The sequence below is a fragment of the Vombatus ursinus genome, unplaced genomic scaffold (assembly GCF_900497805.2).
Source record: "Vombatus ursinus unplaced genomic scaffold, bare-nosed wombat genome assembly UNPS02014780.1, whole genome shotgun sequence".
NCBI classification, from domain to species: Eukaryota; Metazoa; Chordata; class Mammalia; order Diprotodontia; family Vombatidae; genus Vombatus; species Vombatus ursinus.
In genome coordinates this window covers 1804129-1862686 of record NW_020954558.1, presented here as the reverse complement: position 1 = coordinate 1862686, position 58558 = coordinate 1804129, and the positions used below count along the sequence as shown (strand labels likewise).

Sequence of the window (58558 nt, the reverse complement as noted above, 5' to 3'; positions counted from 1 at the left end):
ACATTAAGACAAAGCTGGGGCACCTGGAACCTGCTGAAGGAAAAGGAAATGTTTCCTGGTTAGGGAGACTGAATATAGGGAATAAATATTTGTTGATTAGGGAAGGTAGTTTCCTGGAGGGAATATCCTACAGACAGCTGAGTCCCAGATTACTAGAGTTGATCCTGCCTCCCTTTTAGGGGGCTAGCTCCTGCATTCCCAGGGCTAAGTTAAGGTGTAAGGCGCCCTCTCCCGGACCACACTGAACCCTTTGGCACCAGAAATGTCTAGGAGGGACTTGTAGCTCAAAGCCCTCCCTATGCCTGGGCAAACAGAAATTAGTTCGCATTTATTTTGTCTGTATCTAGTATATACTTAGATATATCCATACTGTCTCCCCCAAGAGAAGGCACGATCCTAGAAGTCAGTCTTTGATTTGGACCTTTGTATTCCCAGCATTTAACACGGGGCTTTGCACATAGCGGCTGCTTAATAAATATTTATTGATGGATTGGTAGATTTCTTATTCCTCTGCTACCAATGGTGTTACCAGATCTCTTTCCCGAAGTATCAAGGTGTCCGATCTCTGCTGGGGGATAAGGAGCCAGGCGTCCTGATTTGTGCTCTGAGAAAAGAACTGGATTCCTGATCTCTGCAGTAGGGAACAGGGACTGAGATTCACAATCATCTTCAGAGGAAACAGGGGCGCTCTCGGGTTTTCCTGGAAGGACAAGGACCAGATTGCTTTCTGCCCTGCGGGGCTCGGGGTCTACCCAGGGCTTGCTCTGGCGCGGGAGAGAGAGCTATTGTGGCAGACCTGAGGGAGACGTTTGGGCTGCAGAGTGGGTTTAGGGTCACAGAGAGGTGGGTAGGAGAGGAATAAGAGGAAATGGGGGTTTTGAAGAAGTGGGAAGGGAGAGAGGGGGCGCACAGCCAGGTCTTGCCCCCCCTTCGTCCCCAGGAGTTACAGGGTGAGTGGAGAGGGATCTGGGGCAGGGAGCAGAGGGAAGGGGCCCCCAAAGGCAGGGGTTCCAGTCGCCAATCCCTTCCCCAGCTCTGGCTCCGCCTCCCGACCCCGCCTCTCCGGTCCGGCTCCCGGGCCTGCGCGGGCGCGGCCTTGTCGCCTCCGGACCCCGGCCGTCCGGCCGCCCCGGGGTAAGTGGCCGCGACCTGGGGGGAAGGAAGCAATGTGGGCCTCCAGCTACCAGGACCAGGAAGGAGAGGGTACGCGGGCTCACTCCGGGCCCTTGGAGGGCGCGGCCACGCGTGGTCCAGCTTCCGTGCCTGGACCCTGACACTGACCGTGGGCGTCCCCCACCTTTGCCTACGCCTTCCCCTTCCCTTTCTTCCCCGCCCCGCCCGGCACCTCAGCCCCTCCCCCGGGATCCGCGTGGCCCTAAGACCCTAAGCGGCCGGACTCTCTTTTATCTCCCAGCCCACCCTTCGAGGGAGCCGGGAGTGGGGGTAGGCAGCCCATCTGAGCCACACTTGTGGTGCCCACCTATCCCTGGAACCACGCGTGTCCCAAGCCCGAGGGCACCTCCTACTCCCTTCCGCCTCCTATCGAGGCCTGTGTCTTTCTCTGGCGGCCCCCCCCACCTTTTCATTTTCATGTTCCACTGCCTCGGAATCTGGGTGACCTGGCGGAAGGATGATGAATCTTTAACGACCTCAGGCAGGGAAAGCTCTGAGGTATATAATCCAAGAGGCTCCACGTTACAGCCCTTTCCTACTACACAGCCAGAGTAGTTACGTGACCTTGGGCAAGTCTCTTACACTTTACGGCCCTCAGCTTCCTTCTTTAGAAGAATCCCGTCTGGGCCCCCCATAATGACCTGTTCAGAGGAGCAGAGGAAATAAGGGATGGGTAATGACTGGTTATCTCCTAGCCTCTATGTATGAAGACATATTATTATTACGAAGATTTCGTGGTGTAGGAGAAAGAGACCTGATCTGAGGGTCGGGAGATTTGAGTTCTAGTCCGAGCTCGGTGATTTACTAGCTGTATGACCCTGAGCAAGTCATTTCTCTTTGAGCCTTAGTTAACTCATCTGTAAAATGAAAACAATAATCCTTCCCTCACCAACCTTACAAGATTATTGAGGGGAAAGTATTATAATTGGTAAATAGTAATAGTATTGCAAAGAGTTCACTTTCTAAGGGGAAATTTCACAGAATTCTCTAAAAGTCAAATGGTCTTTTTTGATAGTAATGTTTCCTGTCAGTGGAAGTATTCAAGTGGAGTTGGTGGGAGGAGGATGTTGGATGATGTTTGTCCAGCCTCTTGTAGGGATTTTCTATTATGGTATGGGTTGGAGGACTAGATGGCCTTTATGGTCCCTACCAAAATTGATATTCTGTGATTCTGTAATTTTTTTTAAAGCTTCCGCAAATCTTGTGGAATTGTGGAATTGAAGTCTTGTGGAATTGACTAAAATCAGTAGTAGACTCATTGGGCTTATCCTGCTTTTCCACTGGCCAGTGGGGAGATTCATTACGTGGCCACTTCTGGCACAACAATGAGGGAATGTTATAGGATGATAGATTTCAGTTTGAAGTTGGAGAAAACTTTCTAACAATCAAAATTGTCCCGAAAAGGAACAGGCTACCTTAAGAGGAAATGAACTTTACCTTAACTAGAGCTTGTAAGTAGATGAATGAAGGGATTCTTTGATAGGGAGGGACTTTGGAGTAGATGTCTTCTGAGGTCCCTTTCACTTCTGAGAATTCAGTTCAAGGAACATTTGAGTGACTACTTTGTACAAGACCCTGTGCTGAGGATAGGAAGACCAAAAAAAAAAAAAAAAAAAGCCAATAGGCCATGCCCTAAAGGAGTGCTTACATTCTACTGGGAAGAAAGCAACTGATAGAGATAACTCCATACAAAGTATTTAGTCCCTCAAGGTCTAACAACTGGGGAATCAAGAAAAGACACTTGTGGGATGATTTTTGATATTTCTAAGTCTTTTCATAATCTTCAGGAGCAGAATGGACTCTGAAGGTCATTTTGCCAACCTCCCTTTTCCAGGGAGGAGTAGTGGAGTAAAAATAGTCCTGGATATAGGAGTGAGAAGACCAGAGTTCTAGTCTTGGCTCTGCTATCAATTGATTCCCTGTGTGATATGTGTGGGATAGCGTGTTTGGAGTATGTGGGGGTGGGGTAGGGTTGAAGAGGGAGGTTGAAGACAGACCTCAGAGTCTCAAAGGAAAAGCTGAGGAGTCTGGATTTTTTTTCTGTGGCTCATGGGAAGTGGATGGGTGCTTCCTGAGAAAGGCTCAAAGTTACCCTGTGGGAAAGTGACTCTGGCCCCTTGGGTGGTAAGGATGGGAGGGGAGTTACTGAAAATGAGGAGGACAATTAGGAGTCTATGGCAGGAATCTAGCCAGAAGAGATTGACTGAGTCCTGGTCTCAGGTGGGAGCCATGGGGATGCAGGGAAAGAAATATACAAGGCAGCATGTTTCAAAGGAAAAGGCATGGAATTTAGAGATGTAAGACACAGAGTCTAACACTCAATTTTACAAATGAGGAAATGGAGGCTGAAAGGGCTAAATGACCTGCCCCTGGGTCACATAAATATAGTAAGTTTTTGAGGCAGGATTTGAATTCACATCTTCCTGAATCCAAGTCCAGTGCTGAGTCTTTGGTGTCATCTTGCTATGTGGGTCTCTTCCCCTCTGTCTTGGATTCTCTATGTGTGTGTTTTTCCGTTCCTCCACTCTTCTGTTTCCGTTCATCTCTTTACCTATGAGTCTCCCTATCCATTTCTTTCTCCCCTTTCACTTTCACTTTGTGTCTCTGACTTTTTTCTGTCTAGAGAAGAGAGACTAGACATAGAATTATTCATGTGGCCTGCAGGAGAAGGGGCTCCTTGAGCCATTTACTACCCCCTTTCTTAGTGGCTGTCTGTCTGGCCTCAAAATTGCATTCACTTCATCCACCCAACCCTGTTCAGATCAACCCAGGTCAACCAGTCTGTCCTGATCCCTCTTGTGTGCCTAACACTATTGCTGATGAGATTGTGGGGGAAATAGGAGGAGGGATGGTTCCCTTCTCTGCTCCAGAAGCCTCCAGTCATTAGCAGGGAAACACAGCCCTTGCTGGAGAGTTCCAGTTTGAAAGGGAGACAAGCCAACTTCCCCCTCACCCTGAAGCCCCACCCTCCATGGGCTCTGGAACATGACAGATCGGGGAAACAATTCTATGAATGCCTCTCATCAGTTTGGGAGTAAACCTGATTTTGCAGAGTCTTTCAAATGGGTGCCACGTGAACCAGGAGTTGCTGCCTCTGCCCTGATGCTGGAAGTGCTCTGCTGCCTGTCTGCTGGAGCCCCAGAATCCTGACCTCCCTAGGGAGTGGTTCTTTCAGCACCCATGTAGGTAAAACAGGCCTGGTGACAGACCAAGCCAACTAAGCTGGGCGGGCCTAAGTTCTCTCTTTGTCCCACCCCAGAGCATCTCAGGAACAAGTCAGAAGGTCCATGTCTGGGCTTAGAGTCAGTGTTGAAGTCTGTGGTCTCTCTCAAGGGAGGAAGGTCTTCTGGCTCCCAGAAGAGCCTGGTGAACTGGGATTAGAGTCATGTGAGGCAGTTCTAGAGGAATTCAGTTCTGACCAGCTGAAATCAGCAGACTAACCCGTCTGGTTGGTTCTATGAGCAGACTGGGCTGAACTGGGTCGGGTTGGGGGAGAGCAGGCTTAGGGGTGGTAGATTCTAGGATTGCATGGAGAATTGTCTCATGGAATCCAATTAAAGCCTGGCTTCCTATTCCTTCATCCTGGGGAGATCATTAGAGAGAGAAAGGAGGCTGACAAGTCCTGCCCTGGTCAAGGCTAACCCTCACCAGGAGGTCTGGGGAAGGCCCAGGGTCCCAAGACATAGAATCAAGCCTATTCCCTCTCTAACTTTCCCCTTCCCACTGTCCAGAGGTCATCTAGCCTATTCTCAGACCCCCATGGGACCAATCTCCCCTTTCATTCTAGCTTTTTCCTGGAGTCCCCAAATTCCCATTTCTTGAGATCATAGCCTAGATAGCCCAGCTTTGGACCTATATCTATATCTATATCTATCTATCTATCTATCTATCTATATCTATATCTATATCTATATCTATATCTATCCTTCCCCAGTGGACTCACCTTTGACTCCAGGCCTGCACTTAGCAACTCTCATGTCTTTCTGTCCACATCTTCCCCTCATACTTTCAGGTCCCACTCAAGGCCTACCTCTTCCAGGAAACTCTCGCCTTTCTCTGAACATTTAATACAACTTTCTGCCTACTTTTCATTTAATAATTAGCACATACTGTCTCATGGGGTTTAGCTGCTCACATATAAATCTGGTCTCACCAAGAAGCCTGGGGTGGGGTACACCTGATTGCAGACCCCTATCTCAGCAGCCCAAAAGAAGTGTCCAGTACAGCAAAACCTGTTTCTGCCTCTGACCTTAAACTTCTGGGTGAGATTCCATGAGAAAATTCTTAACGATGCAAAATAAGAGACCAGAAAGTCAGATTGGGGCCTGGTCTGAACTGGAGTTCTGAGTTTCTCCACCATTAATCTCTGGTGAGAGATTGGCAAGGAAAAGACCTGCTTATGTCTTAGTACCAGGGACTTCACAGATACTAAGATTTACAGCTGGAAATGACTTTATAAATCATTTAATCCAGGGGTCATGAACTTATTAAAGTTGGTTTCCTTTATTATCCTACGTATTTCATTTTGTGCATTTAAAAACATGATCCTAGGGAGTCCTTAGGTTTTACCAGACTTTGAAGGGATCTATGACACAAAAAAAGGTTAAAAACCTCTGAGATTTAGTCTAACACACTCATTTTCCATATAGGAAAACTGAGGCTTAAAGAGAAGACCTGATTGATCATGTTACAAGTTAGAGTCATAGCTAGGACTTAAACCCAAGTGTTTTGACTTCCAGTCCAAAATATTTTCCACTGTTTTGTCCAGTCCTAATCTGTTCTTGGGCCTCTTCTAACTCTTCTATCTCAACCATTGCTTAGTTGTGTGACTCTGGACAAATCTTTCAACCTTTCAGTCCTCAGTGCTCTGAAGTGTAGTTCATTGACCTGTAAGGAATCTGAGATTCCATGTCTATGCCTCTGTGTTATTTACTAAAGGAGAAAAGCCCCAGCTTGGGTCTCTAATGCCCCTGCTCATTTCCCTCCCTGCAGGTCCAACAGAATGTACCAAGTCCCATGGCCCCTAGAGCGGGATGGAACCCTGTTTCGGCTTCGATTCACTGTTGTGGCTGTGGCTACTGTCTCCTGCCCCCTCTTGGCCTTTCTCTTCTGTGTCGTCTGGTCCCTGTTCTTTCACTTCACGGAGACCACATCCACCCACTGTGGGGTAGGCTGGTGATGGTGAGGTGGGACTGGGGCTTGTGCTGGGGGTTGGGAAAGGCAAGTAGCAGATGGGAGGCAGAGGGCGGGTCCTTTGGCCTCTGAAAAGGAAGGTCTAGAAATTCAGATCTCAGAGAAGACCACTAGCTTTCCTGAGAAATGTGGAAAAAATGGAAAAGAGGTTGTTGTTTTTTAAGTCTTATTGACAATTTTTTTTAACATCACCATCACTTCACATTCTTCCTTAATAGAGCTGTCCCTTGTAACAGATAACTTAACTATAAGTGAGCCAGACAAAGCATCATATTGGTGCTTTATTAATCACCCCTAGACCACTACCTCTCTGCTGAATGGTAAAGGGCAGGCTTCACTATTAGTCCTTTAAAGTCATTATTGGTCACCACCTTGAGCAGAGTTCTGAAGTCTTTCAGTATAAATGTCCTTTGCAGTTTTGTGATCATTGTGTAAATTATTTTCCTGGCTCTACTTATTTTACTCTGCATCAATTCATATAAGTGATTTCTTTCAAAATTTGTCCAGGTTCTTCATATTTGTCATTTCTGTTAATACAATAATATTCCATCACATCCATATTCCACAGATTGTTCAGCTTTTTACCAATGGATGGGCACCCATGTTGTTTCTTTGCTACTACAAAAAGTGCTGCTGCAAATATGGGAACCTTCCCTTGGTATTTGACTCCTTGGGGTATATGCCTAAGAGTGGTGTTGTAGGGGTACAGCAGCATGTAGAGTTTAAGAACTTTTTGGTACAATTTCATTTGTTTTCAAGAATGGTTGGGCCAATTCATAGTTCTATCAGTAGTGCAACAGTGCATCTCTCTTCTCATGGCTCCTCAAATAGCTGTCATTTTCCTTTTTTGTCATTTTTGCTGTCATGATAGAAATTAAGGTAAACTGACACAATAAAGTTTCAAGTATGTTCCCTTTATTAGCAAGGCCTCATTTACCAATAAAAGAGGTCAATGGTTCTTCAGTAGCCAAAGACCCTGAGTTAGAGACAATAGGATCTTTTATAGTGATTAATAAGATGACAGAGCAAATCTCAGGTGACATAGGCATGTCTTCTTCTGATTGGCTAAATGTTTTAATGAAGAGGTGGGATAAATGTCATCTCAGCTCCTCCATTAAGTCATTGGGAGATGAGATCAGTTCTCAGGCCATGGAAGTTGCTACAGTAGTTTAGATTGATGAGATTGACCTTTAGGCAAGTTTCTCCTGAATATGGGCCATGGATGAAGTTACAGGGGTGTACAAGTTACAGGAGTAGAATGGTGCCCTCAATGACCTGAGATTACCTGAATCACAAGAATAGACTTGTGGCCCAAGTGACCTGAGGTTACCTGAGTATACTTGCAAGGTAAGGGATTTAGACTCACACAGGGAAGGAGAATAGTAAATCTATGCTGACATGTTTAAGTCTTAACAAATAGAATTAAAATCAGTTTTCAGTTTCACAGTTCCCCACTTTGATTCTTGGGAGGCCATGCTTTCCATGAATCACTTAGCCTGACTAAAGTTACAAATCAAAGTATAGTAAAAGTCATGTATGTCTGTCACTTCATAATGTTTAGTAAAGCTGAAGCAATTGAAGTAATGATTACAGAAGCAAAAATACTGTGAATTACAAATTTGAATCATCGTGCACACTGTGAGTTTCTTAGGAATTAATTTATCAAAGCTAAAAGACAATTATGAGGCGTGGGGCTAGAAAAGCCCTGTGACATGGCACAAGCCCCCTAATTTGGGCTAATATCTCTGCTTGTGCTTATGCTATAACCCCAATATATGGGAATAGGGACTAAAGAAATTTTATTCCAGGTATTCTACTTTAATGGGACTAATTTGAGAGAGGATGGCTCCCACACCATCAGACTTAATCCTATTACAATCTACCCCTTAGTCTTTGAGACAATCTGTGATCAAGGCATTGACAAACTCCATTAGGGTTAGTCCCTTTCAGTAAGGAGGCCTTACAGAGACAGTGGCTCATGGGGAAGAAAGGAAAGAGAAGGGTGAATGTTATGTTTCCTTACTGGTAACCCATTCCAATGTCCATTTCATCAGCACATCATGTCTTAGGGCTTAGATGTCTCATGCAGTCATCAGCCGTCTGATTTCTGAAAACATCTTCTCTCAGGCATTCTGGAATAGGCCTGTCCTCAGGGTAGCTCTGAAGGTAGGAACTTCTACAAGATCTGTTTCTCTGGTTCAGGTTATTTGTAGAGATTCTTAGATGTTTCTGCTATAATCTTTTTTTTATTTTTTTAATATTAGGCATTTGGGGTTAAGTGACTTGCCCAGGGTCACACAGCTAGTAAGTGTTTGGTCTGAGACTGGATTTGAACTCAGGTTCTCCTGACTTCAGGGCCGGTGCTCTATCCACTGTGCCACCTAGCTACCCCTCTGCTATAATCTTTTGCAGAACAAACCTCAATACCATTTAGTACACACTCCTAAATTTGGTATTGCAATAACCAGCTCAAGAATCAGGAACCCATAATTCACCCAAAACTTCAGAGAACTTAAGTTTTTACATGTCACCTGTTGTTACCTAAACCTTGTATCCAATATGGACACTGCTATCAGCAGGCTAAAGGGAAACTCTTAAAAAGAAATCCATGAAGGTCAGACTTTAAGATGAGTAAAGATGAATATTTCTGGGTAAAGATGAATATTTACCAAAGTAGACATGTAAGCTAAGGTACATAAAAAGAAAGCTATCAGTTATACTACTTATAATTGCCCTGTGATATAAGTTAACAAATTGTTATACTGTTGAGAAATTAAAAGGTAAACATTTTAAAATGTCATAGAAAGGGGTAGCTAGGTGGCACAGTGGATAGAGCACTAGCCCTGGAGTCAGGAGGACCTGAGTTCAAATCTGATCTCAGACCAGACACTTGACACTTACTAGCTGTGTGACCCTGGGCAAGTCACTTAACCCCAATTACCTTGCAAAAAAAAAAAAGTATTATTAAAATGTCATAGAAGGTAAGGCTCTGAAACTCTTTAAATTAAGTTTTTTTGTTTTTCAAGAGCTAGAAGAGCTCTTTTTCTTTATTTTTTCTCCATTACTTATAAACAAAAATTTTTAACATTCATTTTTTAAAATTTTGAGTTCTAAATTCTCCCCCTCCATCCCTTTCTTTAATTAAACTTTAATTTACATTAAACTTTAAAAATAAATCTTCCCACTCCATTCAATTTTGAAGTTTTCAATTACATCTTTATCTAAATGCAATTTCCATTTAAGTGGATATTATCATTATATCAGCTTGAAAGAAAAAGATATTTCAAAAAATTATTCTCATACATGAGCACACAATACTAAAGGGACTGACAAGCTGAAAAACTTATTTAGTTGGTTAGGGTATAGAATTGATATTACCTACTGGCATCTTGATATTTTTAATATGAGCCCCACAGTAACTCAGATGCCTCAGTGTTCGCCTGCTCTAACATAGAAATTTGCTATAAAAGGAAAAAGGAGGGACATATTCCCCTCCAGGCAAGAGTCAGTCATACAGCAAAGTTTCACAGGATTCACAGAGCAGCAAAACCAGGCTCAGAAATAATCAGGTGGGAAAATTTCATGTCCAGAGAGGAAATATCACAATAGAAAACTCTCAAGGGGTCTAAGGGGTGTTAAGGGACGACTCGCACTCCTGGTTTTAGGGTTTGCCAAGTTCTTTTCAAGGCTGCTTCTTCACCTTTGGTCTCCACCTGCCACCCAACTCTTACCTGTGGCTCCAAGAAGCTATAGCATGCACAGTAGCCACACCCTGATAAAAACCATTTTGGCAGATGAGCTAAACCAGATTGAGGGTAGCTGACAAGCCTTAAACCTGTCAGGGAGTTATGACGGATGTCTATCCCAAGCATGTGAAGACTTATCCCAGTGTAATAGGTGGATGAGAACAATTTATTCCAACAGCCATGAAAAATGGTGGAAGCAGGTGCTGTAGAGCCCTTAGAGCTGGTCAGACATGGAAGATACCAAGGTCATCCACTATGTCCTGAGCCATTGTTAGTCATCTTGACCTTTGTTCTGCTACTTGACTTCAATGAGTCTGGAAGAAAGAGTGAGGCTGACAACTTTGTGCAACTCTGCCTCACAAATTCCAATTCATGTTCAAGTCAAGACATTACCCTATGATGTCATAGGACAAACAATACTTAAGCACAGACATCCACTTGTGTCAGTCCTCAGACTGTGTTTCCTTTGCAAAAGTGGACTATTGGTTTCACCTGAAATACAAACTTAAAACAATATTGAATTAAAGTGGTGTGATATTTAACCTCAAATAGCAAGATGTGGGGGCAGCTAGGTGGTGCAGTGGATAGAGCACCAGTCCTGGAGTCAGAAGAACCTGAATTCAAATCCAGCCTCAGACCAGACACTTGACACTTACTAGCTGTGTGACTCTGGGCAAGTCACTTAACCTCAATTGCCTCACCAAAAAAAAAAAAAAAAAAAATAGCAAAACGTCAGTGATCACAACACAGGATGATGATGTTACTGGTTACCTTTGTTTTCATAATCACAAATCATCATAAAGTCACTTTTATACTCTAAGCAAACTTGTGAGTTCTCCCCATGCTTCTCAGGAAATCAACATTTTAGGGCTAGGGTACAATTGATAACTGTCTATTATTATTTATTTCATGCTAACATATCAATTTAAATAACACCAAAGTTTCTTATATTTAAAATTCTAATTAAGGTTAAAATGTGCTTCTCAGAAATGAGCTAGAAGCAGGAAGGCTGCTAACTGCTTTCTCTATGTTCTTTCTTCAGAATTTCTCCCACTTTGACTAATGAAATCAGTAGGCTTAAATGTCAAATGTCTTAAACAACTTCTTCCACAAATTAGCAAATTTACTCTGTAGCTTTTAATCTTAGAACAATTACTTAGTATACTAAGAAGTTAAGGTTTCATGATTCTTCTGGCTTTAGTTGTTGCTGTTGAGTTGTGTCTGACTCTCTGTGATCCCATTTTGGGGTTTTCTTGGCAAAGATACCAGAGTGATTTGCTATTTCTTTCTACAATTCATTTTTACAGATGAGGAACAGGCAAATAGGATTAAGTGACTTGCCCAGGGTCACAGAGATGGTAAGTGTCTGAGACTGGATTTGAATTCATAAAGATGAGTCTTCCTGACTTCAGGCCCAGTGCTCTATTCGTTGTGCCACCTAGCTGCCCCATCTTAGGGCAGTGCTGTCTAATTGGCAAAGATATGAATTGAATCACTCCTCTTTGTAACCTCTAGATTGAACCATGATTTTATGGGTGTAGGGAACCTTAAAATGTATTGTTATTATTCCCAACTAAAATTAAATTACCACACTCTAACTTGGGTGTGGGGCTAGTTTTTGAAATCTTAGAAGTACTGCAGCCTTGAGGCTACATGTGGCCCTCTAGTTCCTCAAGTGAGTCCCTTTGACTGAATCCAAACTTCACAGAACAAATCCCCTTAATAAAACGTCAAAAGGCCACACCTAAGGATCTTGAAGCCGAAAGTTCCCCACCCCTGCTTTAAGCCTTTTGCTGGGCTGGTAAGATCTTAGGACTTTGCATTTCATAGATAAGGACATCTTAAGAGATCTTTGCTTTATCAAATTTACAGAAATTATTGCCATTATCTATTACATTTCTAAATAGTTTTCAAACATTTTTAAATATTTCTTAAACAATTGAATCCATAACCAAAAAGAATTCAGATAAAAAGAAAAATCATTTTTCTAACAATATTTCTAATACAGTGATTTACCAGATTTATGTTAAGCGTTGGTTAAGCATTTCACAATCATTTGGTCCTCCCAGCAACCCTGGGGGGTAGGTGCTATTTTTATCCACTTTACAGATTAATAAACGTGATAAACAGAGGTGAAATAACATGCCTAAGGTCACACAAACCAATAAATTTCATAATGTCAAATAGCAATTGCAGTTTGTATTAAGTTCTAATCTACCACAATTATCCTAATAGGAGAACACATCTCACCTTAAGTTAGTTTTACGATAAACCTTAATCAAGTTAAATCATCTCTGGTTTTACAATCACAAATAATACCGTTCACAGTCTCAGTTTATTCAGAGACATTAGAATATTAGCATTTTTCAATCTAAAGCCTCTTGTTATCAATTTGGTTTATTTTCAGAGATTCCTGGTGGCATTTTTCACATTCCTATAAACCTTTTCTTTATTCTATTTAAATCACTCAAAAAGCTGAATCTATTCCTTTGTGTTCTTAATGCAGCCTCACTGTATGCTTTAAGAGGGTGACCTCACTTTTAACCCAGTGGCGTTTGCCATTTTCTGCAGTATTAACTTTGGGAAGGGTTTTTTCTTTTTCTTTTCTTTTCTTTCTTTTTTCTTTTTCTTTTTTCTTCTTTTTTAGGACAGGACAGCTAGGTGGCACAGTGAGTAAAGTGCTGGCCCTGGCATCAGGAAGGCATGAGTTCAAATTTGGCCTCAGACATTAGTCAGATAACCCTAGGCAAATCACTTAAACCTGTTTGCCTCAATTTTCTGGAGAAGGAAATGGCAAATCACTGTAGTATCTTTGCCAAGAAAACCCCAAAAGGGGTCAGAAAAAGTCAGACATGACTGAAACAAGTGAACACCAACAAGTATCTACCTAAAATTGCAGGAAAAGCTTTCTTAATTCTCTTCTACTTAATTTCCTAATAATATCCTAGTTTATCAGTAGAACTAATTTTCCTGAACTTTTCCTTTGCAATTTCAGTACTTATTAATTAATTATTTTAAAAATTAATCTCTTGTTCAATAACATTCAGTCTCAACTGGCTCATATAGTTAATAAAACAATATTGTGCTTAGATGTTATATTGCCTTTATGAGTTTAAAAAAATTAGAAAATCAACAATAAGTTTAAAGTGCTATTACAATGGACAGTGCTGTAGAGGCTAACACTGCATACTAGCTTTTAAAACAGACTTACCCCTTTTGGCCTAACATTCAGTTCCTTCTAAATGTAAGTAACATATTTTGTTCAAATAAATATTAAAAATATTTATTGTGATTTTAGCAATATGTTAAGTGTCCAGTTTACTGATGACTAGAAAAGGCACTACTGCTTGAGTAAAGCACTTGATGTAACTTCTTTTTAATTCCCTAGTTGTCCTTATTACATTAAAAATTTTTTTTAAATACTTTGCCTTCATCTGTATAAATAAAAAAACTATTACAATTATTTTAAATGTTTCTATCTTTAGGTCTTTGTCTCTGGTTTACTTACATAATTAAGTTCACAAAACATTCTTGCAAATTGAAGTTTACTTACTTTTAAGTTAGTCGGTCACAAGTCTTTCTCTTTTTGCCATTTGCACTTGTGTCTTTTTACTGATACTTGTAAACAGGGTCAATTCCCCTTTTTTCTCTTCCCTCTTTAAACAATAAACTTGTCACTCTCTGGGGAAAGACTGATTAAAAGTTGATTCACTCTTCACTTTTCAGAATCTAGATTAAGTATCTGTAGATTCAGTATACCCATCCTTTCTTTGAAATACCCAGTTAAATGTTTGATAGGTTTTTTCCTTTTAAAATTATATTAATATTTGGTAATTTCCAAATCAAGACAGTTGCATTTTTCAGTTCTTAACATTTCTTGTGCAATGGTTTTACAATAACAACATATATTTTCAAATATTAATTTTGACATTTTTAATTGATTACATTCAAGGCCAATATAGAGAAATCATGATCAAATTATTCTTTAAAGACGAGAACTTATTTTTACAGTTGCTAAACATATTGCCCTGATGTCAAATGTTGGGTGACAACATGAAAATTAAGTTCAACAGCAATAACATATCTCTAATATTCCCTGGGTCTAATTTTATCTTAAGGGTTATCTTAATTCCTCAAATCCTTTTTCTTTGTGTAATACCTGTTCCACAACTATACTCACCTCTTCTTTTTTGCAGTTCTTAGCAACATGACTTTGTTTTAGGCAGTAGAAACATCTAGCCTGGGCCCTAGATTTAGATCTTTCTTTTTCTTTGTCTCCCTTCTCTCTTAGACACACTGGGCTGTATCTTTTAACTCATCAATTCCCTTCTCATGCCACCCTGAGCAATTCTTTTTTAAAAAATGCTTCCTAAATTCTGGTTGAGAAAGGTTAACAAAAGCTAAATTAATAATTCAGGTATCAAGGGGCAGTTAGGTGGCTCAGTGGATAGAGCACTGGCCCTGAAGTCAGGAGGACCTGAGTTCAAATCTGGCCTCAGACCAAACACTTGACACTTATTAGCTGTGTGATTCTGGGCAAGTCACTTAACCCCAATTGCCTAAAATAATAGTAATAATAATAATGATTTAGGTATCATACAGATCACTCGAATTTTTTTATTTAAAAAAAAGGCAGTTAGAAATGTCTTCTGGAAATTGAAAAATATTCCAAATTCTGGAATGGACAGCACAAGTAGCCGTAATCTACAAAATTTAGTTTCAGAACCCAATTAAACATGTATTTATAATTCCTTATATTTGAAATCAATTTTTACTTAAGCTTAATGTTTCTTCACTCACCCCAAGTCTTTCCTTGATTTAAACAGACTCCTCTCCTTTTGTGATCAAGAAGAAAGTTCAAATTGTATACTGTCTTTGAAATCTTACTGAAGCTGACTTCCTTTTTTTTTTTGCTAGTGATCTGACACTTTTAAAACTAGAGTGAAAAAACCTCCCTCCCTAAAACAATAAAAGCAATTTGTATGTAATTGTTTCTTCTTCTAAAACAAACTCTACAGTTTTGAGGTACCACAGAGATACAACACCCACAGACACAATCAATTCATGGCCAGTTTATGTTTAAGACTGATTATGTTCTATACTTATGCCTATGCTTACTTTTCAAGGCCCCAAGAAAAGTTAATTTATTCTATCCCAACACAAAAACACAAAAAGATACAGACACAGAAGCACCTCCTGACAAGAGTTTTGCTCCTTAACTCTCACTAAAAATGAAAGCTAAGTCCTTTCTAGCAGGGAAAGAAAGCACTCCCCCTTCAAGACTCTGCCTGGGCAACTTCCTAAAAATGAGGTGACACAAAAAAATTGGCAGTAGTTGAGATTCCCCTTTAAGTCCCATTGAGGGATTGCGGGAGTCAATTAGAAACACCCAATAGAAGGTATTTGATAGTGCACATAATACTCTTTAGAGCTCTGTTTCCATTAGCTCTCACTAAAGAGCCTACAGGCCCACCAACTGTTTGTAAAAAGCTTATAGATTCCACCTACTCTTCCTGTAGAGAAAGAGCTTACAGATTCCACCTACTCTTCCGGTAGAGGAAGAGCCTATACATTCCACCGGTTCTTTCTAGAGAAAGAGCCTACGATACCTTGGTTTGAAAGAAGTTGGATGAGACCCAAGGGGGAGTCTGTTCCTGGGGTGGCCCTCTGCAAAGATATCCCTCAATAGAAATCTACTGGGGCTTCATAGGGAGTCTTTGAGAGTGTTATCTTGGAATTCAGGATCCCTCACTTGGATCCCTTCCTGGTTGCCAACTGTCATGATAGAAATTAAGGTAAACTGAGGCAATAAAGTTCCAGGCATGTTACCTTTATTGGCAAGCCTGGCATTTGCCAATAAGAGGGGTTAATGGGTCCTCAGTAGCCAAAGACCCTGACTTAGGAACAATAGGATCTTTTATAGTGTCTGAGGCTGGATTCAAACTCAGGTGCTCCAGACTCTATCAGGCACTCTATCTACTACATCACTTAGTTGCCCCTACCTGAGTACAATTGCATGGGTAAGGGATTTAGACTGACACAGGGAAGGAGAATAGTAAACCTATGCTGGTTTAATTAAGTCTAAACAAATAGAATTAAATAATTAAAATAGAATTAAAATCAATTTTCAATTTTACCTGAGTACAGCTGAATGGGTCAGGGATTTAGACTCACACAGGGAAGGAGAATAGTAAACCTATGCTGGCTTAATCGAGTCTAAACAAATAGAATTAAATAATTAAAATAGAATTAAAATCAATTTTCAATTTCACATTGCCAATCTAATGGGCTGAGGCAGCTAGGTGGCGCCATAATGCATAGAGGACCAGATCTGGTGTCAGGAAGACTCATCTTCCTGAATTTAAATCTGGCCTCAGACACTTACTAGCAGTGTGACTCTGGGCAAATCACTTAATCCTTTTTGCCTCGGTTCCTTATCTGTAAAATGAGCTGGAGAAGGAAATGGCAAACCACTCCAATATCTTTGCCAAGAAAACCCCAAATGGGATCACAGAGAGTTAGACATGACTGAAAATGATTGAACAGCAACAACAGCCTAATGGGTCTGATGTGAAAAATCAGAGTTGTTTTGATTTGTTCTTTTCTTATTAGTGATTTAGAGAATTCCTTCATATGGATTTTGTTAGTTTTCACTTCATCTTCTGAAAACTGCCTCTTCATAGGCTTTGACCACTTATTTAAAAGTTTTCTTTTGAAAAGACTCTTCAGTAAACATTCAGTGAATGCATACTATGCCCAGGGCTTTATGCTCAGTACTTTTTAAAAAGGTTCAATTTTATTTTATTTTCAGATCCAAATTCTCTCCTTCACACCTCTCCTTCTCCCCTTTCCATTGAGAAAGGTAGAAAAACAAAATCTGTTACAAACATGTATAGTTAAGCAAAACAAATTCCCCACATTGGCCATGTCCAAAAAACAAAAACATAAAGCTTAACCTGTATATTTGAGTCTATCTCTTCTCTATCTGAAGATGGCTAGCATGTTTCATCGTAAGTCTTCTGGGACTGTAGTTGGTTATTTTGTTAATCACAGTTCCTAAGTCTTTCTAAGTCAGTCTTTACACTATTGTTATTATTGTTCACCTGGTTCTGCTTACTTCACTTTGCATTACTTCATATGAGTCTTTCTAGGTTTAGCTGAAACCATCCCCTTCATCTTTCTTATGACACAATACTATTCTATCACATTCATATGCCCTAATTTATTCAGCCATTCCCCAATTGATAGGTACCCTCTCAATAGTTAGTAATTCTTTAACACCACAAAAAGAGCTGCTCTAAATATTTTTGAACATATGGATCCTTTTCCTCCTTCTTTGATCTCTTTGGGATATAGCTTTAGGTAGCAGTATTGCTGGGTCAAAAGGTATGCCCAATTTAATAGCTTTTTCAGCATAGTTCCAAAGTATTTTTCAGAATAGCTGAACCAGTCCACAGTTCCATAAATGGTATGTTAATGTTTTCCCACATTCCTTCCAGCATTTGTCATTTTTGCCAATCTAATGTATGTCATGTGGTGCCTCAGAATTGTTTAATTTGCATTTGTCTAATTATCAGTGATTTAGAATATTTTTTCATATGGTTATTGATAACTTGGATTTCTTCCTCTGAAAATTGCCTATTCATATCCTTTGACTATTTATCAACTGGGAAATGGCTCTTACTCTTATAAATTTGACTCAGTTCCCTATAGATCTTAAAAATGAGACATTTATCAGAGGAACTTGCTGCAAAGATTTTCCCCCAGTTTCTGGTTTCTCTTTTCATTTTAGTCAAATTGGTTTTGCTTATGCTCAGATCTTTTTGTTTTATGTAATAAAAAATTTCCATTTTACCTCCTGTGAACCTCTCCATTTCTCATTTGGTCATAAACACTTCCCCTCTCCAAAGATCTGACAGATAATTTCTTCTATGAATCTCTAATTTGGGCATGATGTTACCTTTTATGACAAAATTGTTTACCCATTTGGAGATTGTCTTGGTATACCATATGCCATGTGAGATATTGGTCTATACTGGGGGTGAGGAATCTACTGCCTCGAGGCCACCTGTGGCCTTCTAGGTCCTTGAGTGCAGCCCTTTGACTAAGTCCAAGTTTTACAGAACAAATCCTTTTATTAAGGGGATTCGTTCTATGATGTTTGGATTAGTCAAAGGGATGCACTTGGGGACCTAGAAGCCACATGTGGCCTTGAGGCCACAGGTTCCCCACCCCCTGGTGTATACCTAGGTTGTTTTTTGTTTTGTTTTGTTTTGTTTTGTTTATTAGACTGCTTTCCAGATTTCTCAACAAATTTTTTTTTTGGTAGTGAGTTCTTACATGGGATATTTGGGATCTTTGGGTTTACCAAATATTAGATTACTGTGCTCATTTGCTTCTGTATATTGTGTACCTAATCTGTTCTATTAATCAGCTTCTCTATTTCTTACCCATTAACAAATTGTTTTGATGATTGTGGCTTTGCTGTATAATTTGGGATCTGGTACTGCTAGACATCTTTCCTTTACACTTTTTTTTTTCATTAATCCCTTAATGTTCCTGACCTATTGTTCTCCAGATGATTTTTTTCCCCTGGCCCTATAAAGTATTCCTTTGGTAGTTTGGTATGGCACTAAGTAAATTAATTTAGATAGTATTGTCATTTTTATTCTATTGTCTCAGCCTACCCATAGAATTCAATATTTTTAAAGTTAGCTCATTCCATTTCTGGAGAGCTTTGTTGAGAAGTTTTCCCTTACATTTTGGCTAAATTTGCCTTTGCCTCTCTATACCTTCTCGCCATAATGGTCTTGCCTTCTGGAGGCCAAAAAACCAAACTTAATCCCTTGTGCATGATAGTTCTCAAGATACTAGAGAACAACTATCTTGTATCCAAACAAATCATCTCTTCTCTGCTTAAACATTTCTAGCTCCTTCAGCTGATCCTTGTGTGAACTCTCTCTGGTCTATTGTCCTCTCATTATACTGGCCACTTTTCTCTGGACCCCTTCCAGTTTGTCAATGTACGTGGTAAAATGCAACAATCAGAACTGAACACACTACTCCAGATGTGATATGACTAGGGGAGAAGAAAATAAGACTTCTACCTTCCTAGTGAAGCAATCAATCCATCAACAACTATTTATTAAGTACCTACTACATGCCTTGTAAGGAGATTACATTCTAATGAGGGTAGCAAGAAAGGTAGCAAATAGATATACACAATATGCATAAATGTATGTATACATTTATTAAATATAGAATAAACATAAAGTTAATAAATACAAATATAACCAAAATATTTCAATACGAAGTTGCTTGGGAGGGAAGGCACTAATACAAAGTTCTTTAGGGGGATCAGAAAAGGCTTCCTGCAGAAGGTGCTACCTAAGCTCCATTGTGAAGGAAGACAGGGACTCTGAGGCCAGAATGAGAAGAGAGTACATTTCAGGCATGTAGGACAGCCAAAACAAAGGTCACAGAGGAGGAATGGAGTGTTGTATCTGAGAAACAGAGTGAAGCTTAGTTTGGCGAGATCACATAGTACAGGAGTAGATTAATGTACAGAGAGGCGGAAAGATAGCTCAGGGCCAAGTTGTGTAAGACTTTAAAAGCTGAACAGAGTTTATATTTTATTTTAAAGGTAAAAGGAAGCCACTGGAATTGGTTGAGTAAGGAGATAATATGGTCAGCTCTACAATTAAGGAAAATCACTTTGGCAGAATTATGTAGGATAGACACTTCAATCAGGGAGGCCAGTTAATAAATTTTTGTAATAATTGAGGAGAGGGGTGATGAGGGCCTAATGTGGTAGTTGTATGAGTGGAGGGAGGGGTAAGATATGAGAGATGTTAGGAAGATAGAAATAGCAAGCTTTGTGCAACTGGGTGAGTTTTTGAAGTGAGAGAGAGTGAGAAGTCTACAAACCTGGGAGATTAGAAGGATAGTGGTGTCTTTAAAGAAAATAGAGAAAGTTGGAAGAAGAGAGGAAGAAAATAAAGAAGGAATAAGCATTTATTAATGCTTCCTATGTGCCTACTATGTGCCATGCATTGTGCTAAGTACTTTCCAAATATTTCATTAAATCCTTACAACAACATTGTGAGTTAGGTTCTGTTACCCTCATTTAAAGTTGAGGAGACTGAGGCAGATGAAATGAAATTACTTGCCCAGTGTCACATGGTTAGTAAGTGCCTCTGCTTGAAGTTAAATTTGAACTCAGTTCTTCCTGACTCGAGGTTCAGCATTCTATCCACTGTGCCACTTAGCTGCCTCAGTAGTTGTGATCAGGACTGAAGCTCAGGAAAAAGGCTGGAGTGGGATATCTAGACCTGGGATTCGTCTCCATTGAGATGATAGTTAAACCCATGGGATCTTATGAGGCTATTAAGAAAGAAGATAGAGGGAAAAGAGGAGAGGACTCTGGACAGAACCTGAATACTGTGCTTTTCTTTACATAGCCTATGGTCACATGAACATTTTTAGTTGCACATTTCAATATTGCCTTATATTGAGCGTGCAATCCACTAACCATCTGATGGTTTTCATGTGAATTCTTTTCACAGATCTTTCTCCCTTCCACTATAGTAATGAAGTTCATAGGATCATGGATTTAGAGCTAGAAGAGAGACATTAGAAGCCATCTATCTGGGGTAGCTAGGTGGTGCAGTGGATAGAACACTGGCGCTGAAGTCAGGAGGACCTGAGTTCAAATCTGGCTTCAGACCAAACACTTGACACTTACTAGCTGTGTGACCCTGGGCAAGTCACTTAACTCCAAATGCCTAAAAAGTTAAAAAAAAAAAGAAGCCATCTTTCCAACCTTTGTCTTCTAGGTGGGGAAACAGGCCCAGGGAAGTTCAGTGACTTGTCCACAATCACACACAGAGTCAAAGAGGAACAGGCCACATGAACTTCTACCTCCCCACAGGTGGCCTAGTAAATAGAGAATCATAGAATCTCTGAAATCAAATGGATCTTGAAGGGGGGACCGAACTTACCTTCCTTAGACATGAATCAGGTCATGTTACTTCCTCACTATCTTTAGTAGCTCCCTATTGCCTACTAAGTTATACTTAGATTCCTGCTCCTTACAATTATGGCCTTCATACACTCTTCCACCCTGCCTTTCCAGCCTTATGTGATACTATTCCTTTCTGTGTACTCGATGCTCTAGCCAAACTAGTCTATTCTCTGACTTCCTCCCTGTACTCTCCCACCTCCATGTCTTTTCCCATCCCATTTTTGGACAGTAATCATTGCTTTGAAAATTTTTCTTGTGTTGAACTAATATGTGTCTTCCAGTGCTAGTTCTGCCCTTGGGACAAAGTGAAAGAAGTTTAATTTTTCTTTCACGTGTTAGCCTTTCAGATATTTGAAAAGAGTTAAGTATTTTTCTTCCCTCCTTCCACTCATGTGCCTTCTCTTCCTTGTGCTGTTATGTCAACTCTTCTCCTGGCTAAGCATTCACAGTCCCTTAGTCCAATGTCCTGAGCTCCTTTGGCTCTTTCCGCAAGATCCTTCTGAACTAAGCTTCCTGCAGATTCTCAGGGACTCTAATTTGAGTGCAGATCTGCACGTGGCAGCCATTTCACTCTGGCTTTCGGCTGCCTGTTGTTGCCTTCCTTTGGCTGACTTCTAAATTTAGGACCAGCTCCTGAAAGCAAAGCAAATATGTTGATCCCTGAGCTGAGGACCCTTTTATCTCTACTTTTTGGATGACCTTGGGCAAGTCTCTTTTCCTCTCCAGATCTCTGTTTCCTTTTCAATAAAATGCATTGATTATGAACAAACAAGAGAATGGAAGGAAAAGGGCTTTCAAAACTATGAGGGGTAATGAAGATGGGCTCAGGATGTCTGAAGAAATACTCATAAATGGCCCAGAGCAACTACAGAGCCTAGCTCCATAGTCTCCTGTCCCAAAGTCCTTCCACCACACTACTACCAGCCAACACCAGGCCCTGAACATCCTCTCGACACTCCTGAAAATCCTTCTTTATTTCAATAAAACATTTATTTATTTTCAACATTCATTTTTATAAGATTGAGTTCCAAATTTTTTCTCCCTCCCCTCCCCAAGACAGCAAGCAATCTGATATAAGTTATACATGCATAATCATATTAAACACATTTTCACATTAGTCATGTTGTAAAAGAAAGATCAGAACAAAAGGGGAAAACAAACAAAAAAAAGTGAAAATAGTATGCTTTGATCTGCTTCAGACTCCATATATATATATATATATTTTTTTTTGGTAAGGCAATTGGGGTTAAGTGACTTGCCCAGGGTCACACAGCTAATGTCAAGTGTCTGGTCTGAGACCAGATTTGAACTCAGGTTCTCCTGACTCCAGGGCTAGTGCTCTATACACTGTACCACCTAGTTGCCCCCCAGACTCCATATTCTTTCTCTGGATGTGGATAGCATTTTCCGTCATGAGTCTTTTGGAATCGTGTTAGATCATTGTATTGCTGAGAAGAGCTAAGTCTATCAAAGTTGGTCATTGTACAGTGTTGCTGTTACAGTGTACAACGTTCTCCTGGTTCTGCTCACTTCACTCAGCATTGGTCCATACAAGTCTTTCTAGGTTTTTCTGAAGTCTACTTGCTCATCCTTTCTTATACACAATAGTATTCCATTACATTCATGTGCCACAACTTGTTCAGCCATTCCCCAATGGATGGGCATCCCCTCAATTTCCAATTCTTTGCCACTACAGAAGGAGCTGCTATAAATATTTTTGTGCATGTGGGTCCTTTCCTGTTTTTCAATAAAACATTTATTAAGCACCTAGCTTGTGCAGGGCCCTGTGTTTAGCACTGAGGATATAAAAATAGATACAAAATATACCCTACCATCAAGGAGAGTACAATGTAACATGGTACCTTACATAACTATGATATAATGGAGAGGGGGAAAAAGTTCAAAGCAGAGGTACAAGCGAAACAGTAGCTAGATTATGGAAGACCTTAAAAGCCAGGGAGAGGATTTTGCTTTTTACTGGGGAGGCAATAGGGAATTACTGCAGATTTTTGAGCAAAGGAGTAACATGACCAAATCTGTGCCTAAAGAGTAGTCTGTCAAGGAGTGCTTTGTGGAGTCAGGGAAAAGCATTGAAGACCTCCAGTTAGTTGGGTTGCAAAGTTATGGGAGGAATTGGGCAAAAGATGGACAGACTGAGCAGGTATAGACAGGCCGTGATCATCGCTGGAGGCAGCAAGTCAACCAAGTAGATTGCAGAACCATTTCAATGTCTGAGTCTGGCTGTGGTATGAAGGATGGATTAGCTAGATGGAGAGGGTTTAAAAGATGCTGTGGAGAGAATATCTTTTTAGGTTTGGGGTGGACAAAATGCCCTTTTAGGTTTCTTCCATTGTGAAGATTCTATGCATCTTTCTGGGTAATTTAGGAGAGAAACACAAAGCAAGGGGCTGGTGAAACTGGAGTTAGGAGAAGGAGGTATTGCTCTTTCTCAATGTGGAGCTGCATTCCCACCCCAATCCATTTCTATTGAACCACAGGTTCCCACACTGTTAGTGGAGAAGATGCTGGCTCACCTTCCAAAGGGAAGCTCAGTTCCTTTCATACATTCAACAATTTGGTCATCAAATATTTTTTTTAATGGTAATTTTTATTTATTTTTTTTTGTTTTCAACATTTACTTCCACAAGATTTTGAGTTCCAAATTTTCACCCCATCTCGCCCCTCCCCCACCCCAAGATGGCATGCATTCTAAATACCCCTTCCCCTAGTCTGCTTTCTCTTCTATCTCTCCCCCCCTTCTCTTATCCCCTTCCCCTTCTATTTTACTGTAGGGTAGGATGGATTTCTGTACCCCATTTCCTGTATTTCTTATTTCCCAGTTGCATGTGAAAACATTTTTTTAAACATGTGTTTTTAAAACTTTGGGTTCCAAATTTTCTCCCTTCCTCCCTCCCTACCCACCCTCATTGATAACGCAAGCAACTAAATATAGGTTATATATATGCAGTTACGCAAAACACTTCCATAGTAGACCTGCTGTGAAAAACTAACTCTATTTCCCTTAATCCTATCCCGCCCCCCCATTTATTCTATTCTTTCTTTTGACCTTGTCCCTCCTCAGAAGTATTTGCTTCTGATTACTCCCTTTCCCAATCTGCCCATCTCTCTATCATTCCCCTACTCTCTTGTCCCCCCCCCCCATTTTCCTGTAGGGTAAGACAGATTTCCACCCCCAACTGAGTGTGTATGTTATTCCCTCCTTAAGTCAAATCCTATTAGAATAAGATTCACTCATTCCCTCTTACCTTCCCCCATTTCCCCTCCATTGTAAGAGCCTTTTCTTTTCTGTTTTTTTTTTTTGTGGGATAATTTACCCCATTCTACCTCTCCCTTTCTCCTTCTCCTAGTATATTCCTCTCTCACCCCTTAATTTTACTCTCTAGATATGACCCCTTCATTTTCAACTCACCCTGTGCCCTCTATCTATCTATCTATATCTATATATATGTACAAATAATTTTTTCCCCTCTAACTACCCTAATACTGACAAAGGCCTCATGAGTTACAAATATCATCTTTCCATGCAGGAATGTAAACAGTTTAACCTTAATAAGTCTCTTATGATTTTCTCTTTCCTGTTTATCTCTTCATGTTCCACTCAAGTCTTGTATTTGAAAATCAAATTTTCTATTCAACTCTGGTCTTTTCATCAAGAATGCTTGAAAGTCCTCTATTTCACTGAATGACCATTTTTTCCCCTGCAGGATTATACTCAGTTTTGCTGGGTAGGTGATTCTTGGTTGTACTCCTATCTCCTTTGCTCTCCGGAATATTATATTCCATGCCCTACGGTCCCTTAATGTAGAAGCAGCTAAATCTTGTGTTATCCTGATTGTGTTTCTGTAATACTTGATTGTTTCTTTCTGGCTGCTTGTAATATTTTCTCCTTGACCTGGGAACTCTGGAATTTGGCTACAATATTCCTAGGAGTTTTCCTTTGGGGATCTCTTTCAGGAGGAGATAGGTGGATTCTTTCAATTTCTACTTTGCCCTCTGGTTCTAAAATATCAGGACAGTTTTCCTTGATAATTTCTTGAAAGATGATGTCTAGGCTCTTTTTTTGATCATGGCTTTCAGATAGTCCAATAATTTTTAAATTCTCTCTCCTGGATCTATTTTCCAGGTCAGTTGTTTTTCCAATGAGATATTTCACATTGTTTTCTAATTTTTCATTGTTTTGGATTTGTTTTACAGTGTCTTGATTTCTCATAAAGTCCCTAGCTTCCAATTGCTCTATTCTAATTTTTAAGGAAGTATTTTCTTCAGTAATCTTTTGGACTTCCTTTTCCATTTGGCCAGTTTTGCTTTTTAGGGCATTCTTCTCCTCATTGGCTTTTTGGACCTCTTTTGCCATTTGGGTTAGGCTATTTTTTAAGGTGTTATTTTCTTCAGTATTTTTTTGTCTCCTTTAGCAAGCTGTTGACTTGTTTTTCATGATTTTCTTGCATCACTCTCAGTTATTCCTCTACTTCTCTTACTTGCTTCTCAAAATCCCTTTTGAGCTCTTCCAAGGCCTGGGACTGATTCATATTTTTCTTGGAGGCTTTGGATGTAGGAGCTTTGGCTTTATTGTCTTCTTCTGGTTGTATGTTTTGATCTTCTTTGTCACCAAAGTAAGATAATATAGTCTGACTCTTTTTGCACTGCTTACTCATGATCCCGGCTAATTACTTGAGTTTTAAACTCTTTGTTAACGTAGAAGTCTGCTTCCAATGGGGAGAGTGTACTGTCTCAAGCTTCGGGGGCTTGTACAGCTGTTTTCAGAGGTTCTTCTAGGGACCTGTAAATTTTCAGTTCTTCCAAGGTGGTATGATAAGGGGTGAGGTGTTTCCTTTCCATAGCCATAACAAGCTTCACCACACCAGCATTCCTCCTAGCCCCAGGACTGCCCCTCAGAACTGTGACCCAGATCCAAGCACAGGTAAAGCAAGAGATTCCTGCCTCAGCACTGGCAAAGAGAACCCTGCAATCCCCCTCTGATCAGCCACTCGATTCCCCCTCAGTCTGTGGGCCAGAAGCTCAGGCAACAGTCGCTGCCCCAGGCCACACTCAAGATTTTCGGCTGAGACCTAGCTCCTCTCTCACCACAGTCACAGACTTTTCCCACTGACCTTCCACGTTGTCTTTGGCGTTCCTGGGTTGAGAAGTCTGGAAACCGCCATAGCTGCCCGCGATTCAGTTCTCTGAGGCCTGCTGCAGGGTCGCTGGGGCCTGCAAGCCCACGCTGAACTGCCCTCCTCTCCCTACCCGGCATGATATACCTTTCCCATCAACCATCCAGGCTGTCTTTGGCTGGGAATTTGTTTCATTCTGTCTTTTTGTGGGTTCTGCTGCTTTAGAATTTGTTTAGAGCCATTTTTTTAGGTATTTGGAGGGCTTTGGGAGAGAGCTCAAGACAGTCGCTGCTTTCTCTCTACCCCCCCATCAAATATTTTTTAAATGTCTTTTGTATGCAGAGAACTGTGCTGGGCTTTAGGAAAGCTATACAGAATTAGATAAAACATGACCCCTGGCCCCCCTCTCTGTTTTTCCCACGTCAAAGTGGCTTGGCATGGATTCAGTCTTCCCAGCTCTGTTCCCAAAATGAGGACCACTTGCTGAGAGAGCAGTGATATAAAGACCTGATAGAGACACCCTAAGATTCCAAGAGCTGGAAGGGAAGGAGAGAGTCAAACTATAGAAATAGATTGAGAATGTATCCTCAGGTTGGAAGTCAAACCTTGGTGGGTACTAGTGTGCCAGATAGGGAGCCTCAAGGGTAAAGGGCTATTCTAAGATATTCTAAGATGATACAGTATCTTGGGTGGCATATATTTGTGACCAGAGTTTGGTTCATTTGGGGGCCAACATGAAGTCTCACCTAGGGTCTGGAGTCAGGGTTAAGATTAAATCTGTGTCTTTGTAGGTTCTGTGCTTCTAGATTCAGTCAGTGTCAGATGAGGGTGATATTTGGTAGAAATCTGTCCCAGGGGGTGGGAGGTGTGGCTATCAGATGGGACAGAGGCCAGTTTCCTGGAGTAGGTGGGCAGAACCAGGGCCATGGCCAGAGAAGGATTGGTTAGGTGGTAGCCTGTAGGGTAGGCAGGGGAAGGAGGACCCCAGAGCCCAAGTCCCTCCCCAACCTAGCTTCATTGTGAATCCAGGAATCACTGTTTGAGCCCATTCTCTGCTCTGCCAGGTGCAAAGTGTGAGTAACCTCTCTCCCGGGATTCAAGGGGATCCCACAACTAGCACTATTCCCCTGTTAGTCTGCTTTCCTGGGGTAGGGGCATCTTCTCAGAATTGGCGCTTCAGCTTCCGTGCTGGGTCTAGAGCCCATCAGATGCTAGTGGAAGGGAAACTGTGCTCCCCACCCATAGCAGAGAGTAGAACCCTGGGTTAAAAGTCAGGCTTTAGTGTCCCCTCTCTGTCCCTTGACTCACTGTGTGGCCGTGGACAGTCCCTTTCCTTTCCTAGGCCTTCACTTTCCTCCTCTCTAAAATGAGGAGATTCTACTGGATAGTTTCCAAGGTTCATTTCAACCCTGTTCTGTGCTTTTATGATTTAAGGGAACAGGGATCAAGGCTAATTTCGTCTGGACTCAAGGGCTGAGCAGCAATAAGCTCCTAATGCTAGCCTTTGTCCCTACTAAAAGCAAGAGAGTCCAGGCTGAGAGAGGATGTATCCTTTACCTCTCTTACCTAATTCACAGAAAGTTTGGCAAGAGGGACGACTAAGACTCAGAGAGGTAGGAGGCCAGGCCCTGGGGCCCTGGCATCTGGCCCAGGTAGGAACTTGGGTGCAATAAGAACTGCTGGGCCATAGCTGAGATCTGGCTGTGCCTGAGGGTAGGATGGGACAGTGGGGGCGGTTCCTTTGATGCTTCTTCCCAGGCCACTCCATGGTCACTCTTGGGTACTGAGCAGGAATGTGGTTAGACCAGAATAGATGAGAAGTACCCATCTCCTGCCTGAGTCCCCAGTTAGTACCCTGAGACCCTCTTTCCCCTACACTGGCATCACTAGCATGATCCAAGGGAAAGAACCTTGGGTTAGACTGAGATCCAGGTCCCTGCTCTTCCATTGACCTGTTTGGGCAAATTCTTTCCTAGTCATTGAGTCTCAGTTTCCTTCTCTCTAGAATCAGGAGTTGGATTTGATCATCTAAGGCCTCTTCTAGCTTGGAGGTCTATTCTGTATTCTTCCTGTCTTTGTCTTTTTGTCTCTTATTTTCTTCTCTTGTCTTTTGAAATGTCTCTTTCTGTGTTCCTATTCTCTTTCTTTCTTTCTCTTACTATTTCTTACTGTATCTCTTCTGTTTCAGTCTTTCTGTATCTTTTTTCTATCTCATACTTCTCCCCAATCTTTCTCTGTTTCTATTCCTGTCTTTTTCTCTATTGTTGTTTTTCTTTGTCTATCAATATGTCTTTGTGTCTCTCTCAATCTTTTCCTCATTGTATCTCTGCCCATTTCTGTTTTTCTCTTTTTTTTTTTTACTTCTAGCTCTCTCCCAATACTCTGTAAGACTCTTGAGTCCTAATCTCAGTAGTCCCACAGGCCCTGGTCTCTCCCCTTTCTTCATGTCCCCTCAGGCGCCTTCAGGATGCTCCCCACGGCCTCTCAGCCCCTGGACCCTGAAGGAACTGTGTTCCGAATGCGCTTCCTTTCTCTGGCTTATTGGGTAATCACCTTCCCTGTCTTCGGCTTCTTCTTCTGCATCATCTGGTCCCTCTTATTCCACTTTGAATACACGGTGGCTACTGACTGTGGGGTGAGTGTTGGGGCCAGTGGGATGGGGGTGGGTGGAAATATTCTACCAGAAGGAAGGAACTAGACGGAGACAGCTACTAGGGAGGGTGAGAGAGCTCTAGCTACTTAAGACACACAAAAGGGAGGAAGAAGAAACTTGGAGAAAGACAGGTACAGGGATTCTCTGCCCATCTGCCTTTGCCCTCTGGGTCCCAAAGCCTGTCCTGCCTCTGGTCAACTCATCCCCAGATGGGGATGGCACAATTGGGGAAATAGATACTTGTTGCCGAGAACCCTGGGCTGAGAGCCAATAGAATTCATTCTAGTCTTATCTCCTGACTTACTTTGTGACTTTGGGCAAATGCCTTCTCCCCTTCTAGTCCCTTCCTCAATGAAAAGGTGATTAACTCAGTGATCTCTGCTGTATCTTTTAGCTCTGATATTTCTTTGTTCTACAGTCTCTTAAGATTCAATTATTGAATTCAATAAATATTTATTAGGAGCTGACTCTGTGCAAGGCCCTGTACTCCTCATGGCAGGTGAAGTGATTAAAACCAGCACAGTCCCTGCTTTTAAGACTTTATAGTCTGCAAGGGACTCCTACAGAAAGAGCTCTCTGGGCTTTTTCATGGTTAGATGACATGTGTAGTATTCTGCTCAGTTCTTGATGCCACATTATAGGAAGGACATTGACAAACTAGAGCATAGCCACAGGAAGGCAAACAGCATAGTAAGGAGACTAGAGGGACTTCACCTAGGATATCTATATCTACATCTATATCTAGATCTAGATCTTTATCTGTATCTATATTTATATCTGTTTTTTGGTAAGGCAATTGAGGTTAAGTGACTTCCCCAGGGTCACACAGCTAGTAAATGTCAAGTGTCTGAGGCCGGATATGAAGTCAGGTTCTTCTGACTCCAGGGCCAGTGCTCTATCCACTGCACCACCTAATTGCCCCACCTAGGATATTTTCAGTTGAAAGAATTAGGAGCATTTAACCTGGGGATGAGAAGACTTGTGAGGTGAGGCATGGTCACTGTCTACTAGTATTTGAAGGACTGTTATATAGAAGATGAATTAGACTTGTTCTGTTTTTCCCCAAATGGAAGAACAGTAGGGGAAGCAATGGAGGAAAGGGGTAGAGAAACAGGTTTAGGCTTGTTGTAAGGAAAAACTTCCTAACAGAGCTGACCAAAAATGAAATGGGCTCCTCCAGGGTGAGGAGGTCCCAGACTCTAAGGGAAGTTCCAGGGTGAGGCCTAATGTTAAAGTCTGAAAAGTCAGCAGCACAGTCAGGAGGGGAAACTGATGCAGGATAGATCAGGGTGGGAACCTGCAGCCTTGAGGCCACATGTAGCCTTCTAGGTCCTTGGGTACGGCCTTTTGACTGAGTCCAAGTTTTACAGAACAAATCTTTTTATTAAGGGGATCTGTTCTGTGAAGTTTGGATTCAGTCAAAGGGCTACACTGGAGGACCTAGAGGGCCACATGTGGCCTTGAGGTCGCAGGTTCCCCACCCCTGGGATAGACTGTGTGGTTTTTTCTGTGATTCTCAGAGGTCAATGGTACCTGATCCATCCCTATAACCTTCTTCCCCTTTCTTCTGCTGCTATATCTGGGATATCTCAACTTCCTGTTTTCCTTCTCACATACAGTAGTGCTGTGTGTGTTCTCTAGGGCTTAGTCACAAGGGTCAAGAGAATATACAGATTCAGAAATAGTAGCTTAGGCGATAGTCATTAGACAGGCATATAGAAGAAATGTGCCCAATCACAGACAGTAAGTTATCTAAATTTTCTCTGCTATTCTTTTGAACTAAGGTTTCTCTAATCTTATCTTTGCCTGTAATCTTCTCTAGGCCTGAGTGTCTAACTCCAAGCTGGTCCCAGATGTGAATAAATTTTCTGCACCAGAACATCCCCCAATGGTTATGAGTGTATTGGACCAAGCTTATTGGCCCATTTTACAATCCCTGTTTTATGCTCAATCAGCCCTTTCCTTCTACCAAAGGAAAACTTCCCATCACTTAAAAATATGCTATAGGACCCCTCCTAAAGTCTACAGTGAAGTATTCCATATGATATGGGAAATTTGAAGAGGGAGAGATTACTTCTAGGTGAGGGAAATGGGAAAGATTTCATGGAGGTGATGGTATCTGAGCTAGGCCTTGAAGGAAGAGAAGTAGTTTTGGAGATAGGTGAGGAAGGAATAGGAGAGGGGTCAGGGAATAGCTGGTAGTCCAGTTTAGATGAAGTATGTAGTATATGGAAGGAATTTATATTTTATGGTGCTGGAAAAGTAGATTGGGACCAGATTGTGAAGGACTTGAATGCCAAACTGAGGAATTTGAAGTTTACTTGGTAGACACTGGGGAGCCGTTGCAAAGTTTTGAGTTGAGGAGGAACATAGTCAGACCTAGAGACATGCAGCAACTAGGTAGAATAGTGGCTAGAGCATTGGACTTGGTGTCAGGAGGACCTGAATTCAAATTCTGCCTCAGATACTTACAAGCTGTGTGACCCTGGGTAGTCACTTAACCTCTATCTGCCTCAGTTTCCTCAACTGTAAAATGAGGCTAATAATAGCACTTGCTTCCCAGGATTGTTGTGATGATCTAATGAGCTATATCTGTAAAAGGCTTTGCAAACCTTAAAGCTGCATACAAATGCTAGCTATTGTTATCAATTTGTAATTGTCATAATTTTCCTATTTTGTGCATTAGAAAGGTTATTCAAGCAGTATTTAAAGGATATATTGGAGCGAGAGATATTGGAGGATAATGCAGTGGTCTAGGGGAGAGAGAATGATTCATAAGGCCTTTTCCAGCTTTACCTTTCCAGGCAAGGATCTAGGCTCTAAGAGAAGAGGCACAAATGACAGAATTTTAGGTTAATGGAGAAGAGATTTTTGAGCTGGGGCAGGGGAGGGAGAACGTGAAGATCTTTGGCAAAGGGATTTCTCCCCTTACTTCCCATAACAAAATGCATCCCCTCTTCTGAGCAAGTCTGTGCTTTCAGTATTTTATTGTTGTTCAGTCATTTAGTCGTGTCCAACTCTTCATAATTCCATAGGGGTTTTCTTGGCAAAGACACTGGAGTGGTTTGCCATTTCCTTCTCCAGGGGTTTGCCTTTTGTTAGAACTGTCCACTATGACCTGTCTGTCTTGGGTAACCCTGCACAGCAGAACTCATTGTTTCATTGAACTATGCAAGCCCCTTTGCCATGACAAGACAGTGATCCAGGAGGGGTTTCAATACTTAGTTCCACCTCATGTCAAAAATGTGTTCTGAAGCCTTCCTCCTCCCATGTGAACCCCATTCTGTGCCACATAACACTGTGAAAAAGACAGAAGGAGGAAGAGACTAAAGCTCTTCCCTCCCCTCTTTCTCCTGGGCCCCTAGTCTGGTTGGGAAGACAAAACTTCCACACAGAGGTCCCTAAAAGCTATAGGAACTCTGAGGAGGGAGAGATCCTTGAGGGCTGGGGGGGGGTGGTGGGGAGAAGGGCATTTAAGGGTCTAAGAAGAAATGGGGAAAGCTCTGGACCTGGAAGGGAGGGTATGAAGGTGGAGGCTTTCTTGGCTCTAAGAAGAGGGATATATAGGAAACATGCAGGTTATATTTGTAGGGTCAGTGAGTTGTCCAGTTTAGCTAAAGAGGGGAGGGCAAATGAAGTGGGTGTGGTAGGTTGAGGCAGTACTCTGTAGTCCCCAAATGCCAGGCTAAGGAAAATAGATCCTCTTCTATAGGCTATGGAGAGCCATGACAGGTTCTTGATTGAGGCAGGGATATGATCAGATCTAGGCTATGGAAAGATGACTCTGACTTCCTGCAGAGGAGGGGATAATGGGAAGAAGGAGGCTGCAGTGATACAGGTAAGAGGGATTAAGGTCTCAGGTGAAGTTTATGTGGATAGAGAAGAGAGGGAGTGGATGGGGAGATTTGGAAAGGGAGAAGGGACAGGCCTTAGGGACTTCCTAGGTGTTGGGAGTGGGGAAGGAGAATGATTTTTAAGGTTCCTTTCAGCTCTTCAGTGCTATGGTGACTAAGAGTCAAAGATAACTCCAAGGATACTTAATACTTTAAAATAAAAGAATGAATCTCTAATGGTAGAATTTCAGGGATAATATTGGCAGGGGGAGAGGCAGGAGAAGGGAATAGAAGCATCTTTTTAGCCAGAAGGTACTCTCTATTTTCTACTTTGCCAATCTCATTGTTAACTTAAAGATCTCGATTTGAGGTTGTGAAGGACAATGTTGGGGTACTTACAAGTGGAGCCATGAAGAGAGGGGGAGAGAAAGATGACTTCAATATGTTGTATAGTCTCTACCTAGTAAAGCAGCTTAATACAAGAGACATACTGGCTCTTGAATCAGAGGAACTGGGTCCAGATCTCATCTCATTCAAGTTCTGCTTCTGTGACCTTAGACACACTCAAGTATGGGCCTGAGTTCCTCTGTAACATGATGGGGTGAAACTAGATATCTTCCGAGGTCCCTTACAGCTCTAGATTTATGACCCTATACATTGAATTGTACAAGCTCCAACTCTATATAGAACATTGGGTTACATGTGGAAGTGGATGGGGTTGGACTTTAGTAACAAAATTTAGCTAAAACATGATCCATGCCTTTAGGAACTCACAGTGTGGTAGGGGACAAGAAACAAACAAAGCTCACTGCAAGACACACTAATACATGATAGATACATCACAGAGATAAGAAGAAAAAAATGGGATCCCAAGGAAAAATCATTATGGTTGGGGGATTACGGGAAACTTCTTGGAATAATTGGCATTTTGAGGTAAGAATTCAGAATGTTCCCCCCTTTTCTCCCTAACTCAGAGTCCCTCTATATCACTCCCCATTCTCTCTTCGTTTGCTTCAGGCTGTGGAGAAGAGGTTGCTAAGGACAATCCTTCTACTTATATCATTGATCCCATCCTCTCTGGTCTCCTCTGGCAACTTGCCTCTTCCTGTCATTTCCTCTCTCACCTATCTTCAGTCTTTCTTTATCTACTAGCCCTTTCTTTGCCACTTAAACAATGCCTAGGTCTTATTCTTTAAAAACAAAAAACAAAAAACTTCCCTTGACTCTACTTTGTCCTCAAATTCTTATCATCCTCTATGGCTTCTTCCTTTCACAGCCAAATTTCTTGAGAGTATTGTTTACACCCTTGTTATCTTATTTTCCACTCACTTCTCAAACCTTTGCAATCAGGCTTATAACTCGCCACTGAAACTGCTTTTCTGAGGTTACTAACAATTTCTTAATTGCTAAATCCAGTGTTATTTTTTCATACTTCATCCTCTTTAACCTCTCTGGGGCTTTGATACTGTTGGCTATCCACTCTTCTTTTCCTGAATAATCTCTTTCTCCTTGCTTCCATCACAGTGCTCTCTTAGGGGACTCCAGTTACCTCTCTGACTGAACCCTCTAAGTCTTCTTTGGTGGATCATCTTCCCCATCACTAAGTGTGAATGTGTTCCACTAGGCTAGGCAATGGGGTTGAGTGACTTACCCAGGGTCACACAGCTAGTAAGTGTTATGTGTCTGAGGTCGAATTTGAACTCAGGTCCTCCTGACTCTAGGGCCAGTGCTCTATCCACTGTGCCACCTAGCTGCCCTGTATTCCAAAGTTTTATACTGAGCTTTACTCTCTGTTTGTACATTCTCTTGTGATTTCATCCGTTCTCATGGGTTCAGTTAGCATCTCTATGCAGAAGACTCCCAGATCTCTATACCTAGCCCCATTCTCTCTCCTGAATTCTAGTCCCACATCACTGTCATCCTGTTGACAGTTCTATCTGGGTATCCCATCAACATCTCAAATTTAACGTTTGAAAAACAGAATTCATTGTTGTCCTCTAAATCTGCCCTCCCTCCAAACTTCCCTATTTCACTTGAAGGCATTACCATTCTTCCAAGTTACTTAGGTTCTCACTCAAGAAGTCTTCCTTGACTCCTTCCTCTCCTTCATCCTCTATATCCTATCAGTTGCCAAGTCTTGTCAAGTTCCCCTCCATAATATTTCTTGCATCTGTGATGTTTCTTGTTTGAGAGACAGTGTAGCATACTGGATAGAACTTTGGATCTGAAGTTAACATGACTGACATTCAAACCTGTTGCTGATACTTACTAGCTGTGTGACTGTAGACAAATCACTGAGCCTTAGTTTCATTATCTGTAAAATAGGGATACCTATAACCATAGGATCTGTCTCAGAGAGTTTTGTGAGGATCAAATGAAATTAATTCATATAGAAATGGTAGTTATTTTTTCTTACCATTCACATGACCGCTGCACTGGTTCAGACCCTTATTACCTCTTGCCTGAAATATTGTACTAACTCCTAATTGGTCTCCCCATTTTTGGTCTCTTCCTTCTTTAATTATTTTCCACGTTGTTGCCAAATGAACATTCCTAAAATATAGGTTTGGTCATGTTGCTCCCTGCTCAGAAATTTCCAGTGTCTCCTTTTTGCCTTTTACACCGCAGCCTGGCAGTTAGGGAACTCCACAATTTGTCTCCCGACTACCTTTTCCACCTTATTTTACGTTGCTCCCGTCATCCATCTCCATGACTTTGCCCGGGACTGTCCTCCCAGAACCTCCTGGAATTCCTCCATCACTTCTGTGCTTTCAAATTGCCTAGACCCCAAAGAGACTGAGTAACTTACCTAAGGTCATACAACCATTATGGGAGATTTGAACCCAGGTCATCCTGACTCTGAGGCTAGCTGTCTATCTACTCTAACATGGACACCTGACTTGCACAGAGTAAGCATGTGATAAATGTATATTGAATTGAATTAAAGTGAAAGCAAAATGGGGTAGAGAGGCCATTCTAGGCCTAGGTGAACAAAGAAAGAGAGGCAAGAGAGCCTCCTTAGGGAGACTGAGATTAGTCCACTTTGGCCTGAGCATACAGTACAGGGAGGAGATTGATAGGAAATGATACTGGAAAGGTAGATATGTCAAGAGTCCACTCTCCTTCTCCCTGTGGCTCCATCTGTAGTCCTGGGAATTGATAATAATGAAGATCATAATAATTTATCTATTTCTAGCTCTGTAAGATTTACAAAAAGTGCTTTCCTCACAACAACCCTGGATATAGGTAATGTATTTTAATCCTCATTTTATAGCTGAGGAAACTGAAGTTCAGATAACTCATCAAGGCTGTATGTTTGATTCGGGGTGGGGGGAGGAACAGACATAGAGCACACCCTTATTGAGCTCCTGGCCTGGTTGGGGAGATAGGTCCTACATTTGGTGAGAGATGGGGGAGCATTCTGAACACAGCACAGGGTGGTTGACAGCCAGGTGGTTCTTAACTGTCAGGGACACAGGAAGTATCGTCATGGGCTAGGGTGGTCAGGGAAGGCTGCATAAAGGAGGCAGGCCTTGAAAGACACTACTAGTAGTGATAATAATAAAACATTCTTAAATTTCTATGGCTCACTGACATGTCTGGGCAAATGTAGGCAACAGTTTTGTCTGTGATGATGCTCTAATGATGACAGTGACAACAATGATGATGATAGTGCCATTTTTGATACTGATTAGTTGTATAGCTGTGAGCAAATTACATCTGAGTCTCAGTTTCTTCATCTGTGAGATAGGGGAAATAATCCTTACATTAGCTACCTATCTCATAGGGTTGTTGCAAGGAAAATACTTTGTAAGCCTTAAGTTTATTGTAAGATAGAGTGGCCATGTTTACACACTTTCCCTGGAGGTTGAGTCATCCTGGGGACCCCTCCAAGGCCTGGTCCACTCCACTCCATCCCTTTTGCCTTAGGTGCCCAATTACCTTCCATCGGTGAGTTCAGCTATTGGTGGGGAGGTGCCCCAGCGGTACGTCTGGCGTTTCTGCATCGGCCTGCACTCTGCCCCCCGCTTCCTGGTGGCCTTTGTCTACTGGAACTACTACAGGAGCTGCCCTTCACCCTGCTTTGGCTATGACCAGCTCTGCCTCCTCAACTTGGGTCTCAACCTCCTGGAGAATGTGGCCCTGCTTCTGCTCACCTATGTCTCCTCCTCAGAGGACTTCAGTATGTGGACTAAGCCTGGCTTTGGGAGCCCCCATTCTGAGGGGGAGACATGGCACCTGTCCTCATGGAGCCCCCAGGCTGAGGAGAAAACCTTGCTCCTCCCCTCAGGGAGTCACGGTCTTAATGGGTAGACGTGGCTCCTATGCTCAGGGAGCCCTGAGCCTGAGGGGTCTAGACGTGGAGGCCTGGGATAAGAAGGAGACCCCCAAGGGGAGGGTCCTCGGGTTGCAGGGGAGTGGGACAAGCTCATCACTCCCTCCTTCTCCAGCCATCCATGAGAATGCCTTCATCGTGTTCATCGCAGCAGCTCTGGGCCACATGCTGCTAACCTGTATCTTGTGGCGTCTGACGAAGAAACATACAGTAAGTTTGGAGGTAAATGTCACTGCTCTATCTTCTTGGCTTTGGGGGCTTGAGAACTGGGTTTAGGCAGAATAAGGGGTGAGGCAACAGAGCTCAGGATTGGGAGGATGGAATATAGAGGAACATAGGGCATGGGATGGAAAGTGGGAACCCTCAGGGGATCAGGAGAGCCTATAAAAGTCTGGATCCACACTGGGGTCTGGGTACTAAGGCAGGCCGTGGGGAGAAGTAGTCCAAGTCAGAAGCCAGAAATATCAGGAGTCACGGACTTAGGTAAGAATTATTGGTGGGATGTGGGGGGGATAGAACCCCAAGAAATGTGTGAGGTGAGGTTACAAGCAATGACAGAACTTGGGAGGACTTGCCAGAAGGTATTTCTGCTTGGGGGTGTCTGGAGTTTCCTAGGCACATGTTTCCTTCAGCCTTATTGAATGCCCTTTAGCTATCTTTTGGCATTTCTGTCTCTGCCTAAAGCCATTTCTGTCTGTCTCAATATCTCTCAGTCTCTCTGGCCATCTCTTAAGCGTCACTTCATCTTTCTGAGATTCGGTAACCTCATCTATAAAGTCTTAAACCAGGTACAACTTCACAGGGTTGTCGTGTGCTAAATAATTTGTCAATCTTAGAAAAAACGTGACCATTAGAGAAATGTACATCCTTATCATCACCATCTTCTTTGGCTATCAAAATTAAGATCTCTGGCTTTCACTGTATCTTCCACTGCTTCTGACCATTTCTGTGGGTCTCTGGCTGCCTCTCTCTGGCTCTCTCTTTGCCTCTTGGGCCATATCCCTCACTGAATCAGTATCCTGACTATTCACCTGTCTCCCACATCTGCTTCTCCCACTCTAAAATCCTTTTCTTTGTCTAGTCTGAGGGCATAGGTGGGATGTGGACACCAGGGGGCAATGTGTTCCTAGCCAGAGCCTTCTGGGTGGGAGCCGATTGGCTCCAGGCCAGATTGGGGAAAAGATATGGGGGTAGAAGCACTGAGGAGGAAAGTGGAAGCCCTACCCCCCACTGCCTCAGCTCTGCAGAAGTTAATTGCAGGATGGCAATCAGGGGTTCTCTTGTACCCCCAAGCAACGAAACTTTCTCCAACGCCTTCTGTATTGCACAAGTCTTCCCCTTCGAGGGAGGCAAGTAGTCCTAGTGTCTGGGACTGGACAGGCCTCACATTGCCTGAACCAAAGACTCCATGAACAGGGATGAGGGTGGGGTGTGGTTTGGAGAGATGGAAGATAGAAGGATGAAGGGATGGGGAGATGGATGGGATTAGACACATGGAGATGAGGAATGGAGATAAAATATGGGCAACAGAGAAATGGAATGATGAGATGGAAAGTGGAGGGTTTAGAAGATGGAAGATTGGGGAAAGGGGAAATTGGGGCATAGGGAAGTACAGAGATGAAGACAGAGTGAAGACCTAGATGACTGTAGGACCTGGGGCCCTGGAAGCCATAGGGCAGGCCTCCACGTTTGAATGACAGGAAGACGTTGGTTGGGTGCAGGCGGGTAATGGGGGATGGGGATGTGGCCGCCCTAACGGCTCCTCCACCCCCTCTCTTTCCCCTGTGGTTTCCTCCTTCCCCGGTAACTGCAGAGGAGGGAGTCCTAGCGGCAGTGGCTCTGGGTGGCTTCAAAGGTGGGGGAGGCCAATACTAGGGCCAGGCCCAGGGAGCCCAGAGTCGAGGATCCATTCAGATTCAGGCCTGGGCTGGTAGATGGCTCAGTTTCTGTGGGTTCTCTGGAAGAGAAGGCCCTCATGAGGCCAGGGAAAAGCAACAGGCTTATATCCTGCATGGTTCCCCACACTTAACCCCCAACACATACACTAAGAATACTTATGCCTGCTGGGGTCAGGTACCTTTGTTCTGGGCAGTGGGGGTGGGAAAAACAACCTTGCCCTTGGGGGATCCCCCTACCCATTGGAGGACCCCCCTACCCATTGGAGGACCCTCCAAGTAACCAGTTATCTATCTATTCCTTAGGAACGTAAGTCCTACAGCTGGAAACAACGACTTTTTATTGTCAACTTTGTCTCTTTCTTTATGGCCCTAGCTGTCTACTTCCGACACAACATGTACTGTGAACCAGGAGGTGAGGTTGGGGCCTGATCCAGGGTTGTTCCTGCTGGCGCAATGGGCAAGGGACCTGTCTGGCTTCTCTCCAAGGGAAAGTTTGGATCAGAAGAGTGGTGGAGACCACAATGGGGGCATTGGTCTCTAGTTTAATGGTAGTCTTTGATAGAGGGTGTGTTGATGCATCTTGGTGATTGTTGCACAGTGTGGTGGAAAGAGCCCTGGAATTGAGTCAGGAGAACTAGGTCCCCTTTGGGGAGCTTGGACCAATCACTACTTCTCAGCACCTCATTTTCCTCTTCCATAAAATAAGGGGATTAGATTAGAATATTCCCTTAAGGTCCTTTCCAGCACTAACTCTCAAATTCCCATGTTGATCTCCCAGGCTGCACTGGGGTGGGTAGTAGGCAGAGCTCTCTGGGCCCCTTTGTTCACTTGCCTTCCTTTTCCCCCACCCTCAGTGTACACCATCTTTGCGGTCCTTGAGTACACCGTGGTTCTGACTAACATGGCCTTCCACATGACTGCCTGTTGGGACTTCGGGAACAAAGAGGTGTTCATTACCTCTCCAACAGAAGATAAAAGATTCTGAGCTGGGCTGGACCATGTTGGAGAAGACCCAGCCTGATTAGAAGGGTGCAGAGGGGACAGAGAATGCACTCTCTGCCCTATCCTTCAGATTCACCCATCCCAGAAACTGATGGAGAAAATATAGAACTCTAGCCCTCAGCTGGTTCTGTGTCCTCTTTCTGCTGGGCCCTGGGCGGAGGGAGGGAAGAGGAAAGGGGGGAGGGGGTAGAAGGGTCAGCCAAGAGATACCTCTGTCCCTTGCCCCAGGCTCCTCCCCTCCATTCTCCCAACCTCTACTCCCATGTGTATGGTGTCCAGCTTCCAGGACAGCTTCAGGTATGAAGCCTAGGCAACTTTAGGGTGTAGCGGACCAGCTCACTGGGGTTAGACACAGGGAGGCCATGAATAGAGGAGGAGGAAGAGGTACCCCAACCAAATGAGACACATAATCAGGCCTGAAAAATCTCCCACGTTGCACCATCACTACAACATTAAGTGCTGGACTGCTGCCTACTAGCACTATTATTCCCCTTCCCAAAATGGTGACTTTTTCCCTTTTGAATTGCCCCTGGGAACGGATCTAGAACTGGAAGTCCGTTTGCCTGGTTCTAGTTACTGCTGTAACTAGGAACTAGTTAGCTTCTTCGTAAAGTAATAGGTTTGGATTAGATGACCTCTAAGGCCCCACCCACCCCAACACTGGTTGTCTTGGCTCCATTTTGGGGGATGGTGATGTCACAGTATGGTTTGCCCTAAGTGGGGCCCTACTTCCTGAGTGGCACCAGATTATTTTCATGGTCTTTATTTCCCCCCACAGAACTTGTCCCAGATATTCTGGATTTCTTTTCTCTGCCTAGTACAAATCTTTATAGACTGGAATTTATGATGAACAACAGATGAACAGGTATACTCAGCCCTGAGTTTGCTGGGCTACTTCTGCCCATCACTATCAGTCTTCTACTCATCCTAACTCTGGCCAACTGATTTCCATTCCTGAGGATTCCTCTTCATCCCCATTCCCACCCAGGGAATTCTGTCTCCCCCTCCAAATTTCATCTTATTCTGTAGAATCATGTTCTCCCTCCCTAAGGGACACTGTGGTTGTACATTTAAGGAAAACTTTTTTTTTTTTTGGCCAATACCCTGTCTAGGCTAGGACCATGTGTTCTGGGAACATTGAAGGTTGGGGAGTGCCCCTTGTTTTCAGTGATAAAACTGAGTCCTGTGACAGGTACCTAGTGCCCATAGGTGTAATTGGAAGTATTAGCATGCAGGATTCCAGGGAACTAGGCCTTCCTTCTAGAGTGAACCTAGGCCCCCAATTAGAGTGGCATCTAGTACTCTATATTCTAAGGTCCTTTGTTAGCTTACACTGTGTACTTTTGCCCTGGTAGAGTATTGAGTCAGGTGACCTGAATTTTAGTCCAGGTTCTGCCATTAACCTAGTAAGTGACTTCAGGCAAGGTTCTTCCCCTTTGGGTGGCTCAGTTTACTTCTTTGTAAAATGAAAGGTGTTAGACAAGATGGTCTTCAGCTCTGGTAGCTGACACCCTCTCCCTCCCTGTTCTTTTAATATTTCTGTGGCAAAACATTTAGTTGTCAATATTGCCAATATTGTTGTAGTTATTTTCTTGCCTTCATTCAGGAAGTTCTTCTAGTCTAGCTCCAAATCTTATGATTGATCTCCCCTCCTTCAGGCCAGAAACATACAGGTATTCAACCTCTTGGGTCAAGTGACAAGATTAACAACTCTTTGGACATTTACAGGTAGCCTGGACCCAGTGCTCAGGATCCTTGGCACTGGGGAATCTGAAGAGTCTTTATGTTTCAAATTCTACTTATTGGGAGGAAGACTACCCCTGAAGAAGGAATATAAGAAACAGGGCACATTCAGGGTGGCAGAAGGCTGGATGTCCTGGGAAGGGGGAAAGCTCAAAACAGAAGTCTCTCTCCGCCAAGGGTCATTCTCAAGAGCTGCTCTACCCATCTGGGTATGGCTGCACCTGCCCTACTGTTAAGGAAATGGTGGTTGGGGGTGGGAAGGGAAATTGGTGACAACAGAGGCTCTTCTGTGGACCTACAGGCTTGTTAAAAACAGCTTCCAGTTGCCAAGGAATCCCACCCCACCAGTCCTCAACCAATGCTACCACACACCCTAGTCTTGAAGGTCCTCTCCACCCCCCCAAAACCCCCCTAACTTCTCCCTGCACAGCTCCCTTCCCCCCACTACAAAGGGAACAGTTGGGTCTTGAACACAAGGTTTTATTAATGCACACAGGGAGAGGGTTGAGGGGGCTGGTGGGATAGGACAAGTCCTCCCATGCCTTCCAGACCCCCAGAGCATATGGGCAAAGTCCGTTGGTGGGTTTGTAAATGGGGGATTGGGAGGCAGCTGGCTCTCCTTGCCCCTTCCTCAGGTGGGCAGGTGCTGGCTGACTCCCTCTCTTCTCAGGATCCTATGCTCCTGTCCTGGCAAGAGGGGTGGGGTGTGTCCTGAGCATGGTAGCCAGGCTGGAGCAGGGATGGGCAGAAGGTTGGATGGGTTTCCAGAAGTGCCCTAGACCTAGGGAAGCTCAGAAAGTCCCCTGAGGGTTGGCCCAAGGAAGCTCATTGAAAACTGATGGGCTGGGAGAGCTGGAAAAGGCCCTCCCCACAAACAGACCTCCTGCCACAACAGGACCTCTTCAGCTCTGAGTGCCAGGGACAGAAGGACAGTGGACTGTAAGTTCCAGGAGAGCAGGGACTATATCATTTTTCATCTCTGAATTCCCAGCACCTGAACAGGGCCCTGCACATAGTAGGACACTGGTAAATAAATGTTCACTGAACTGAATGTAAAGACTGCCCAGAGAAAGGGGGCCAGGAATGTTGCCCCTATCCCTCTCTCCCTTCCTCTGATGGAGAGGGCATGGACACTGGTTGGGGGGCACGTGGCTGGAGGGAGAAAGAGGAGCCAATCAGACCTAGAAGGGAGAAGGGGATCAAGGCACATCTGGCTGAGGTGAGAGGGGGGGAAAAGGGGCTCAGGAAGATGGACAAACAGATGACAAGCCCCACGACAGGGCCAGCAGGGGTGGGGAGGGGTATCTGTCCCCTCCCAAGGTTGGGGAGTCACAAGAGGAAACAGGAGCGGCCTCGCTTGAGTGGTGTTGGATTGAGCACGGCCCGGACAGCCTCAGCGAACACTTCTTTGACGCCATCCTGCTGCAGTGCGGAGCACTCGAGGTAGCGAACGGCATGGATCTGCTTGCTCAGGGCTACACCCTGCTGGGGTGTGATGGGTGCCTGGCCCTGCTCCTTCAGCCGTCTTACGGCATCTGGCTGGGCCCGCAGGTCCTTCTTGGTGCCCACGAGCAGGATGGGCACATCAGGGCAGTGGTGACATACTTCCGGGTACCACTTGTGCCGCACATTCTCATAGGAAGGTGGGCTGGCAATGGAGAAGCAGATGACAAAGACGTTGGTCTGGGGATAGGACAGGGTGCGTAGCCGGTCATATTCTTCCTGGCCTGCTGTGTCCCACAGGTTCAGATTGACTGTGCGCCCATCCACAGTGCTTTGGGCACTGTAGTTGTCGAACACTGTTGGGATGTACTCCTTAGGGAAGGCATTGGTGGTATAGCAGATGAGAAGGCACGTCTTGCCCACTGCCCCGTCGCCTACCACCACACACTTGATGCTCTGCATCGTGGCGGCTGCGGCGGGTGCAGCTGTGGCCTTCCTTGCCTGTCCCAGCCAGAGCCCCCACAGTGGCAGCCAATGTTTCAACCTGTATACAAGAGACACAGGGAAAGAAAGAGAGACTTGCCATCAGGATTGGAGGGGTTTGGACAGGATCTGGAACTGGGAGGAACCCTAAAACTCACTTAGTCCAACCCCCTGACTTGACAGAAGGGTAAACTGAGAGGAAGGAACTTGCCCAAAGTCAGTATGATAAGTATCTGAACCAGAATGTAAAGCAGGTCCTCCGACTCCAAATCTAGTTTTCTTGCATTGTTACATCATGCTATCATCCTACATACCATACTTTCCCACTAGATGACCCTAGAATCCTAAGCACTGCCCCCGTCGCCCTCTGAGGTGAGTGAGCATGGGATGCAGAAGGGAACAGAGGATTTAGGATTGAAAGGGACCTTGGAGACCGTCTAGTCTAATCCCCACCTTCCCCAACATTTTTAAAATGAGAAGATTGAAGTTTAAAGAAGGGGAAGTGATTTTACCAAAGTACCAAGATCTAAGATTTCAGGCCAGACCACCTAACCTAAATTCAGTGCTTCTGCCACACTATCATTTGTGAAGAACTCCCCTCCCCTGTCCCCTCTCCTCATTTCTTGGGGAGTCAGAGGGAAGGAAGGAGAGAGAAAAATCATCAGGTGAGAAGGGATGTAGCTAAAATCCTGAATCTCCCTCTGCCTAATACACCTGCATCCTCCAGGATGATCCTAACTCTCCCCCAAACTTCCAGGACAACCTATAGAAGTAGGCAAGGGCAAGGTCATGTGGGGAAGTATTTGGGACATCCATCCCTACATAATGATTACGATGATGATAGCTAACATTTATATAGCCCTTCTTTGTGCCAGGCACTGTGCTAAGGACTTTACAATGATTATCTCATTTTATCCTCATAACAACCCTGGGAGGTCGTGCTATTATTATCCCCATTTTACAGATAAGGAAACTGAGGTAATCAGAGGTTAAGTGACTTGCCCAAAGTCACATAGCTAGTAAGTGTCCAGGGACTGATTTGAACTCAAGTCTTCCTGATTCTCTATCCACTCTATCCACTCTGCCACCTAGCTCCCCTTATACCCTAGGATTCCTAGGCTCCCAACACCTTCAAAGCTCCCATTTCCTATCATACCAATAATCAGGACAGAAAGAGAAATGGTTATAATCACAGTATCTCTGAGCTGAGGAGCACTTCAGACAGTATGAGCTCCAACCTACTCTTGATCAGAAACTACAACATTCCCAACAAGTGGTCATCTAGCCTCTCCTGGATAATGGAGGGAGACAAGGAAAGTGGAATATAATGAATCTGGGCCCTCCAGACACCCTCAGATGTCCTAGGGTCTAAAGACTTCAGACAGCCCCCATTATGGAAATCATCAAAAGTAGACAAGTAAGAGATGGGATCACATTGGGAAGGGTCATAGATCATAGATTTAAAGATGGAAGGGTACCTTAGAGGTACTTTCTAATTTTACAAATAAGGAAACTGAGTTTAAGTGACTAGCCCAAGTCACATAGTAAGTGATGGACCCAGCTTTGAACCCTCTGATTGAACCCTCTGATCAGGTCCTCTGATTCCAAATCCAGCATTTTTTCAACCATACCACACTGTCTCCAGTAAGACATGTTTACGTATACCCTTGGTACTCCACTTAAAGTCACACCATCCTTAAAGATCTTGAACACTTTAGCTTGCCTTGACAACCTTCAGAAGGAGAAAGAGACACTTGCTTAGGTACTTAGGTACTTGGGTTGGAAGGTGAGATAATATAGTATGGTGGAAAGAGCAATGAATTTGGAGTTAAAGTACCTATTTTCAAATTTCACTTTTGTTACTATCTATGCAACCTTTTAGAAGTCACTTCTTCAATCTGGGCCTCAGTTTCCTCCTTTGTAAACTGAGGGGATTGAATTTGATAGCCTACAAGGTCTCTTCTAGCTCTAAATCCTATGGAAACATGCATATGCACACACACCCTGGATATTCCCAGCAAAGTGGAAATACAGATACGTATTCAACTAGAGACACGAAGGCTTTGAGAGCATGGGAGAAGAGAACCCAAATGAGCTGGCAAGACTCTTATCACTACATGTGTATATACAAGTGCCTGCCAACAACTGACTGACTCTCTCTGTCTCTCTGTCTCTCTCTGTCTCTCTCTCTCTCTCTCACACACACACACACACACATACACACACACACACACACTCTCCTCTTGGGTACCCAGGTCCTTGACTTCACATTATAGCGCACTATAGAAAGGAGTAGTCATTCATTCAACAAGCAACGATTATGTGAAGAAAATCACCCCCCCCCCCCGCCACACACACACACCCCTTTCCCTTGGAACTATCATTGGAAACAAATTCAGAGGAAGGTCACAGTTAAGACAGGTGGGAGCCCTGGTACTAGAACCCTTAACCCCCAGGGCTTACATAGGGTACCAAGGATTAACAGGATTATGTTCAGGCTCCAGTACATCCTGAAGAAATGACTGGTCCTGGGTCCAAAACAATAGAATCTCCATTTGAAGAGAACCACAGATTCTCAAGAGGGGGAAGGAAGCTCAGAGGGCAACCTGCCTAACCCATAAGTAAACAGGAATCTCCTCTATGACAGCTCCAACAAGGATGTTCCATTTGAACATCTCCAGTAATGGGAAATATGTCCCAGAACAGTCCATTCCACCCTTTGACAACTCTAATAGGAAGATTTTCCTTGCATCAAGCCTAAATCAGCCTGCTTATACCTCCCCTCCTTTGCCATCTAGGGCCAAGCAGAAATCAAATCCTTTTTCCACACACTAGTCTTCTAAAATATTCTGAAGACAGCTATCATATCCTCACTTCCCCAAGTCTTTTCTTCTCCAGGTTAAATATCCCCAGTTTCTTTAAATGATCTTCTTATAACATGTTCCCTAGTCCTCTCAGTAATCTGGCCACCCTTTCTGGATACACTTCAGCCTATCCATGTTTCTTCTATAATACAGTACCCAGAACAGAACAGAATTCTCCACATGCAACTTGACTAGGGCACATATAGTGGGATTATTATCACCTGTGGTGTGGATGCTATGCCTAAGATTGGTAGCTCAGGTCTGACCACTTCTGGGAGTCTCAATTCCCAAGCCAGAATGACCTCAGATCTTCCCATAATACAGTTTTGCCGTTGCCAGTATGTATCTCCTTCCCCTAACCTGGATGCAAATACCTTGGCTCCAGCCTAACCCTGAATTCTACATTGTACTCATCAAGAAATTCCCCCACATATACCCTTGCATTCCTGGAGGCTGCAGCTCAGTTATTTATACTTCCTCAACCCTGGGGACCACCCTCCACTAGCCACTTCCTGGAACCACCACAGGCTGACTCCTTACTTCCTCTCCCCCCATGCACTAATCTAATGCACAGGCAGGGTTCATGTCTGGACATATTCAACACCTAAAACTCAGTATCTTAATCCATAACCTAGGGCTAAGAAGTCCCACTTCCAGTTTCTATACATCTCATTTGGTTGTATTCCCTAGGGGCATAACTTAAAGCTGGAAACTTAAATCCTGAAAAAGACCAATTTAAATGCTAGTTATCTCCTCCAGGAAGCCTTCTCTGTTTTCCCACATCAGCACTAACTTTCTCAATTTTACATAGTACTCAGTAACTCTCTAACATACTTGTAATATTGTGTTAGCGTCTTATCCTCCTACTGACTCAGCTGCATGAGGGCAAGAATCAAGTCTTATCTAGTGTACAATCAGGGCTGTGCATATAGCAGGCACTTAATAAAGATGGAAGGAATGAAGGTCCTGATTCCAGATCCCTGGGCTTCCCAATAGTGATGTTACAATTGGGTGACCGCCAATGAGTCTTCATAGGAAACCTGAGAAAGATGTGCTCATGTAAGCAAGAATATGGGTAGATCTCTTGCCATATATTTAAATTCTGAATGCTCCTGCCATAATCATCCCCAAAGAGTCCTATTCCCCCATCATGACAATCATCATCAGATGGCTGTTTCCTTAAAGTATACTGGATATGGGGTTAGAAGACCTGGGTTCAAATCTTGACTCTGCTACTTAACTATTATCTAATTGAGCTTGGTCAGATCACTCCATCACTTTGGTCCTAGGTTTCCTCCTCTGGAAAATGAGAGAGTCAGACTAAATACTTCTAAAGTCCCTTTTAATGCTAAATTCTGTGACATGGAGTGATTCCTGAAACATATATCCTAGAGCCCAGGGGTTGTGGCTAAGTAGCAGACTCTAATAGTAACACCATCTTACATATGATAGGTGCCTATAACTTTGTAGAGTGCTTTGAAATCCTTATTATCCAATGTAGAGATTTATAGTTACCTACAAGCAGCATGGTGGTATAGTGGAGTTCTGGGCCTGCAGTCAGGAAGACCTGCATTCAAATCAAGCCTCAGATACTTACTAGCTGTGTGACCCTGGGCAAGTCACTTAACATCTTGGTTTCTTTAACTGTAAAATGGGGATAATAATTATCACCTATCTCCCAAGGCTATTGTGAGCATCAAATATATTAACATACATAAAGTGCTTGGCACAGTGCCTGGAAAATAGTCAGAGCTTAATAAATGCTTGTTTTCTTCTTACATGGTAAATACACAATCATTATTTGCTGAATTGAATCACCTCATACCCTTTAAACATTCCTTCAAAATTTCTCTTGTTCAATCATCCCCTTCTCTCTATTCCTATGGTGGTTACTCAAAAGCTTTAACCTCTGTGTCCTGCACAGCAGCTTCCTTATTAGTCTCAACTCCAGGGAAGGCAGCAAAGTAGCATGGAGTGAATGGTAGGGTTACAGTCAGGAGCTGGGCTCAAGTCTTGATCCTGTGTGATCTTCGGCACCACTTAAATCTCTGTGGACCTCAGTTTCCTCACCTATAAAATAGATGACTTCCGAGGTCCCTTCCAATTCTAAATCTATAATCCTATGACCCTGTTCATGGTGACACAGTCTCTTTCCCCCTCATTCTTTTCTACAGTCACCACAGCCCAGATCTGACTATGTCCTGCTCAAGAATTTGTCATAGCTCTTCACTGCCTTCAAGAAGGTCCAGATACCTCAACCTAACATTCAAGGTTCTCCCCTGTCTGGCCCCAAATGATACCCATCCTTCAAGTCCTAACTCTCGGAGGAAGCTTTCTCAGACTAATCCAAGCCAACCTTTTCGAACTGCCAGAGATCTGAGGATCTGAGTCATGCTAGCTAGTTCAGGACCTCCTCACCTCTCCCTAGAACTATTGCAATAGCCTCCTACTCTCCCTCAACCTCCACACGGCTGCCAAATTGATACACCTAAAGCTCAGGTCTCACCATCACCTGGTCACATAGCTCCAATGCCTCTTGCTTGCCTCTTGATAAAATGTAAATTCCTCTCTTTTGCTTGCAAAGCCCTTCACAGTCTGACTGCAGCTTACTTTCCAGACCCATTGTGCGTGACTTTCTTTCATGAATATCATGGCCCATCCACACTGTCCCTGCTTGCTATTCCTCAAATGCACATTCCATCCTCTGGCTCTCAGCCTTCACAGAACCTTTGTCCCCCGTGCTTGGAATGCACTCCTCACCTCTGCCTGAAAGAATCCCTCAATTCCTTTGAAGCTCAGCCTAAATGCCACCTCCTGCAGAAAGCCTTTCCTGTTGCCCCCAGCTGCTACTGCTGCCCCACCTCCCACAAATGACTTTGTATATATTTTGTACTTTATTTTCTATGTGCATGCTGTCTTCCACAATAGAAAATAACCTTCTTAAGGGCAGAAACTGTTTCATTTTCCTCTTTGCCTGGCAAAGTTCTTTTACCGACTTCCTTTTCCTTTCCATGACAGCAAAGGCCCTTCTTTTCAATACTAACATTTTGCCAGTGTTGCTATATGGCAGTGAGACATCACCGCCTCTAAAGAGCAAAAAATGAATATTATAGAAGAGCACAGTGGCTAAAGGGGCAGGGAGGCAGGGGAGAGGGGAGCAAGCTGAAGCACAGCACTCAATGAGGGAGTCTAAGAAAGGACAGAAGGAAAAGATATTGTCAAGGAATGTGACCCTAGGAAAAGATGGACCCAGATAGCATGGCAAAGGACGAGAGGTGGACAGCCAGAGCACTCCCTTTATTGGTCATGAAGAGTCAGATGTGACTGAAACAACTGAACAATAACTCCCTGACTCCAGGTCCAGCTCTCTACTGAACCACCCAGCTGCCAATATAAGGTGATCTCTAAGGGCTATCAGATTCCAGCACTGGATTAGAAATTTAAAAAAAAAAAAAAAGAACTAACTTCAACTACTGCCTCACACATTTACTGGCTGTGTAAAATGGAACAAGTCATTTAACCTCTGCCTCAGTTTCCCCATCTGTAAAATGGGGATAATAATAGTACCTACCTCACAGAGTCATTGGGAAAATCAAATGAGACATGTAAAAGTGCTTTGCAAAACTAAACATAAATATTAGGTATTATTAGGAAGCCACTAGCCTGTATTTCCATGAAATTATTTGCCTGACAATTTGCATGAGTCCTGTGTGTCTTAGAGAAGCTGCCTCCCGATATATAAGGAAGCTTTTCTTTACATCAGACTGAAGTCTACATCCCTGTCATTTCCCTCCACTGCTTCTAGTTTTGCCCTCTAGGGGCTGCACACTCCCCTGTCTCCCCAATTAGATGGAAAGCTTCTTAAACATGCCACCTTGGCTTTTCTCTCTCTCCCTCACAGTATCATCAGGCATCAGCCTAGCCATAATCATGGCTTGCTGTAGCCTTGTTATACTTTGGAGCTCTCATATATACTTGTTGGGACCACAGGATTTGGGACTTAAGGATCATCTAGTTCTGATGTTCTTAAGAAAGATGGGAATTGAAAAATATTGTACCATGAAGGACCAGGCAAATTTTGTCATCAATTGATTCTCCTGGTCCTTTTAATGTCCTGTCATTAAATTTTAGGGACTCCATGAACTTGGCTGGGAAAAAACATGCATCTTTGTTTTCACTAACTTCTAACTGAAATTTAGCATTTTGTTCAATTATTTAAAACCAACTTGATTCTGAGAAGGGATAACTAGACTACCAAAGGATCCATGTCCCCCAAAAGGTTAGGAATCCATGATGATGATAATTTTGTTGATAGCTAGCACTTATATAGGACTTCAACATTTGCAAAGCATTTTGCATATATTATCTTATTTAGTTCTCACAAAAATCCTGGCAGGTAGGTGCTATTATTATCCCCATTTTATTGATTAAGAAACTGAGGTAATCAGAGGTTAATTGACTTGCCCATGGTCACACAACTAGATCTTCATTCTATGGATGTGGAAATGGAGGCAAAGAAAAGTCAAGTATCCAAAGTCATAAAGGAAGAAAGCATACCAGGATTCAAACCCAGGTCTTTTGATTCTAAACCCACTTTCATTATAATACCACACTAGCTGTCATATATTGGTTATCTGTGCATATGTCCTCTTCTTTTACTAGACTACAAGCATTAATTATGCACCTACTTATTTGCCAAGCACTGTGCTAGACACTGGTGATACCAAACAAAATGAAATAGCCCCCGTGCTCAAGGAGCTTATATTCTGTGGGGATATATATAAAATTAGGGCTAGAGATTTGGAGAGGGCTTATGACCTCACTGGTATAAGAAATTTCTGGATGACAAGACTCCTTCTACCAATACAGAATGACAACTTATCTGCAACTTGTAATCTTATAGAGCTGACTAAAGCATTGAGAGGTTAAGTGATACAAAATGAATATAAAGTAAAAAAAAAATTGGGGGGGGAAGGATATAGTGGGGGAATGGGGAATATAGAAGGAAAGAAACATTTATAGTAGATACTTAATAAATGCTTGTTTCCTTTCTTAAGTCCCTACTATATGTCAGGTTCTGTGCTAATTATTATCTGATTTGATCCTCATAACTCTAGGGGCTAGATACTATAATTAACCCTGTTTTACAGAAGAGGAAACTGAGGCAGATAGAACTTAAGTGATTTGCCCAGGGTCACATAGCTAGTAAGTGTCTGAGATTGGATTTGAACTCACCAGGCCCAGCCTTCTATCCATTGTGTCACCTAGCTGCCCATAGGCAGGAATCAGGACAAGCTTCATATAGATCTTGCTTGTCAGAGTTTTAAAGGAAAGGATGGATAGTAAGATGATGAGATAAGGTGAGAGTACATTCCAAGCACAGGGGACAGCAAGTGCAAAGGCTAGACAGATAGAAGATGGAGCGTCATGTGTGAAGAACAGAAAGAAGGCAAGCTTGGTTGGATGACAGAATGCAGAAAGGGAAGTAATCCATGTCTTATTTAAAGTTGTCCACCTTGGTTTGGTATAAACATTGGTATAACTTAGGAAGTGCTTGCTGAATTGACCTGATAAGGGCCTCCCAAGATGTCCCAGGTTCCCTCTGTTGAATCTTTTTTTTTTCCCAAGCCTGGTTGGTGTTGTTGTTTTAAATTTATTTATTTTTAGTTTTCAACATTCACTTCCACAAGATTTTGAGTTTCAAATTTTCTACCCTCTGAGAAGCATCCAAGGCACAGCTCCTACTGCCACTAAAGCTCCTGAGTGCCTGAACAGATGCTGGGAGAGTGTACCAAAAAGAAGCAGATTGGGAAAGGAAGCCCAGGGCACATTTAGGATCAGAACTCAAGGACTCAACTTCCTCCTTCTGCCTTTGGGTGAAGGTCCAGGCCCAGGTCTATGGGGAAGATTTTTAAAGCACTCCGAGTGGCTGTTGTTCCAGGGATCTGCCACAGTAGTCCAGTTATCTCAAAATATAACAGAATGGTGAAAACCGTCCCACCAAATGTGGGAATCAGGAGATCTGGTCTGAGATGTCAGCTCTGACATTTACTGGCTGTGCCCTGGGTAAGTCACTTCATCTCTGACTCATCTGCAAAATGCTGACAACACTACCCAGATCAGAGAATTATCATGAAGCTTTATTATCCTATGATTTGTAATTTCTAAAGTGTTACAGAAATAAGTTGTTCTTATGTAGTCTGTGGCCAACAGCTCCGTTCTTCCCGCCCTCCTTTTAATCTTTAGTGGCCATTTATGTTACCAGACCTGGAGATGAATAAGCCTAATTCCTGTATATCACAAGGGAAGGAACTTTCCTCAGAGATCAAAAACTGCTGGCCCAAGGTCACATAACAAGTCTATACCAGAGCCAGAATTGGAACACCACCCAATATTCTGTCACTTGGTCCAAGTATCTTTACACTTCATGATGCTGCCTCTTCTTAACTTCAATCAACAAGCACCTCCTGGGTGTCTAACTCAGATGTCATGGGAAGAGGAGAACAAGCCTGCTCCCCCAAGTCATTCTACTCTCTGAGCCTCAGTTTCTTCCTCTGTACAATGAGGGGATTGCACTAGAGTGGGCTTAACTTATGTGTCACAGATTCTTTTGGCAACAGTCAGGTGAAGTCTTTGGACCCCTTCTCAAAATGTTTCTAAATGCTTAAAATACATAGGATTACAAAGAAAATAGTCCCTTAGAAAAAGAAAATCGATTTCCTAGATGCTTTATCTCCTATGATTTCTCTATGCCTTTATTTTGCCAGGGGAGCTGACTTTAGGGTCCAGAAGGTCTAATGACCAAGACAAAATACAGGAGGTGGGAACTAGTCATCATAATAGTTTATAAAATGCTTGATATACATCATGTCATTCAACTGGACCTTTGCCACAACCCTGTGAGGTAGGTGATGCAAATATCATTTGCATTTTATAAATTGCTAAAAATGAAGCTATGAGAGATGAAGTGAATTGTTCAGGATCAAATAGCTTGGTCAGGGAAAAAGGTGGGCTCAAACTCAACTAAGTCGACCAGGTGGTATATGCTAAATGCCAGTGGGTACTACAAGAAGAGAGATCACTGTGAGCTGGGCACTTTTTCTCTATAATCTTGGGCAAATCTCTCCTCTACATCTCTGACTTTAGTTTCCTGTGAACTGAAGGAATTAGACTAATCTTGGTGAGCTGTAAGACCTCTTCCACTCCAAGTTCTGTGATCCACTAATTGACTGATTCTCTGGGCATCATTTTGAAAGAACTCTAGATTGGTTTAAAAAAAATTTTAAAAAAAAGATATTTGGGACAGGCTAGACAAGTGACTGTTAACTCATTTTGGTTTTTATTTAGCCATCCTGATTAAATCAAAACTAATCCCCCAGTCTTTAAGGTTCCCACAACTTGGTCCCAAACTGATGGAAAAGCATGCTATCTTCTTCTCATTAAAAAATGTTGTGGAATATAGATTCAGAATGAGGCATATTTTATTGCAAATAACCAATGTGTTTTGCTTTTGGCCATGAGATATTGGAGGAATTTACTGGGAAGCTAGATAGCAATTTAAAAAAAGAAAAAGAGGATCAATAAATTTTTTTTTTTAGTCATTTTAGGTTAATAAAAAATTTCATGAAAAATCTGAAGCTATCTTTCTAGCCAGGCAGACCTTATTCCTGGGGCTACATTTGCAGACATCAGAAACTTTCCTCCTTTCAAGTTCCCTTAGACTTCAAGTCCCAGCCCTTCCTACTCCATAGAGCCTTTCCTGCCCACCCTGGCCCAAAGGATCATAGATTTTGAATTGGGAAAGACCTTAGAGGTCCAACTCATTCATTTCACATGTGAAGAAAATGGATAGGCCTTGCAAAGAGATAGTAAATGGGAGGGGTAGGATTTAAACCCAGGTCTTTTAATTCCAAATCTATCAAAGTTTCTGCAGCATCTTGTCTTAAGAGCCCATTACAGTGTTTGGTGCAAATATGAATGGGCCAGTACCTCCTCCTTCAACTCTTGGCCCCTTACCACTCTAGTCCCCACGACCTCATTCAACAACTCAAAGCATGAAAGTCTTAAGAGTCTGTGACAGAAGCAACTCTTGGCTCTCCCCTATCCTGTCCTGTGACTGTTCCCTGTGCATGAGCCTTAAATCTCTGGCCAGGCCGGAATTTCCTTGAGACAGGGGTCTCTTCCTTCTCCCAGTACAGGAAACCTCAGTAAATACAAATGGTTTGTTAGTGAATGGGTTGCTGATACCCACCCCCTTCTCTTCATAGGCATCAGCATTTCCGGTGTCTACATCCTTAGGGAAAGGAAAATTTGCCCACAAGACTGAGCCCTCCCTTTGACCTAGACTGAAAAGCCAGAACAGAACTCCTATTGGCATCAGTAATCAGTGGGTGTGACTGAGGTCTGGGGATAGACAGACAGGGGGACAAAGACAGACCTCCTAGGATCTGCAGATGCTTAAGGGACCTCCAAGGCCATCTAGTCATGCCCACATCTGACCAAGAATCTTCTCCACAGATGGTTGTCACCCAGCTTATACTTCCAGTGAAAGGAGTTCAAGTGAAGGGGAATGTATTATGTCTAAAAAGGCACCCTGGCCACTTTTCAATACTTTCTGTTGTCTGAAAATTCACACCATAGAGACCAACTAGCCCCATCCCCTCATTTTTTGGAGGAGAAAGCAGGGGGAAGGGACTTGCCCAAGGTCACGTATTAAATGAGAAGAAGGACTAACATCTCTTTATTCCTAGATCACTGCTCTCCACCACACCCACACTTTTCCCTTCCCCTCCCTACCTCTGACTCCCAAGCACTAATTTAAAGGCAGTAGAGCCTGGTGCACAGTTAATGGAGATTGGGGGAGGGTACCACTGTACTTCCTGCCCTATGCCAGCCTACAGCTTTTAGCCAGGGGCAGACTCTCTGAAATCCATTCCATGCCCTGCTCCCCATCTCTGACTTTTGAAACCCCTCTAATGTCCTTCAACATAATGCCAATGCCTTCACTAGAAAACCTTCCCTGATCTCCCCTGCTCCCTTTCTACCAAGCAGAAACCAATCTCTCCTGCCTCAGATTTCTAGTAGCACTTTGGTTCTCCCCTTTGTTCCTATTATACTTTTCCTCCTAACATTCTTATTTGTGAACATGTCTAATCTCTCCAAGGTCCTTGAGGACAGGTTCTATGTTTACCTTCATCCTTGCATCCAAAGCAAGGAGCACATAGTTGGTGCTAAGTGTTTACTGAACTTTTGAATTAAGGGGAGAGGAGGAACCAGAGAAAGGACTGATGATGGGGCCTAACCGTTAGAACAGGGGAAGTGTCCCAACAGGGAGTGGCTGGCAGGGCTGTGGGGAGGGGAAGGAAGAAACCCAAAGGGGGAGAAGAGGAAGAACTGGGGAAGAAGGAAGAGGAATAGGCTGGGGAAATCCCAAGGGGTGAAAGCACTACCCTGATTTTCCCAGCTTCTCCTCCTAAAGTCTTCCAATCAATGAGACCATCCGTCATCCTCTCCTGAGTCCAACTCTAACTCCTAATTCTTTTTTTTCTCTTTTTTTTTTTTGGTGAGGCAATTACGGTTAAGTGACTTGCCCAGGGTCACACAGTTAATAAGTATCAAGTGTCTGAGGCTGGATTTGAACTCAGGTCCTCCTGACTCCAAGGCCGAAGCTCTTTCCATTGCGCCACCTAGCTGCCCCAACCAACTCCTAATTCTTAAAGTGCACATCTCAAGTTTAGTTCCCCCATTTTACAGAGGAGGAAATTGAGGCCAGAGAGGAGAAGGGAACTGCCCATGATCACGTAACCTGGGACCTGAGCACAGGGCATCTGATTTCCAAACTAATGCTTTCCCCACTATACCACACTGATTATTGTCCACTTCGGTTATTGTGTGGAAAGGACATTAGAGATCAAGTCCAACCCCTACAGGGGCCTAGGGGTCTACCTCTGATTCATCTCTTTCCCTTCCATACAAATAATGATGCCTACTGTGTGCAAAGAGCCCTACTGAGACTGGACCTGTGACTTCCTTGTCCTCCTCGATGAAGGTCCCTCTACTAATTCAAGTCAGCACCTTCTTTGCAACTTAATGTCCTAAAAGAATTGCATAGAATCTTGAGAGGGTAAATGATTTGCCCAGGGTCCCACAATTTATGTTAGAGAGGGGACCTAAACCTGTCTTCCTGGCTTCAAGGACAGCTCCCTATCCACTAAGCCATACAGTCTTAGGAGGGACAAAACAAAGACAAGTAAGACCGAGTCGTTCCCAGATCCTGTCTGTTCTCTCTCATCCAATGTCTATGCATCCATCCCCTTCTCACCAAACCTGTAGCCCCAGTCAAAGCTCAGGCCACAGCTCTTCCCATATTGTTTCACAGCAGCATTCTCTTACTCTACTCTACTCTAGTCTGTCTCTCTGGCCCCCTATACATAGTGCCAAAGCTGGGCTGCCCTGTAACCTAGCTCTGACCTTGACCATGTCCTACTCAAGAACCTACCAGAGATCCTCATGGCTGACTGGAGGAATAAAATTCTAGACACAGAACTAGATTCTAGACACAGAACATAAGAGCTGGAAGGAATCTCAGATCGAGGAGAAAACTGAAGCCAGTCACAAAATTAGCAAGTGTTGTGGCAAATCAGAATCGGAACCTAAGCTTCTGATTCTAAAGCAGATACTCTTTTCGCTACATTAAGACAATGGGTTTGGGGTGGGGGCATGAAGCTCACCCCAAATACTGTCAGAAAGTATGCGTACAGTGTATGTAGTGAGCGTCTTTGGAGTGGTGTGGTAGGGAGAGAGGAGGGAGGAGATCAGGGAGAGAAGCCTGGGCTATGGGCAAAGGGTACCGTGGGGAAGAGTGGGAACTGGCTACAGCTAGCTGAATATGAGGCCTGCCTTTGGACTGAACATCCCTCTACCCTTTCCCTCTTTCCCTGCAAGACATAGGCAGGTCCAATTACTAGACCAGAAAGCTCCTCCTGTAGTTTTAGGTATTTGCTATCCACCCCATTCTCCTGTCACTGTGGATTTGGAGGGGGAGGGAATTGGATGCCTGGGTCCCAGATTGCAGTAGGGGTATAGTCTTGGTGCTAACCAATTGCTGAAGGATCGTCACCCCCCTCACCCTCCCATCACCCCCAATCTCTGATGGAGCAGTCAGACTTAGGCTGTGGCTAAGGAGGAAATGGAATTGTTGTAGCTCAACTTGGCTGGCAGCCCTCTCCTCCCCAGACCACTGGAGCCTTGGGGGAGGGTACAAGGGAAGGGGCTAATGCACCCTCGTATTTGGGCCTGCAATAAGGACTGGGGGGATGGATCTTGGGGCCTGGGAGATGGGCCACTAAAGGTTGGGGTGAGGCTCAGTCACAGCTGTGTGGAAGAAGGGGCTGGGTGGAGCAATGGAGAAGATTCCTTAGGGAATCCCAGGGGTGGGGCTTAGGCTGCCAAAAGATTCAGAGATTCATTGAATGTTAGAGCCAGAAGGGGCCTTACTTAGAACAGAATAAAAGCTGGAAGGAACCTCAGAGATCTTCTAGTCCAACCCCCTCATTTTACAGAAGAGGAAACCAAGGTCCACCAAAGGCAAAGAACTTGCCCAACATTAACCAGTGAGTGAGGCAGTCAGTGGCACAGCCTGGACCTGAGTATCTTGATCTCAGGCCCAGTGCTCTTTCCACTGTGCTTGACTCTCCACTCCTAATGAGAATTTCATATCCAACAGTCAACGGCACAGAATGGCCGGAAGACCAGTGTCCTCCTTCCTTGCCACCTCCCAGGGCCACCCACACCCTCCCCAACAGGAAGGACAAACCCCCACCCCCCTCCCATTTCCAAACCAACTCAACCCTGGCCCCACGCCCCACCTCCAAGGAGGCTGGAGGGGGGTTTCCACAGGGGAAAGTATGTGTCAGGGAGGAAACTCCACTTCTCTTCTTATTCCCCTCCCCCCCAGCAGCCCCAGGCTCATTCCCTACACATAGATACACACACACACACACACACACACACACACACACACACACACACACA

The 58558-nt window shown here is 43.4% G+C and overlaps 2 protein-coding genes across 9 annotated transcripts; one reads left to right on the top strand and one right to left on the bottom strand.

Annotated features, from left to right (window-relative positions):
• Positions 1-1069: 1069 nt before the first annotated feature.
• On the top strand, positions 1070-40112 carry PGAP2 (post-GPI attachment to proteins 2). 8 transcript variants are annotated; one of them, XM_027866310.1, is made up of 6 exons: positions 1070-1134; positions 6166-6340; positions 36687-36939; positions 37208-37314; positions 39294-39402; positions 39845-40112. In XM_027866310.1, the coding sequence occupies exons 2-6, from the start codon at positions 6176-6178 to the stop codon at positions 39973-39975; spliced, it is 765 nt and encodes a 254-aa protein (XP_027722111.1). In that variant the 5' UTR covers positions 1070-1134; positions 6166-6175; the 3' UTR covers positions 39976-40112. The 8 variants fall into 8 exon arrangements, with proteins under 8 accessions (XP_027722111.1, XP_027722112.1, XP_027722114.1 ...); XM_027866311.1 differs by lacking the exon at positions 1070-1134 and adding an exon at positions 1185-1203; XM_027866313.1 differs by lacking the exon at positions 1070-1134 and adding an exon at positions 4156-4355 and having other exon boundaries at positions 37208-37302.
• Positions 40113-42199: 2087 nt separating this feature from the next.
• Positions 42200-43722, bottom strand: RHOG (ras homolog family member G). Its single transcript, XM_027866286.1, has one exon. It carries the CDS (start codon positions 43638-43640, stop codon positions 43065-43067), a length of 576 nt encoding a protein of 191 aa, XP_027722087.1. The 5' UTR covers positions 43641-43722; the 3' UTR covers positions 42200-43064.
• Positions 43723-58558: the final 14836 nt, after the last annotated feature.

Excerpts from the sequence above, each read along its gene's own strand:
- RHOG (XM_027866286.1), bottom strand. The coding sequence starts at position 43,640 with ATGCAGAGCATCAAGTGTGTGGTGGTAGGCGACGGGGCAGTGGGCAAG.
- PGAP2 (XM_027866306.1), top strand. The coding sequence starts at position 23,658 with ATGCTGGCTCACCTTCCAAAGGGAAGCTCAGTTCCTTTCATACATTCA. Across the intron at positions 36,940-37,207 it reads CTCCTCCTCAGAGGACTTCA|CCATCCATGAGAATGCCTTC; the intron begins GTATGTGGACTA and ends CTCCTTCTCCAG. Across the intron at positions 37,315-39,293 it reads AACATACAGTAAGTTTGGAG|GAACGTAAGTCCTACAGCTG; the intron begins GTAAATGTCACT and ends TCTATTCCTTAG.